Raw genomic sequence first — 72,089 nt, 5'->3', positions numbered from 1 at the left:
GAAAAGATCGCTACTTCTTAGCTGACTATAACATGGACATTTTCAATTCTATTGTGAATAAGTTGTTGTTGAGCCAGCCACTTGTATAATTATACCCTGCCTAAGTTCAACCATTCCTGATCATCCTGGTGTTATCTCATTGTCTACCTAACGCTCATAAACTCTATTCTAGCATGGTGTCTGGGTCTTAATAAGCGATGACCATTAAGTAATATCCCCTCAAAAAAAAAAAAAAAATCGCATTTTTTAATTTCATTTCAATCTCTTCTAATGGAGGCTATCAATTTTCTCTCCATACCATTTCTTTTTCTCTTTTAGGTTTCCAGCTGTGATAATTCAAGCAGAAGTGAATGCACCTTAAATACTGCTGAGCCTTTCAGTCAAATGTAAGTTTGAAAACAAAAAAACAACATATTTAATCCATGGAATGCACAAGTCTGTTTAGCAGATGTGATTTTGTTTTACTATATCCCAGAAACGGTGCCAGATAAACCCATCTGTGCCAAAATTCTTTAATTTATTACCCCCCAAAATTTTGTAAGTACAATATTTTATTTTGAGCCAAATTTCTTTCAAATATTTACTTGAAAAGACTTTTAGTTGAATGCTAGATAAAACTGATTATATGCTTCCCTTCCAAGTTTTCACAGTATGCTGAAAACTGAGGCATCAATGTTGCCATATATACATCAAGCAGTAGGTGTAATATTTGAAAGACCTATTGTTGATGACTAATTAGATATCTTTTGAAAAATACAAATGGTACAACTAAAAGTAGATCACATATATAACAATTGACTTAATAGCATACTTCAGAGAGCTTCACCATATACTTGAGAACAATTTTCTCATTTATCAGGGTTGTTGGTGAATTTTTCAGCTGTCAAGAGCAGCTTAGCAATCCAGACCTCTTATTTAGTTAGCACATCTCTTTAGTGGTTGTCTGCTTTGTTTCTTTAATGAAGCCTTTCATTACATATCTAAAAATTACATCATATATCTTATATATAAAAATAGATATCAAAAGCAAGAAAAAAAAATTAGAGTATCATGTTGAGTGTCTAAAAATTTTTGCTTGTCTTGGTTTTGATATTTTTTTTATATATATATATGAATGCTCAATTACAAAAACTGATAGCTTAATATTTCAGTCAATTTACTTTGACTTAATTTTTATTGGTACATTGCTAATTGTTGATATATTTTAATATATTAAAGTTTTGGATTATATATATATATATATATATACATGTACAAACACACACACACACACACACACACACATACACATTATGATGTACATGTTCTCACAGGACCCCCTGGAGAGATGTTCCTACAGAACCCCTTAGCCTGATGTTCCCACAGAGCCCCATACAAACAGTGAAATATGTATACATATGCCTTTCATATTAAGAGATTCTAATGATTCTTTTTTTTTTTCTTTTTTTTTTTTCCATAAGGTACAGAAGTAAAAATTGCATCTCTGACACTTCTACCCCGAAGAGACGTCAATCGTCTCCTATGGTGCCCAAACGAAGGGCTTCCACTGATCATTGACCGATGCCTCAAGTGACCTTTCCTTTTCATATCCAGTCAAAAAAAAATGTTTGTTTTTTGTTCAGTCCATAGTTTCATTTATCCTGGCACCACCAGACACAACCATCACAAACTTTCTATTACCCCCCCCCCTCTCTGAATCCCCTTCACCTCTACCCCTAAATAATTTATTCTTCCTAATTCCTCCCTTCCTGGAAACTGGCTGTGAATATTTAACCAGTTCCCCTCCCACCTCTGCAGATTTCTTTAAATTTTTTTTTATTTTTATTTAAAAAAAATTTTTTTTTTTAAACCCAAAATCCAAACAAAAAAAAACAATAAAATAAAACTTAAAAACAAAAAAAAAAAAACCCTCTTTTTTTATTGCTGTGAGTGTTGATGAGTAAATATTCTGTCACTGTAAAAAAAAAAAAAAAATATTCAGACAGATGGGAAGAGTGTACAGCTCCATTTATAAAATTTACTCTTCATATGCAAGAGTTATATTGGCAATTCTAATTGGAATTAGAAAAATTTTCCTGTGTCTTTTTTTTTTTGTCTTATTTAAATGATCATTTTCACTTGCCTGTAGCCAGTCTCTCATTTAAAAAAAAAAAAAAGAAAAAAAAAGGGTGCTATTTGCACATATTTCATGTTATCAACACAAGTTTGAGCACATTCTGTCATAACCTCTGTATATGTGCTTGTGTGAGCGTGTAATATACATGTGTAAGGTTAGTTGGAGAGAACCCCAGCTGAGTGTTTGATTATTAAAAAATTTCAAAAATAAGAGTAATATTTGTGTGTTCCTGAAGAAAAACCATCAGTACTATCAGTTTCAAATCCAAACAAAAAAGGCAAATATATGGTTGACTACCTTGAGCCTCTGTTTATATCTGTTTCCCTAAAAATGGTGTCTCCATGAATATTGATATAGACACTATTCCAGATATAAACAGAGGATGAAGAGTATGACAGGCGATCGGATATTGGTAGTTTATTTTTTATTTTTTATTTTTTTCAATTTGAAACTGATGGTACTAATACTTTCATCTTCTGTTGCACACATATGTATGTATATTGATAGCTGTATTGGATTATCAAACTGGCTCAAAACTTTAGATTTACACTTATATGCACTGCTTGATACCTTCTCATATGAAGTGTTATAATAATTGAATAAATTATGTTTTTAAATCTGTCATTATTAGTGGTTTCATGCCTTCAGCGATCTTCAGGTGGCACAAACTAGTAATTACTTTCTTTACTTCCATTTTCACATCACTATCTTGAATAATTATGTGAAACCAGGAATAAATAAAACATCTAAAAGAACGTTTTTGTGTTATCGGATAAGGCGCTTGTTAAGATAGTCAACAGGTCGATTTTTTTAATTATGTGGTTTTAAGCAAAAACAAGAGTAGTTATGTGTCATGTTGAAAATAGTAACATATCCAAAAATTACGAAAATTCATTGAGTAGAAAATTATTTATAGTTTAAGGTAACTTTTACGGAAAATTGGAAGAAACTTTAATGACTGACGTACTGTTTTAGACTATAGCAATAGTTTTTTTTTTTTTTTTTTTTTTTTTACAAAAAACACAATAGCAGCTGTTCTTTTATATTACTATTTTTAACATGACGAGTAATTAAGTATTGTTGTTTTTGCTTAAAGCCATAAATTGAAAAAAGTTGATTTGTCAACTCTATAATAACCATCTTGGATAATTGCTTAAGGCATCAAACCACTGGTCATGATTGAAAAAAAAACAAAAAAACAAAACATAATTGATTAAATTATCTGTGTGTATGACTGGAATAAATTTTGGGGTGGTTGTCCCAGAATTCTCATTATCTTAAAAAAACAAAAATACAAGAAAATCTTTGCTGCACACACCAAAAGGATCATATTCCCCCAAAAATCACATAAATTGATCAAATATCTTTTTATAATGGAAATTATTTTTAAATGAAGCAATTAATGGGATATTGTATGCATGACAAGGTTGATCTTGCAAGTTTTAATTGTGTACTTATTTGCCCTTGTTTCTTCAAAATGACGATGTGAGACTGTCCCTTTTTGCTTACTCATAAATTTGATTTTCTTAGTTAAAAATATTTATATTTTCAGGAAGATTATGCAGATTTTTTGTGTTTTTATTTTTTAATATAAGAGAATTCTGGACAGAAAACAATTTTTGTGTGTGACATAGGCTTTATTCAATTAATATGATGTATCTGTAAAGTATATACCATCAGATGTGTAAAATCCTAGAAAAATACTCATATTAATTATGAAGAAAATATATTACAATATGAAGTAAAAAGACAGTAAACTAGAAAGGGAATGTTGGTAGGGGTGAAAAAAAAAAGAAATTTGTTTGAATTATACAGAAATGATATATAAATTAGTTGTCTATTAAGCATAAAATGTTCCCCCCTCCCTGTCAGTTTTTATGCTATTGGATATTTTTATGCACATGTGTGTGTGTGTGTATATATATATATATGTGTGAGAGAGAGAGAATAAATGGAGAAGTGGATGAATTTAAAAGATAACGCATCATTAGGCTAATATTTTGTTTCTTTTACTAGCAGGAACTTTATCTGAGTGACTGTTTCTGTTAAAAAAAATATATGTTTTTCGCATGATTTTATCTTTTACATTTGTCCGATTTTTTTGTCTATAGTTTATTTATTTTTTTGTCTATACATTTTGTCAAATATTTACTTTTATATTAATCTGAAATATATATGTGTACTTTAGCAGCAGTCGTTCATTTAGGCATGTGTATAAAAAGATTGGTTCATTCCCTAAAGATAAATTTTTCAGATTCACATATCGTCCTTTTCGTTTAATGATCGAAGGTGTAGAAATTGACAATTCATTTACAGATTTGTGCTTTCGACTTGCCAGGTTCATTATCATAAATTAATTAGTAAACCAGTATCTAACATTGTTAGAGATGCTGGATACAGGCTTTTAGATTTAGATATGTGTAGAAATAACAGTTCATAAACTGCACAACCCCCTTAATAAGAATAAAAACATAAGTAAGAAAAAAAAAATCATAGATCCGTAATCCATCAGTTTTGTATTACACATGAATCTTTAAAGAATGAGAAAAACTAACTATATAAACCTTGAATGGGAGGGGGAAAAAAGTGGCAATTAAGGAACGATAACTCTTACTAAAAGGATAAGAGTTAATCCCCTTGGTTGATTTTTATGTAAGGAAAGTTTTAAAATATTTCTACGAAATAAGAAAACTACTGGATCGTAAATAAATATATATATATATATATATATATATATATATATATATATATATATATATATATATATATATATAATTATAGATAAGTAAAAATAACGAAGTAAATTAATTTATTGCAAATAGCGTGATACAAAAATAGCAAATGAAAGTTGGATAGTCAGGATCAAAGTCAGGATTTGTTAAAACTTTAATGCTAAGGTTCAAATTACAAAAAATCAAAAAAATCAAAAAAAATCCAGCTTTTAAGTTTATATATTAGATAGACACTTTATATAACTGAAATCTTCTTTTAAAATTTAAAACCCCGTTTCTCTGCCTTCACATAAAAATTGAGGTTTTCATTTAAACCGGAAATACATGGTAAGTTTTCAATTTTACAATGAAGGTATAGTGCCAAAGTGAACCCCCTTTTGAAAATAAAATGAACTTGAAAATCTTTTTTGAGTAAGCATTAACATCACTTAAAAAAAAAAAATCTATTTTTTACTTTTTCTTTCATATTCTTTCCTTTTAATCTTTTCTTTTCCTTGTATTCTTTATTCAATTTTTTTTCTTTTTTTTTTTTTCAATAAAATTATTCAAAATGAGGCAACCTTATTTCATGCACTTTGCTGATTGCTATATCAATCCCAGTAACAACAAAAGAAAGAATTAATTTTTTAAAATTCTTTGTGCTTGGGCACCAACATTGGAGACAAACAACTGGCCAAAGTCATCATGCAATTTATTGTTCTATATCACAAAAAGCGTATTTTGATTATGGATTGTTCTCTATTGTAATTTTTCTTTCAACCAAAATGAATTCATTTTTAGTCTGCCTAGTCATCTTCATATTGAATACTATTTCTCTTGATCAGTTTGTTTGGGGAGTAATGGCTGCATAATGTAATGAGTTACAGCAAAGTTTTGCAAGCATTTCATTGTGGTGGAGCATTTCATAAATCCTAAAATTTCACTGGAACATCATGTTTATTTTGTGGACTAATACATACTCAATAAAATATTTTACCATTCTATTTTTTTTCTCTGAACATCTTTTAATTTTCGTGGAACACCAATGTTCTATGGGGGTCATAGTTTGGGAAACTAAACTAAACAGTCTACTTCGTAAATGGTTTTAATGCGAGTTGATCTTCAGTATGTGAGTAAATTCTCAAAGTTTTGGGTATTTTTATCAAAAATAAGAGTTGTTAACCAATTAGTGAAAAAATAAATATTTGCAAGTATTTTGTAAAAATTAATGTTGTCAGGTTATCCTTCATTAATGCCACCTTGTTTTATTTTCCATTTATTCAAAGCAAATGACATACACATATCGGATTTCATCACAGATCAAATAGTTCTGTCATAAGATAATTTTAAATTAATCCTTTTATTTTTTGAAACTTTCATAGAATCACAAGTAGGTAACTCCTCACTGATAATAACAAGTAGCGTTCCCTAGAGTCTGAATGACGATCTCCCCAGGTTTCTAGTACTTTCCATCTCTTTTGATAATCGTTTCAAATTCTTTTTCGTTATTGCAACAACCATATACTATTTAATTATTTCTGCCAACAACTGTTGAATTCTTGGAAATTTGAATAGCAATAAGTCTCCCCAAGATTGCAGTACTCTTAGTAGTCTTCTAGTGGATGCTTGATTGGTGCTCAGTTTCCTCAGTTTTTCCATCTTCCTCGACCAGTCACAACCATTTTATGAAATTCCAGACAATGTTGATGCCTCCACATTTTTGTGTGTATCTGTGTGTTTTTTGGAGAGAGATGCTATCAGTTTGTGAAATGTCTGGCAGTTTCAGTTCCCTTGGGCTCATGTAATTCATTTTTCTATATATTTTTTGTTCTTTTTCTATTTCATCTTACCTGTGGTTTATTGCTTTTCATTGGTTATGTAGGTTGGTTTTCGCATTCAACGATTTTCCTTAATATTTCAGCTTTTTTTCATCATTGCTGTTCATTGTATGTTGTCAATCAACCCTTTGATTTCAATTTCTCTTAGTCTTTTTTTTTTTTTCCAGCTTTTTCGAAACTCTTGCTATTATCATTATTTTAACTTTTGCACCAAGTTGTAAGATGGACCCCCAAGGACTAGAACACTAATTTCTTGAATTTACCTCCAAAAAGGTTGTTTGAACTTCATTTTAAAATTAATTTCTTTTCGCATACATAATCTCTGCATTTACTCAATTTCCCTCATTGCAAATTTATTTTTCTGTCATTGTCATCATCTGTTGTTGCGTATTTGTCGGCAGTTTGGAGATAGTTCTTCAGGTGTCACCTCTAATAATCAGCTTGAACTTCATATAAAGCGAAGGCAATTAATTGGTCAGCTTAAACATGTGATATAAAAGAGATTCAAAGATTGAAATTAAGTTCAGGTGTTGTCAGAATTTTAGATAAGTAAAATGTCATCTAAAGTTCTGAAAAACAGAGCAAGAAGATCCGTAGTTGTCCTTATTAAACAACTACTGGACACGGTATCGAAGCTCTCTTTACTTGATGGAATCAGACTTAAACCTGGAACATGTGGTCTTCACGGTGTATCATGAGAGACGCCTAACATCAGCTTATCCTTGGTATTGCAGGCAGTATAATTGGTATCTTGCTCAACTACGCCCTACACATAAGGTTGCAATCTGACGAGTTGATCAGATTTGGGGACTGGTGAAGTTATAGTTTTCAGACACTTATGGGTTTTGCCAGTGGTATACCATGTCCTGCAGCCATCCTCTTCACTGAACACTTAATAAAAGTGGACAGCAAATTCATATAATCATCTGAATGAGTCGAGTCAATTTTCGAAACGATGTGGGAAGCACATGATGTGGCCTTTGCTGGAAACGCACCCAAATACTATCACTGTTGGTTAGAATTTGGTTTTCATGACGTGCGGGGCATCGTACAGATTCTAGGTGAGCCGTGTTGTTTTGTACGTTGTGCAACTAGTCCTGGCAGAAGTTCTTCTTGTCTGAGAAGAACTAGAGCATCCCTGATTTGACTGGATGTTTAATCTTATTTAGAAGTTCTTAGTTTTCGTAAGGGGATTCTCTTGACCCTTGGTGGTGAGTAATTAGGTCCTGCGACTCTTCTGTATGAAGTAGTGAAGATCTTTGTTCAGCACTTGCTTGATAGTCACCACTCCGATATTAGTCTCGCTCACCAAGGTCTGCAATGCTTGGATTTTGCCGCACCTGTTTCTTTTTTTTTTCTTGTGCAGCTTCTTGATACAGATACAGTCAGAATGTCTGCTATGATCCTTTTCCTGCTAGCCACTGCTTCCACATCACCATAATCGGCACATTTCATAGATGTCAAGATGTTAAGAAGTAATGAACTGCAGCGAAGATTTCCAAATTTTTTAATTGGCCATGAATCACCATGAAAGTCATTCTCTGCTAATTATTTAGTGCTTTCTAATCCCAGATCTTCAGCTCTCAAACTCTTTTTTTTTTTTTTTTTAAAATTAAACCATGTTTCTAAAAGATCTAAAACAATACCAGACAGATTAATAGTAAAGAGAGCGATATAAAGTGATATATACAAAGAAGCATCTATCAGTTGCACTTTACCAATATTGAATATGTTAAATGGTTCTGAAATCAAAGACTAAAAAAATTATCAAATGTATCTCAAACACCTGGTTTGTGTGTGTATGTATATATATATATATATATATATATATATATATATATATATATATATATAAATTATGGAAATGTTATTTTTAGAAGCCTACCATTTGACTTTTGCCTCAAGATATCTATCCTGTTAAAAAAACTGTCAATCTTTCTACTTTTATTTTTAGTTATTTTTTTATTTTATTTTTTTTTTTTTTTGCATTAATTCTGAACTATAACATGTCTCCACTTGGCAAAATCAGAATTGGTCCAAATGAAGACCGGTTTTATAAAGATCGTTGTGCAGGGCATTTGCCCATCTGATCGACCTTCCTCTTAGTCACTTCTCATTTACTCCAACTTCAAATTTAAAGTGAGTTTTTTTTTTTGCTTTTTTTTACAAGGTGTTCACCACTTATCAAGGCCTGGAAGCAACTCGGGGATAAGGGTTATTGCATGTACAGTACTTAGTGTTGAGATTTGATAGTAAGTCTTACTTAAGGGGGCGGTTCATCAGGAATTTGTTTATGTTGGACTTGGAAGACATTCAGGTTGTAGTCAGGTGGGAAACAGGCAAATGGAACAGAGTGCCACAAGTGTGCACTTCTAAGAAAGAAGCTTTCTTCATGGAATCTACGTTTTGGTTTTGGCACAGATAAAGAGTGGAGAAAATTACTGACAGTGGTTTCAGCTAGATGGGGGTTTTTCGTGAAAGATTGGTGAGGTGGGACCAGGGATTGTAGCTCAGACAAGCACTTGCCATGGAAGTAATGATAAAACAAAAACAGGCTCGCAACGTCTCTCCTGTGGGAGAGAGGTTGCAGGGAAGAGAAAAGGGCATCCCCAACTAAGCCACAAAGCCTATTTTGTACCCTGTCAAGGCAGGATAGGCTATTTTAGCAGCTCCTGCCCAGATGTGACAGCAGTACTCCATCCTTGGACGTACTTGGCTTTTATATAGATAGAGAATTTTATCAGCAGTGAGATATCTTCTGGAGCGGTAGAAGGATCCCACCATTTTCCCAGCAACCTTGGCAACAGACTTGATGTACGTGTTTCATTTTGGATCAGGAGTAAAGGTCAAGCCCAGAAGCTTATCAAAACATAGGGCTTCCCCTAGACGAGAGCCATTCATTTCAATTGATGCTAGATGGGGATCAGTGCGTTGATGATGTAAGGATAGGAGCTTTGTTTTAAATGCATTAAAAGTGACCAGCCACCTCTTCCGCCACTGTACCATGCGCTCAAGATCAGAGGAGAGAGAACTTTGTCATTTACGGCCTTTGATGTATTGCCATAGATGTTCGTGTCATCAGCATAGATGTCAACGAATGATTTAAGTATGTGTTTTCGAAGATCATTGATGTAGATCAGGAAGAGAGTTGGGCCCAGGATGCACCCTTGAAGGACTCCAGCATTAATACTGAGGGCGTCTGATTTCTGCCCATCAACCACTACTCTTATGAGCCTATCAGAGAGAAATGATTTAATGATTGAGAAAACATTTCCAGTTATACCGTAGCTGGAAATCTTGTGAAGTAGGCCCTTATGCCATACCTTATCGAAGGCTTTTGATATGTCAAGAGCAATTTGCCTAGAGAGGAAGCCTTTGTCAAGAGATTCACTAATCCTATGAGATATAACCGTTAGCACATCTGCTGTAGATCTAGCAGAAGGGAAACCATATTGCATATCACTAAGATTATTATTTCTGCTGAGGTAGTTGACTACTTCTCTATTTAATATGGATTCCAGCAACTTACTCATGACACACAGAAGACTTATTGGTCTGTACTGAGAGGGAGATGACTTATCACCTGAATTCTTTAATACAGGGCATACTAATGAGGTTTTCCAGGTTGTTGGGAGGCACTTCTCCTTAAGGCAACGCTTAAACAGTTTTGTAAGTATGGGAGCAAGTTTTGGTTGAAGCTTTTTCAGCACTATAATTGGAATGCCGTCAGGGCCAGTTGCTTTACTGAAATCAAGGTTCTTGATTAGCTTGGCGACCTCACGCACAGATATTTGTATGTTGCATAGCGTGTTGTCTGTTATAGAGTTTTGTGACAAGAATGATATCGTCTTTTAGTCATCTATTTTAAGAGTTTGTGCACTTTTGATCAGACTTCTATTGGTTCTCTCATCGGATAATTGATTCATTTCATGTGGATTGGATGAGTCTCCTGTTGGCACTGTTTTCCACGATGTCTTTCTCGTGAATTCTTTCTAGAAAGATGTGGAGGTTATCAATATCCTAAATTAAAATATTTCTGTAGAATTCTTAAGCGGATAGCCATTCTTGTAATAGTTAAAGAGTCCAACAAAGGATGCCAAAAGAAATAACTACTGTAGAAAAAAAAAAAATATTCAATTGCAAATATTGAATGTAGTTGTCCCAAGCAAAAACTGTCAGCATTGATCCAGTCAGAGAAGCTTTGAATTGTAAAGAAATGAATGTTTTTAATGTTGGGAGACTAGGTAAATGAGATACGTTTTCAGAGAGGGGTGGGTAGGTAATGGTAGCAGAATTTTATGTGAGAAAAAGGATGATATAAATAAGTAGCATTGTCATATTTTGATTGATGAATCTCTATCCCATTTGAGGGTTCCTGATAAGGCGTAGAAATGTATCTGTAATTTGATATCCCCCTTCTTTTTTGCAACCTCTCTATCACAGACATGATGTTACTAGTCTCAATCTTTTTTTATAAATACTATTATGGTATGTGTTTTTTAGAATTCTCTGATTTATTCCCTGCTTCCTTTCTTCCAGCTCGTTTGAAGGTTTGGTCTGGTGGTCTTTATCAATTTGCTGTCTTGATACCTCATTGTTTTTAAATTCATTTTATTTTTTGTTTGATGTTAGAAAAATGTCTTATTTATTGCCTTCTTATTGGATTATGCGTCTGTTTTACAATTTATGCTGAAAACTAAAAGTTAGTCAAAAACTTGAGAAATAAAGAAAAAAAATGTTTAATACAACAATATTATTACTTTTGGAAATATCATTTACCTCCGTCTGACATTCAAAATTGTAAGAATTTATGAAAGAATTACCAACAGATCAAATAGAATATTTTCTTGATAAAATATTAGAAAAAAAAGAAGGTTGTTTGACTACACAACACACATAAAGCCATGCATTTTATTAGGAATTATCCACGTATGCACTTTTTATTAGAAATTATTAGAGTAAATAAAAATGTTACTTACAGAAAACTGCAACTTGCTGTCTTGTTTATTAATCCATGTTTGGAACCTTAGAAGCATTTTTTTTTTTTTTTTTTTCCACATTTGGGAGTCAAAATTTAAGAACTCCACCTACTTGTAAATGCAACTTTCTGAACTAATAGATGCATCTCTACCAGATTTTGCGTTTCATAACATATTGACAAAAGAGGAACATTGACAATTTTCTTACTCTGCAATGTGGACATTTTTTTTTTTAATTAAGCCATGTTTCTAAAAGATCTAAAACAATACCAGACAGATTAATGGTAAAGAGTGAGTTCTCTTTAATTTGTTTTTATTTTCTTTAACATATTTTTTGTTAATTATATATATATTACATGCGTCTGTATATATTTATTTCAGTATTTATTCTGACAGTGCTAAATACATGTGTAAAGCTTAGTCGTATAAAAAAATACTTAGGGCAAGCAAGCTGCACAAAAATTTGAATATTTCAGCTTACAAAGGAAGTCTTAGAATAAATAAAATTCCTTTCTTAAAGCATTGCTCTTCATAAAATAATTTAGCTCTATAGGCAGTCGGTAATGTAAGCAGATATAAAAATCATGCTTTCCTTTATTTCTATGGCAGGCATGACTGTGTATGAATGATATATCTGACTGCCAAACTGCCAGGTTCCAAATCCTGGCTTGAAACACTTGCCATGTCTAATCACACTAAAAGAGCCACAATATGGTGAAACAGCTGTCTATAGATTACATAAATAAAAATATATAGTAGAACCCTGGGATACAGTGGCCCTAGGATACGTTTTTTTTTTTTTTTTTTTTTTTTTTTCAGGTTACAATGTAGAATACAATGTTTTTCCGGCACCTGGTTATGGTATTTGCCTCGCCTTATGATGTTATTTATAATACTGTACTGTATTTTGTTACTAATTTTTAATGTTGTATCCCAGGGTTCTACTGTGTGTGTGTGTGTGTGTGTATATATATATATATATATATATATATATATATATATATATATATATATAGAGAGAGAGAGAGAGAGATCTTGTATAATTCGCTCTGTATGTAGAGATGTGGATCGTGTACATGTGAAATAAGTAAGTATGAGGATGAAAAAGATTTCCTGTATAGAAATTCTGTTTTGGATAAAGTTTTTTTTTTTACTGTTCGATTTATAATGTTTTATGTTGAACTTTATTGTTTTAAAATTGTATTTATAAACAAAATCTTGTGTAATTGAACATTTTTGGCTTGTGAAATTGTGTTCTGACTTTTCTTATTAAAACATTTTATACATAACTTTTTGTTTTGTCATTATTTTCATTATGCGCCCTCTGGCTGCAAATATTCGTGATACAAATGCGCATGCAGAGCTTAGCTATTTGCACCACTACTAACTTAAGTGCATGATGCAGCTTGAATTTGTTGAAGCTACGACGTCGAGCAAGTGACTTGGTAAACAACCAGGAAATTGTTAACCATCTCGCCAACCACAATCGGAAGCATTTCTTTGGTCACCATGTAACAAACGCACGTGGACATGCTATAGATTCAGAAAACAGCACGTCTCCGAAGATTCTTTGAAACACGTTTTCTTGCTCAGAATTCAATAAATATGTGTATTCAAACGGTTAACATAAGTTATGTCATGGGTTCCCATACTTTTAGGGTTAAAGATGCTAGTGACAAAACATTTTTACAATAATAAATTTCGAAAGTTGGCAATAGTCATTTTTATATTATATGAAATCATTTCGAAAAATTAGAAAACCTTCACTTGAAAATCTATTACAGTTCTAAAATAATTCAGTTAATACAGACATCAAAAAATTGTTTAAAACTGAAGTTTAGAAGAATTGAAGTTAAATCATTTTAATATTTTAAAAGTCAATTATTTTTAAGAATGTTTTTTTTTTCTTTGCAACCCGACCGTACTGTACCGAAGCTGCACACTCTCAGCATATTGAGCCAGCTTCTTCGAAAGGAGGAAGTTTCATGGGAATATGAAATTAACAAGCGGTTCCCAGCCGCATGTATAATCCTGTCAGGAGAGACGGCAACGTTAAGTTTTTGCAGGTAGGTATCAACATCTTCCTACATACAGCACCTAGTATTCCCAAATGGTCACCTATCTGTTACTGACCAGGCTTAACGTTGCTTAACTTTGGTGATCTAACAACAACCGATGTGTCGACGTGATTATATGCAACTCAACAGATTCAGTTAATTTTTGCTAGATTTATTAAACACACTAAGGAAAAAAAAAATAAAAGATTAAAGCAATATCAGTAGATGCTTTTTCTCGGTAACAATTTAACAATAAAATATCTTTGACATATGTCAACAATATTCCATGGAATTGGCTGTGTAGAGATATAGGATACTTTATATCAGTGTATTTGTTCCAGTTTCAGTTCATGTTGCGTGTGAATGTTAAGCCAAAGAGTTTGAAGGATGGCCTTTCCAGTAGGGTGTTTTGTCATGGCATTGAGTGATCGAGAAGTTTTTGTAATTGTTAAAGGAAAGAAGCTTAGTCTTAATAGCATTAAATGTAACCATCCATTTATGTTCCCATTCCACTACAGAATGGAAGTCTTTCTCTAAAATTTCAGCCATTGCCTTAGATATGTGTTCATTTGTTTTCCTCTCATGTCTGTTATATAGCATGGTGTCATCAGCATATATACCCATCTCAGACACAATTTTATCACGGTCATTTATGAATATCAGCTATAATAAAGATCCAAGAATTAACCCCTCGGGCACAAATGCATTAATATTGTTGTTTAGACATACAGCATTTGGGAGAATCTATTTTTCTCTTGTTTAGGGAGAATCTGATTATGTTAAGTATTCAACCAGAAATATGATTTAAATTTCATGTGAAGCCCTTCATACCAGACCTTGTCAAAAGCTTGCCTTATTCAGTGTTTGGTATATGCATTCATAGATGATGGGTAAAAAATCTACAGAAGATCAGGCTTGCTTAAATCCATTCTGTTGGCCTGAAAGAAATTTAGTAATCATAAGATGGTGAACGTGATTGATTAACGATTCAAAAAATTGTGACGAAAATATTGAAAAAGGCGACTTCTAGAAGTGACGATACCTCTGTCTATCATGTCGGATGATGGAATCCAGAAAAGAAAAAGAAAAAAAAAATCGTCTCTTAGACGGTTTATTAACATACATATGGCAGTAATTTGTATATGAGGACAATCAATGCTGTGAAAAGAAATGAAGGGGGAAGCACAGGACTGTCTTTTTTAGACAGTTGAGAGACAGACAATGAGAACTGTCTGTGAAGATTACAGTTGAAGTTGAGTTGGCAAGAAATTTGAACGAATATTTATTATTTTAAACTCTTAGTTTCATTCAAAAATTTAGCAAAGAGGGAGAGGAGACTGATAATTTAGTTCTTTTGCCAGAATTGTTGAATACTGGGAACATGGAGGCAATTTTCCAGCTATTAAAGAAGCAAGACTCGACTAGGCATTTGCTTGGAGAGGACAGCGGCTATCCCAGTGGAGCATTTCTTAATATAGCAGGAATGAGTGCAGGTCTGTACACATAAAGGTGTCTAGGATAATATTTAAGAATGAAGAACACTTAATTTATCTAATGTTAATTATTTTTAAAACGCTTCAAATAAGAGTGAGTGTTAAAAATTGTAAATTAAAAAATACATTTAAACTTTTAAACAAACCTTCGATTGCAAAATAAGTTACATCCCTTGCTTGGTCATTATTAGGGCAACAGCATATTCTTTTCATTGTTTTGTGTGTATCCCTTGATATCTTATATGCTTTTATATAGAGTGCGGTTGATTAACTGTGTCGGATATATACTCGAGAGTCAAAACAATAAGAATATTCTGTTGTCATAGCCCTAGTCATTATATATATATATATATATATATATATATATATAATAAATAAATAAAATAACGAAGTAAAAAAAGGCCAAGTACTGCTTCAAACTTATGAGCGTGAATGTAAAAAAGTTGATTACGCCTTTGGCAAAAAAAAAAACAAAACAACACACACACACACACACACACACACACACACACATATATATAAGGGAGATAATAATTTTCTTACAAGGGAGATAACTAATTTGCCATTTTTTCCCTATTATTGTCGAAAAAGAAAAAGTAATTACACAATTATATTGGTAATATTTATATTATCAAATTTAATGCAGAATGTATGAAAATAATTACGCAAAATATTTTGTGTGCAAAATTAAATATTTTGAAAGATAATTTGCATGTATGGGAAGACTTGCAAAAATCCAAGTTTTCCAGATCAATGAGGGACGTAGGAAGTGACTTAAAAGGAGAAGTCAGGAGTGGTGCACCTGTATAAGCACTGGGAAACTAATTAGATACGGAGTTTGACATAACACCAAAGAGCCTTGTAGCAGACGAAATTGCAACAAACAAGCAGGAGTGAATTCCTGCGGCTGGAGATTTTGAATGGCTTGTCCATTCAGAAGTTGGCTCTCAGTCACATGACAGAGTTTTATATAACGTTAAACTGGCAACACTTTCTCCCTGGCTCTTGCTGACAGCACACTCCTGATCGACTGCGATTTCATCCGGGCCTTTTGGTACCGGGCTAGCATCAATACAAACAAGCCAACATGGCTATCTCCACATGCAGTACACGCACATATTCTCTTTTTACCACAGGACTCTCTACTCTGTTGCCCTTGTCTATACATGGACGCATGCTCTGGCTACCAACTTTAACATATATCCATTGAACACTTTTCTCTTTCAACAGACCTGTATAATCATCAACATCTCCACACAGAAACTCTTCTCACGGCTAATCCTTTCTCTATACAACCTGTTTTCTTATTTTTTACTAACAAAGATAGGCAATAAAGTTGTTTTTTAAATGTTAGAATGAGACTTCTTTTCTTCTCATCACTTCTACAACCCTAACCCTACAAGCAAATACCCCTCGTTACAGGAACTGGTGTATTAAAAAGACAAATCTTCCGCCTTTCTCCTAAACAAGGGGGACTGACAACATATCTGAGACCATCTGTTCAGCACCAAGGGGAGAAAAAAAAGGGAAGCCATTTGATCTTTCTTTACTCCATATTTTTTTTTTTTTTTTTAAATAATGGCCAAGTAAGAGAGATAAACTTATTTTTCAATCGAAGGTTTGTTTACAAATTTAAATGCAATTTTTTAATTTACGATTTTTGAAACTCATTCTTGAGGACAATAATTACGAGCATGGCGTCGACTGATATACACAATGCCAGCCAGAGATCTCGAATGAAATAAAATGGTTCCAAAAAGAGCTGAGATCCCTTAAGAAAAAATTCAAAAGTAAAGAAACCTTTGGATATTTTATTTATTCATTCATATTCACCCCAAACATAATGAGCCATTTCCAAAATCGATACAGCAAAAAGAACAATGATGATGTTTATGTGATTTGTGACATTTAAGGTGGCATTTAAAACTGCAACACCTTTTCTCTTGATAAATGCATGGGTTGTTGCTAGTGGAATAAGTTCGATTTTAAACCTAAAACTTGTAGTCAAACCAGTTCATTGTTGATGACATGGAAGCATCTATAAGATTTTATTTGCGATCAAAAGAAATATTTGTAAGCATCAAATTATAACTATTTCCTTCAATTGTATAAAAAAAAGTTAAAAACGTCAATGCTCTATGGTTTCATGTGATATTTGTGTGTTCTCTAAAGAAAGAAAGGTTACAGGTTATGTAGATTCTCTAACCTAGAAAGATGGATGAATAAAAACCTAACCAGAAATAGGTTAGTTTGGAAGTCAATTTCTTAAAGCTGTCCAAAACATGTCATCACTTAAAATGGACGTTAAACCGAATTTGATGACTATATTATTTGCATTATGCTTATTTTTAGTTTGTGCATTTTAAAACTTATGCAGAAAAAACAATAAAATGCAACTTTAGGTGTAAGGTAGACAACTCCTATTATATTACTCAATTTAATTGCCGGATAAACTGGTCTTTCAATTTAAAACTGAATTCTTTTCTTTTGTGTTTGCTGCTTTGTTTAGGATCATCGGAAAACAGGTGATGACCGCAGAGATGATTTAAACATATATTGTTTATTTTTGTGAGGTGTCTATTTACTTTCTTTTTCTTTCATTTTATTGTAGTTGAAGTTCTCAGAAAAATAAAAATTGTGCAGATAAAACTCAAGATGAGAACAGTAGTCAGAGTAATCCAAATTATTAATCCTCATCTAAAAGATTCAGAAAAATGTATGAATTATTTTTGTGGGGTGTCTATTTACTTCATGTGTATGTATGTGTTGATATGAGATTGTGTGTGTCTGTTGGCGTAGATTTTTGTGTGAATTTTTGTTTTGTGTGGATTTGCCTGAATAAGCATGTGTTTGTCACATTCTACATATCAAATACAGGGTGATCTTTCCCCCTCCAAAAATACCACACATGAAAACGTCCACAAAATCATTAATAATTGAGCAATTGCTTTAATATTTGAGCTTTATAAAGATAACTCATTGCAATAAAGATTAAAGTGGAGTAAATGTCTCAGACAGTTAAAAAAAACAAAAAAAAAATTAAAAAAAACCAATAATCAATGGTGATTGTTGGAGTTTGCTTCAAGGGAAAGTTTGGTGCTTCTTCGTTATGATAGCAAAACTCAAAAATCGAAATATTGAATTTCAAGTAAAACAAATGGTATCTACTTAATTATGTTGCATTAATGAACATATACAAAAACTATGAAAAACGATTGGGTAAAAAATTAATTATTAATGAAAAGAGTTTTCAAAAACAATTGGCAAAAATTGAATTTTGCAAGTTTTCAGAAAGTAATTATCTCCCTTATAACAAGTGAAATTCTCCGTTTTTTTTTTTTTTGTTTTTAGCACAACGCAATTTTCAGTAATTGTTTTCAAAAACTATTTTATTAAGATTAATTTTCTACCATATCGTTTTTCATAATTTTTGGATATGTTCATTACTATGACATGACAATTAAATAGATACCATTGGTTTTACTTGGAATTCAATATTTCGATTTTTGAGTCTCGCTCTAATAATGAAGAAGTGCTGAAAATTCGTATGTCATAAATATCCAGACAACAAGTACATGTGGGGTCACAAATTCGGGGACCATGAAACAATCTTAAAGTTGAACACTGATAACAGAGCCACTCGTTTTATGTTAAGGGAGAAACCTGTCAGAATTATTGACAATTTTTGTCACGTTATATACAAGTGTACTTGTACTACAAAGGTGCACATTTGGAGCGTATAATTAAACTGTGATAAAATAAAGACTGTTGGACATTTCAAACAAGTAGACAAGTCAGACACAAACTGAAGTTTATTTATATGCATGTATGCTTGCTAATAAGCTGCAAGAGCAGGGTTCAATCCAATCGAGTCCTACTAAAACCCTAAAAAAATATACTTGATAACTTCTTGCAAAAACATTCAGCATTATATGGTGGGGATCAAGGGTAAGTGGAATAATCTTGCAAATAGAGTGGCGCCCTCCCCTACATCACTTTAGTGTAGTAGTTAATTAAAAGAGAGCCTGCATGTCGCCCTCGACTATGCACAACAACTTTGCATTTATTTAAAAAAAAATTCTTATTCTTTTGTTTTTGCTGTGAATGGATCATCCTATCAGATGATAAACATTCATTTGCGATTTCAGAGATTTCAACCGAGAGATCTTTTTAGGATTCTAAACTTCCCTTTAAACACAATTGTTTGGTTCTCTCTTGTACTTTGTCCTGCAAGTATATTAGCCAAATAATTTAAAAAAACAAAAAAAAAAAAAACTATTTTTCATGAGCTTGGTTGCTCCTATGAGAACTATAATGATGAAGATCTTCCTAAGATTCCAATTTCTTTAATTGGATTGCAGAATGGATCGTGAATTTTAATTAATGATTCCATGAATGTCATTTACTTTTTATTGGGAAAAGAGGGACGGGTCATCCTTTTTTGGTGTCACACTTATAGATTGACTGCATAAATTGTTAATTCCTGGGTTTTTTTTTAATCCAAATTCAGATAATGCTTGATAAGTCAACTTCTGAAGGCATTGACTTGCCTTCAAGTGCACACTCCAGATTTTGGGCAATGAGATCAATCATTTTATATCGGGTTTCAAACGTGAAAGTACCGCAGTGCGGCGTGATGATGACATTTGGCAGAGAGAGCAGTGGGTGATTTCGTGGAAGTGGCTCCGGGAATGTGACGTCTAGAGCTGCCTCTAAGATCTCTCCAGTAGTCAGGGCCTTGACCAATGCATCATGGTCAACAATTGAGCCTACAACAAAACAGACAAAAAAAGTATTAGAGCCATCTATATATAATAGTACGATAGTGTGTGTGTCATTTATTTTTGTATCACGCTCACGTCCGTGTCATTTAATTGTTATGTACTTCCATTTCTTATCCAAAATAATTTTACCAAGAATTCATAAATTATGGTTTCGGTTTTAATTATAGCTGATGGAACTTCAGCAATCTATTTTTTTTTTTTATAAATAATTTTATCAAGAATTCTTCATAAGTTTTGGTTTCGGTTATGGCTGGAAGGAACTCAAGTTATATATATATATATTTTTTTTTTTCATAAGTTTTTATTGCGGTTTTGATTCAAGCTAATGCACCCAAGTCATATGTATTTATTTTTTTATTTTTGAAACCACAACTTTATAACATATAAAAATCGATAGAACATTAACTCTATAATAATATATAAGAAATCTTCAAGAATTAAAATATCATATTTAAGCCTACTTTACGACTGGGCTTTGCCAGGCGTCCCTATTAGCTTAGATAAATACTTTTGCAGTTTTAACAAAAAAAGCTACAATAATATCAGAGTGTCTTCATTAATGCTGAACATCTACAGAATGCCAACATCAATATATTACATATGAATGAGTCCTCTGTGGAATTTCCACGGGTTCCGCTAGTTTATATAAACAACACAAATAGAAATGAAATCAACTTATTTTCCTAACCTTTCTCCCACTCTTTATCTGTGCCTAAACCTAAACGTTGATTCAATGAACAAAGCTTTTTTCCTAGATCTGCCCGACTGTGGAATTCTGCTCTGCTGGTCTGCTTTCCAGTGGACTCAAATATTGTCATCTTCAAGTCCAATGTAAGCAAGTTCTTGTTGAACTGTCCTCATAAATAATCTAATTATACCAAATTTCCACCTCTAACGATTACTACGCTATTGTCCAAATGACTACCGTACACATATTAACCCTTATCCTCGATTGGCCTATGGGAGTTGATATGTGGTGACCCCTTTGTAAAAATAAATAAATAAATTAATCCACTTCTGTCCAATTACCACCATTCCCTATCATCACTGTGTTGTTTCACTGGCCCCTCGCCATGCATTAACATTCATGCTTGAGTGCCCTTTGGTTCTTGATAAATGGTGATTCTTTGTAAAAGAAGCGAATAGAGTAATTTAGTTTCTCTGCTGACTACAATCTTGTCGTCTTCACATCCAGTGTCCAAAAATTGTTGTCATAAATAATCAAACACAGTTCATATCTAATATATAAAATGCTATATGTCTGTCTGTCCATCTGTCTCCATATTTTCAAACTATCTCCTCCGAAACTAAAAGTTGCAGAGCTGTCCTTGAGGTCTGAAATGATTGGATTTTTTACGGACCGTTCTTTTATGGGTCTTTAGCCAGTTAAAATAGTTTTTAAGGGGTCAAAAATGGGTAAAAATTGAAAAAAAAAAAAAAATCGTTATAGATTTTGTACTTAGTATATTTTTTATTTGTGATCAGTTCATATGTGTGTCTAGTCATAGATAAATCAATGTTATTATATTATTCCCATAGTGTTCCTCATCTTTTGGCTGACAATCATTCCATCTCATTAATTCTTATCCTCGAGTGGCTCTTAACTCAATGTCAACAGATTCCTATGACCTTGATAAGAAGCAATCCAAGGTCATCAAATGCTCAGCATAAATCACCCCACATATAATCAAATGGAATTCATACCCTTATTCAAACGTTAATACTCCAATAGTGTTCTCCATCTCTTGATTGACAATCATTACATTCCATCATCCCTCATCCTTGAGTAGCTCCTGGCCTTTATAAGCGGTGATTTAGTAGAAACAACATTTTTTGCTTACCTCTTCCAATATTGATTAGACAAGATGTGTTCTTCATGGCCTTGAACTCTGGCCAGCCAATCAGATTTGTTGTTTCTGGAGTAGCTGGGCAGGCGACCACTAGATAATCACATTCTGGCAACATGTCTTTCAGCAGAGGAAAATATTTAGCTTGAACCAATTTTTCATCTTCCACATCCCTAAATAATAATAATAAAAAAAAAACAAGTAAACAAAACACACCAGAATAAAAATAAAATAAAGAATGAGAAAAAAAAAAAAGAAAAAATATTTTGATATGAGTGGGAAAAGTGAGGAACTAAAAAACGTTAACTCGTTATTAATAGGACTGTGACAATAGAATATTCTTTTCATTCTTTTGACTCTCAAGTATATATCCGACACAGTAAGACACAGTCAATCAACTGAGAACCACATCAGTCTATATAAAAACATTAGATATTAACGGATATATACTCAAGAGTCAAAACAATGAAAAGAATATGCTGTTGTCACAGCTCTAGTTATTAACAATAAAAAAAAACAAAAAAATCTTTTCATTCAAATTTCTAAAACAGGCAACACCATTTCATCAACGGTTTCCTAAATACATAGTTCGACATTTGGGGTAGGGGTGGGGGGAAAGAGTCCAACTTGAAAAAGACTTTCATGAATTTTTACCCACCAAATTGAAAAAGCCGATATTCATAACATCAGGAAGTTTCATTGCTAGCTTGGCCGGCCAAGCGCAAGCTCAAGGTGTTTCCTCGAATCGAAACAATGGAGAGGTGCTTGTAAAGCGAAGTCAATTCATGATGATCTCCGATGTCATTGTTAGACCAGTTTTGTGTTTTTTGTGTTTTTTTTTTGATAAAGAATAAAATATAATACTGAAATAATTTTATATTCATATGTTCATTATCACTAGGTCTGTGACAACAGCATATTCTTATCATTGTATTGACTCTCAAATATATATCCGACACAGTTAATCAACCAAGAACTACATCACTATATAAAAGCATACAAGATATCAACGGATACACACTCGAGAGTCAAAACAATGAGAAGAATATACTGTTGTCCTAGCCCTAATTATAACCAACGCTTGACTTAAAAAAAAAAAAAAAAAAATGCCACAGACGCAATACAAAAAAAAAATAAAAATAACTTAAAAATTTAATCTAATGGTGCTGTTATGTTGAACATGAAACTGGAACAAAAATACACTTTCTTACTTGTCTAGGATTAAGGTATAGTATCTGTTTTGTCCCCAAATAGTAACAATATGGTAGGGTTGTCATATCAACATTAAAACAGTTAGAGCTTTATATATAAAGCTCTAACTGTTGTGGATTATTTTTTTATACATTTACTCATTTTTTTGTTACTCTTTGTCACCACAAAGCAAGACATATTGTCACTTAAAATGTAAGCAGTTACTATTTGCATTGTGTCTAACAGAGTACTGTGGAGAGAGTGGAGCAGCGACATGTCTGTTCACATGACATTTAAACTTGTACAGGTTAGTATAGTCAGGGAAACTAGAAACAGGGAAGGAATTTCATAGTCTAACAATCTGAGGGAAGAAACTATTAGAGTAAAAAGGCTTTTGGTATTTAAGGACCTCAACAGAAAAAGGGGGTGAATTTTGTTGCTTGTCAGGTTAGTCAAAAATATGTTGAGGGGGCACCAATGTTATGAGTTCATCAGATCATACTCTATTAAAGTACTTGTTAAACAGGCACAGAGATGTGTCACTGTGGCTGTAGGACAGAGGCTGGAGCTTGGCAGATAGTGTGGGACATATTAGATTTGAAACTCTCTTTTGAACCCTGTCTTAGAGTGAGAGACTAGTGGTAGATGGTCCAGCCCAGATGTGGCAACAATACGCCATGCATGGGTAAATTGTGGCCTTGTAAATATATATAGGATCCTCTCTGATGTGAGTAATTTTCTAACATAGTAGAGGTAGCCCACCTTGTTTACAACACTTCTGGCAATGTCCTCAATGTATTTGTCCCAATTCATGTTCCCTGTGAATGTTCGATGTTGAGCAAAGAGTTTCAAAGATGAGCTCTCAAGTAGAGCATTATTTCTCATGGCAATTGGTGGTTGAGAATGTTTTCTGGAATTGTTAAAGAAAACAAGAGTAGTCTTAGTAGAATTAAATGTTACTATTTACCTACTGCATCATTCCACTACCAACTAAAGATTGTTTTCTAGGGTTCCTGCCATTGCTTTGGATATATTTACATTCGTTTTCTCCTCATGCCTATCATAGAGCATAGTGTCATCAGCAAACATTTGTAGCAGAAACAAATAGAACTCTTTACTTGTGCGTCAGTGCCTCCCCTGACTGTGCGATATGGCACATACTGACCAATCAGAGGCATAGCGCAGGGATCTTCCTTACCCCCTTAAGGAACTATAACTGCTTCCGTCCCGGACAAGAAAAACTCTTCCCTTTTTCTAGCGAGACGTCAAAGAGAGCAAACCCGTTTCCTCACTCTCTCTCTCTCTGCCTACATCGGTATCGACTGTCCCCACCTGGGAATAACTACCGGGCAAAGGCAGACGAGTTCTATCCCAGCTGTATCCTAATGGCATCTCGCCTTACTTCAATAAACCTTTTCCTTGCAAGTTTTACAAAGTCGTTTGTTCGTTTATTCAGTAGCTTGTGTTGAAATATTTAAAATATTAGGGAGTGCCCGAAAAGCATTAACTCAACTCCCTAAACATTTCCATCTGAGAGGTGTGCCCAAGTGGTCAATCGTCTGACCTTTATTATTTCTGGTATTCATAAATGATCTCCCTAATAAAATTGTCGGCGCTTATGTCAACGACTCATCAAATCTAAGGGAGATAACTAGCATAGACATAGCAAAAATAAGCATATTTTGCAAGATATAATTAGGGACGCTGAAATAATCAGGACAATGAAAGACTTAAATGAAAAAAAAAAAAAAAAAAAAAAATGATTACACGATTACTGTAGCTGAGTTTCGGAAATTGCTGAAACAGTTTACGAAAAGGAAACAAGTAAGCGAAGTTAATCAACAAACTTAACATAAAACAATGTTAAGTAACAAAAGAAACTTATTAATTAACACAAAACAAAAACCGTAATTTTAATTTTTTTTTTTAAACGAAAATAAAAAATAATAAAAATAAGAAATTTGTTTTTCTTTATTTTAGATAATTAGTTAGCGTCAGGATGATTAAAACTTTTTGAAGGAGATTTTGAAGTATTTAAACCGTCAATTTCTGGCTATGATTCAAGTTTTATTTATTTATTTATTTATTTCCGGAGCTAACTTCAACTTCACCCGGCGCTTGCAGGTTTAGTATTCGTGTAACCTTATTTTGTTTCTCTCTCTCTCTTTTTTTTTTTCCATTAAATATTGTTCTACTGATTATTTCAGCGTCCCAAATTATAACTTGCAAAATATGCTTCTTTTTGCAATGTCTATGCTAGTTATCTCCCTTAGATTTGATGAGTCGTTGACATAAGCGCCAACTCAGCATCCGACCTTAAAAAAAAAAAAAAAAAAAAAAATTCTTTACCTTCTGTTACGATTGTGATATACAACATTCATGTTGAAGGCTTTCGCACGGATAGCAATTTTCAAACCAATTGCTCCCATTCCCACAATGCCAATGGTCGCATCAGTAGGGCAGTGGCCGATGTATTTAGAAGATGAAAAGTTTGGCATATCCTTTCCCATTGCGTCACGGACACCTGGAAAATGAAGACAACAAGGCTATCAGTAAATATGAAAGATTATATAAAAAAAAAACATGTAAGTTCTCTTGTTTTTGTGAAAAAAGGTGCTTGTACAGAATAACCATCTAAGAATTTTAATATTTGCAAAGATTTCCAAGTTGTGATGTATCATGGCAACCAAACGCAGGAGAATTTTTTTTTTTTTTTTTTTTTTTTGCAAACTATTTTATATTTTTATGATTGTCCAGGAAAATATAATATTTTTGATTAAAAATATTTTTTTTAGTTATTTTTACTTATTATTCATTCGATTTTATTTATTTATTTATTTTTTTACATAGGTGTCACCACTTATCAAGGCCGATAGGCCACTCAAGGATAAGGGTTAAAGAGTGTAGAGTAGTCAAAAGGACAATATAGTAATCGATAGTAATGGAAGTTCGGTAAATTTGTTAACTGAAGTGGAACGGCTCATCAGAAACTTGTTCACGTTGAACTTGAAGACAACCATATTATAAACAACTGTAAAGCAGGAAAACGGAAGACCATTCCACAGGAGTGCAGTTCTAAGAAAGAAGCTTTGATCATGGAATCTATGTTTAGGTTTAGGCACAGATAAAGAGTGGGGAAATTATTGATAATGTTTTTAGCTAGTTTAGTGTTTCTTGTGAAAGTTTGGCGAGGGTGGGACCATAGATTAAAGCTCAGTCGAACACTTTCCATGAAAATAATGATAAAGCAGAGACAAACTCGCAACATCTCTTCTGTGAGATAGAGGTTGCAGCGAAGAGAAAAGGACATCTCCCACTAGGCCACGAAGTTTATTTTGAGGGAGGAGGGTGTTAGTAAAACTTAGGGTAAGAGTTAAGGTTAGTATGAAACGTTTTTGCTAGGAGATGGGTGGTGTTCTTTATCTGAAAGTGAGTACAAATCAGAAATCTGTGAATGCAAACTGGCGAAAGGGTCACAAACTGGAGACAGTAATGGAATAAGAAAATCACAAGATCCTCTTGGACACAAAAGTAAAATCAAATAAACTCATCCCAGCAAAGAGACCAGAAGTCAGAAACAACATAGTCAACAAAAAATAAAAACAAACTGGTCAAATCGTAAGTTTTGCCGTTTCTGCAGTTCATAGGATGAAGATCAACAAAATATAAATGCAAAGCAAGACATCCTACAGAACTTGAAAGGGTTATGGAGCATGGTGAAAATCAATATAACACCAATAATCGTAGGAACACTAGGATCGATACTAAAAGGCCGGGATAAAAACTAAAAGAAATTGGAATCAAAGGGAAAATTGAGACTATATAATGGACGACAATGATAAACACAGCTGAAATCTTAAGGAAAATACTTGAATGTGAAAACCACCCTACATAAACTATGAACATTATTAATTAGCCACATGGAAGTTGTAATAGAAATAGAATTTAAAAAAACAAAAAAAAAAAAACATAGAAAAACTACACTACATGAACCCAAGGAAACAGAAACTCCAAGAAATTTTAAAAACTGACCCCCGTCCCCCGCATAAAAAAATGCAAAATTACACACACAATGTGATGGTACCAAGTTCAACTGGGTAGTTCTCTCCATGAGAAATGTGACAAGAGTCGGAAAGTGGGATAGAAAAGTCAGCATTCCAGAGAAAAAGCATTCTTACCCTGCAAAAGATGCTTTTGCATCTCCATCGGCATTTCCCGGCAGAGGTGCTTCAGGCGATTAGCAATAAATTAACCCCTTCTCAAAGAGAGAAAGCGAAGCCTCAGAGAATGGACCTCCTAGAACTGCGCAGAACCAGCATTACATCACAATTGATAGGGAACAAGCCATTATAGGAATAGTCTAATCTCTATTGATTTTGGGGCCCAGGAGTAAATTTCCTAACCAAGCTGATAATCCACAAAATGGTTATGATGGGTCAAGGAGAATGGAAATGTTAAAAAAGTAGGGCATTAAACTAAATCTCCACTACAAGTATGTGATGAGTACTGAGAACTTGAGGACGTTTATTGCCACTCAAATCGCAGAGAAAACCAGTGGTTGTTACCAGCAGCTGTTGCGATAAGTATTTGTGATGATTATGAAAAGCAGTGGTTGTTATGTTGGTGATTCCTGGAAAACACTGGAACCTAATCATAAACGATTATTATTATGATTATTTCGAAATCTAGATGTTTTGTTGGGAATGTTAACTTGGAAATGGAATTTTTAACATAAACAAAAATGTTGCAGGAATTTTAGAATCCATAGCAATTAGGAATTTTAAAATCCATAGCAATTAGGAATTTTAAAATCCATAGCAATTAGGAATTTTAAAATCCATAGCAATTAGGAATTTTAGAATTCATAGCAATTAGGAATTTTAGCTATTAATAAAATGGATTATGTGACAAACATCAAGTGATTAAATTTTTTAGCGCTACGTTGCAGTAATGACAGTTACAAAGAAATAGTTTTATATATATACACGTAGGCAGTTTATAGAGAGAGTCAGTCAGTTAATGCTGGATAATCGAGTTGAACAGACGAGAGGAGTCAGCTAGCGATTGGAGTAAGATAGCAGCTGGTCATAATAGCTTCTGTACACCGGGGAAGAAGATAGCAAAAATGTGGAACAAGAAAAGCATGCAACTTCCAAGCGGGGAACTTCTGGAAATAAAAGTTGCATGAAAATATAACCAAGACTTGATGATCGTTCCTTTGGATGAATCTTCATTGCAGCTTTTGCAGATCTGTCGACCAAAGATGAACGAAGGTATGTTTCCCCCGTTTGGCCAGATGTAAACCCCAGAAAAATATTATCTTTGCCTTTGTGTAAAAAAACTTTTTGTAAATTATTATTGTCTGTGTTTGTTGAACCGTATCTACACTTTATACACACTTATAAAAATATGTGCACATGGAGAGTAGATAATACAATGGATGTGTTATTGGCAGCTCCAGTAACCCTCTCTTCTCCTATTTTGTCATTCAGTCCTCATTCAATGAGTGATTTTTCTGACGAAGGGTGAAGAAAAAGCTGCTTAAAGGTCGGTAGTACTTGGTGACCAGTAGTTTGAGATGTCGGAAATTTTTCTGTCTCTGTCTGTCCTTGTGGCCATGTCACTAGTAAGGGTGCTGGAGGTAAACGTTTTTGTCTGGGCTGACGTTATCCGCCTGATAGTCAGGGACTCGAACCTTGGATTAACCACTAAGGAGGCTGTCCTATCAGCAGGCGCAAAGTGGGACTGCTGTATTGCCATTTGGTGAGTGGATCTGGACCATGCAGTAGTCTCTGGTGGGGCCTCTCCATGCCATACTAGTGGGTAATTGTTACGGCTTTACCTTTTCGTGTGCTACAAAAAAAAAAAAAATTTTTCCTGTCTTTTTCTCTCTTACTTTCCCTCTCTGTACTGCTCTAACCAACTATGCTGACCTATTCCACAAATCTCAAAACCTCAACATGAAATATCTCCAGAATAAAAACCCGATTAAACCTAGAACCCCATCTTCCAACATAGACCCCTACTACCAGGTCTCCTTCTCCAACATCAGGGGTCTACATTCCAACCTTCCAGAGGTTGAAACCCAATTACAGGAGACGAAACCGAACATATTATTTCTAAGTGAAACTGGAATAGGGCCGACCACTTCCCTAGATGAGTTCATAATTAATGGATACTCTAATTTAACAGCTAAATCTGACACCCAAGATCGCCATGGGCATGGAATATGTGCCTACATTAAGATAGCAAGGAACAAACCCTACGGCCAGTCTCAACCGTGAGAAATATTGTTGAAATTTTAACATTTATTTTTTTAAATGTTGTAACATCTGACCAAAGTGATTTAATGATTAACACATGACCGACTTTCTATTTCAACTTTGAAGTGCTCAACAATAAGAAAAAGTTTCGTAAAGGGGTTGACATAATTATTACGGTAACACTAGTGTTTCATCCTTTCCGAAATCATCAGTGCAGGGTGACACGATTACTACTACTACTACATATATATATATATATATATATATATATATATATATATATATATATATATATGAGAAAGAGAGTTCAGCGATTCTAAACATTTTTGAAATAAAGTTTAAAATAAAGAGCAGACTCTAAGTTATGGTTATTTACAGCTGTTTCAAAGCAGTGTCTATTTTAAGTCATGCACTGAATCATAAAATTATACAAGGGTCGTTTCAAAAGTAAAACCTCCAATTTTTTTTTATTCCACATAAATAAATTAGAGGTCATTCCAAATTGCATTGTTATGATGACTGAACTTATGCATTAATGGGTTGAAAGTTTCATCTGTTGCAGATGCGAGATTATAAAAAAGCAACTCCTGTCATGGAAGTGCACCAGAAGCAGAGATATGTCATTGAATTCTTTCACGCAGAAAAAAATTGAACTGATCAACATTAACCGGTGCCTGTCGAACGTTTACAAAGCCGATGAAGTTGATGTTAACACTGTTAAGAGCTGGGTTTGTTGATTTCAGAGTGGTGATAGAGATGCACAACCAGCTACCTCAGAAAACACTGTGCACCTTAACCAACAGATCTGCGGATAACAGTGAAATCAAATATGTGTAGAGTTGACCGTGAGTATCAGTGCACTTGAAACGATGTTACCATCTCTAGGATACAGTAAAGGTTTCCACAAATGCTCACGCAGGATCAAAAGGACCACTGACGCAATGTTTCAAGTTGAAGGTAATGGATCCTTGGACTGTATCATCACTGATGACAAAACGGGGGTGTCACCACTACAGGCATGAGTCCAAATTGCAGCCGATGGAATCGCACCACTGACACTGCCTAGCAAAGAAGTTCAAGATGCAGACATCTGCAGGAAAGAGTATGGGCATCATCGTCTGGGACAGGAAGAATGACATCCTCCTCAATTTCTTAGAACCAGGATTGATGGTTTACTCTGACTGGTACGTTGAAACGTTGAAGACCCAGATTGTCTGTGTAAGGCCAGAGAAAAAAGAAACATTTCGTTTGCAACATGATAAAACAGTTCAAAATTTAAATCAAAGCAGAATTAAGCCACAACAAATCTCCAATAGATACATCAATAATTACCATTAATTATTAAACTCAATTCTGCAAAAAAAAAGGAAAAAAAAGAAAGAAAATATCGCCCTGCATAGTTTTGAAGTTCTAAAAGTGACTGCACAATTTATCTCTTAAAATGTAAACATTACTTTGACTTAACCAACTACGTGTAAAAAAAAAAAAAAGAAAAAAAAAGTGGTCGATCTTATAGATAGTTGTTCATTTTAAGCTTAAAACATAGTAAAAAAAAAACAAAAAAAAACTACCACTATTCCTAAGTCTGAGGGGTAGTTAGGTTGCTGGTAAAGTAAGTCATTTTTTTTTTAACTATTATTTTTAAACTTTAGGGTTTGTGTTCCTTGAATAGAAGCGCTGGTTGAGTTTGAATAAAATGAATACATATTAGATACATTTTAAGCCAAAACAACACATTATTACAAAATATACAGATATTTATTTTGTTTGAAATTTATATTGTAACTTAGGTACTCATGCAGAGAGTGATCCAGACGTAACTTAGTGCCCACCTAGCTTTCCCCAGAACATGGCATCAACAGCCAGAGTAAGCCAAGTGTCGCGAAGAAATTAAGCCATTTGACGTAACATAAAGCTGAGCCAATGACAATGTAGCGCGATGGTTTTCAGTGCGACGCACGTTCGCGCGAGTTGAAAATTCAAAGCAGCAGACAACAATTTGGAAGAGGAAGAAAAGAAAACAAATTAGTAAAAACAAAATAAAACACACAATTTCGTACTTTCATGTCAGGAAAATAACATGAATTTTACAGCCTTAAGTGAGCAGCTGAAACCACCAGCCGGAGTCCTTGACTTTTGTCAAAAAAAAAAAAAAAAAAAATACTGGCACGGACGAAAACTTGTGCATCATGTGGACACAGGCGCAATCTTATTATAAGAGGAAAGGTAAGCAATGGCTATGTCTGGAGGTGTCAGGCTACCAAATGCCTAACCTTGACATCTATGCGGACTGGTACCTTTTTTTTTGTTTTGCCAAGTCTAGGCTGACAATTGCCATCATACTTAAAATAATCTACTTGTGGGCGTTCGAGCAAGCAACATAGAAAGACTTCCAGCACGAATGCGGAATACGATGTACGGACACCATTAATAAAATAATGGTCTGAGCAAACAACATCTGTTTTAGTATGAAAACCAAAAAAAAAACTATCCCACCCAGTTTTGTTTCAACTTTTCTAGTTTTTCTTTGAAAAAAAAAAAACAAAACAAAAAAACAAACACTCCAAAAGACAAAACAAAAGTTTTTTTTTTCAATTTTTCTGGAAAAAAAAGAAAAAACTTAAAAAAAAATTCCTTGAAAGTATTTATTTGACTTACCTTTGAATCTTTTCTCGAACAAAAAAAAATCTTTAACGTTATTTAAATATATATATATATATATATATATATATATATATATATATATATATAGAGAGAGAGAGAGAGAGAGAGCAAAAAAAAAGGTAAATATTCAGATACATTACAACAGAACACCGACCACTCCAATTTGTTTTTTTAGGGGTAATCGAGGTCGCTGACAACGAATCTGATAATCAAACTGGGGGCAAATTTACCGTTTGCATGGTATTAACCCCTGAACCCACGAACTACTTTCCACCATTTTACAGGTTCTGTTTATGCTATGCACGCACGGCAGCATAAATGACTGCTTGCTTCACCTAGCCTTCCGCCTTTTCTCATGGCGTACTAATCTTCTACGGAGAATTTAAAATTTTGAAGGTTTCATTATTTACATTCGGAAAAATGTTAAATGTTGTTTTAATCGGTAAATGTTGGTCCGTTACTTTTTGAAAATTTGAAAATTCTATGTTCCAGGAAAAAAATAAATAAATAATTAAATTACCCCCCCCCCTCTCCCCAACTTGGAGTGCTTTCCTTTTTTGTTTTATTTCTTTTTCAGCTAATTTTTATATTTTCCACCCAAAAAGTTCTATAATGTATTTTTGAAAATTAGAAAATTCTATGTTCTGGGGGGAAAAAATTAAATTACATTTTTTTGGTATTTTTTTTTTAAGTCCAACTCACTGTTTGCATTCGAAATGTCGACTTTTATAGGTTTTTGATTGGTTTGGTTTGGTTTTGGTTTAATGGCATATCAACCCTTTTCAGGTTATTGAATGCCAAACCCAGTATAAAAAAAAATAAAAAAAATAAAAAAAATAAATAAAAATTATATGTATTCAAAGAACTTTGTCTTCAAGTATCTATCTATTCTGTATAGTTCAATAGTTTTTTTTTGTTTTAATATCTAACGATCTCTTTTTTTAAAATTTTTTAAAAGTCTTTTATATCCTCAAATATTCATTCATAAGGTTTAGTTGGGTTGATTCAGAGAGTAATTAATATTTTTGTAAAGATCCTTGTTACTCTTAAAAATTATAATATTTCATCTAGACAGTTGTTTTCGAAAAGTTTCTTCATGCTGTTGTGTTTGAGGTATTGTTTTCTAGCATTATCTAGAGCTCTACATTCCACAAAAAGATGTTTAATGGTGCAAGTTTTCTGGCAGAATGGGCATTGCAGTTGTTGTTCTTGTTTTAGAATGAAGGAGTGTGTGAGTTTTGTATGGCCAATATGGATTTTAGTTATAATGACTTGTTCTTTTCTGGATTTTGGGGGAGTTTGTTTCCATTTTTTCAGTATGGGTTTGATTTGGTATAATTTGTTATTTATGTTGTTATTCCATTGTTGTTGCCATTTTGCGTGAATTAATTAATTAATTTTGGGTTTGAAGTCAGTATATGGTATGTTTATTGTATCTGGTTTTAAGTTTAGAGCTGATTTGGCTGCTAAGTCGGCTCTTTAATTTCCTCTTATCCCAATGTGACTTGGGATCCAACATATAAATATTTCTTTGTGTTCAGATAATGAATCAATTCTGTTTGTTAGTTTGATGATTAGAGGTTTTCAAGTTTTTTTTTGTCATTCAGAGATGTTAAAACGGAAAGTGAATTTGAAAGAATTAGGAATTTCCTATGTTCATCTTTTTCTATAATGCCGAGTGCGAGGTCGATGGCAGTAAAAATAGAGCTTTCTGCTGGAAGAGCTTTTTTAAGAGTTTTTTCATTCCACACGGCAGCACATGCAACTCTATTATGGTCTTTAGAGCCATCAGTGAAAATAGGTAGATGGTCTGGATATTTCAGGAGAATATCATAGACTTTTTCTTGGTAGATATTAGGGTGGGTTTTCGCTTTTGGGAGCTCATTTAAGTTTAAGATTACTTTCGGTTTTTTGAGTATCCAAGGTGGGGTTTTAGGTAGTATATGTTCTTAGATATTTTCTACAGTCATTTCTGATTCCTACAGTATTGCTTTCATTCTAAGACTAAAGGGTTTTATGGCCTTTTTTTTGCTTCAAATGCCTCTTTATATCTCGGATTGAATGTAGCTTCGTATGCTGGATTATTTCGTTGTGCTTTTAATTTAGTGTAATATTGTGCACCCAGTTTTTGACTCCTTATATTTATAGGGATTTCGTTGGCCTCTGCATGGAGGCTTTCAACTGGGGACGTTCTAAAAGCACCGAGAGCTAATCTCAGTCCTCCGTGGTAAATTAGATCTAAAATCTTTAGGTAGGATTTTCTGGCTGATTGGTATATAAAACTACCATAGTCGAATTTTGATCTAATCCTATATAATCTCATTAATGTTTCTTGATTAGCTCCCCATTCTGTATGAGCTATTACACGTAGTAGTTGCAGTCTTTTGTTGCAACTATTTTTTAGATTCTTCAGATGGGGGATGAATGACAGTTTTTTTATCAAATATTAGATCCAGGAATTTGTGTTCTTCTACGGTGGGGATTATTGTTCTTCAGAGCTTCAATGTAGGGTCATTATGAAGTTTTCTCTTGTGGCAGAAATTAATGCATTTGGTTTTGGATTGGGAAAATTTATATCCATTTTCCATTGCCCATTTGTCTAATTTATTTAAGCAGTGTTGGAGTTTGCGTTCGATGGTGAATATATACTTTGATCTGCAAAACACCAGAGGGTCATCTACATATAAAGATCCCTCTACACCAGGGCCCAAACATTTTACTATGCTGTTCATTTTAATATTGAACAGTGTCACAGATAAAATGATACCTTGAGGTACTCCTTCCTCTTGATTTGTGGTGTCTGAGTAAGTAGTTCTAATGCGGACTCTAAATTTTCGGTCAGATAAAAATCCTTTATAAATTGTGGGAGTCTGCCTTTTAGTTCAAATTCATGCAAGTCTCTCATAATTCCATATTTCCACGTAGTGTCGTAGGCATTCTTCAGATCAAAAAATATTGCTGATAGGTGCTCATTTCTGATAAAGGCTTCCCTTATGGCTGTTTTCAATCTAACCAAGTGATCTGTTGTGCTTCTCTTATTACGGAATCCACATTGTAGGTTGGAGATAAGATTGTTGGTTTCTAGGTACCAAACCAATCTATCATTTATTATTCTTTCCATTATTTTGCACAAGCAGCTAGTCAGTGAGATTGGTCTGTAGTTTTGTGGATTTGAATGGTCTTTTCCTGGTTTTGGTATTGCTATTATTGTGGTTTGCCTTCACAAGTCAGGAAATTCGCCTTCTGTCCATAATTTGTTGTAAATTTTTAGTAGCAACTTCAATGATTCCAAAGGGAGTTGTCGCAGGAATTCGTAATGGATTTCATCAGGTCCTACGGCTGTGTTGTGGGATCTTTTAATAGAATCTTCTAATTTGGTTAATGTAAGGAGTTTATTATAATCTTCTAGGTTTTTTGATTTAAAGTTTAGTTTGTATTGTTCGATATTTTGTTTAATCGTTATAAATTTAAAGTTATGGTTAGGGGAGTTTTGAGAAAAAGTTTCAGCTAGTAGGTCTGCTATATTCTTTTCATCAGTTACTCTGGTGTTGTTTTTAAGCAGGTGTTTAATTGGTGTTGATTGATGTTTACCTGAATTTTTTCTAATCATCTCCCATATTACTCTCGGTTCTGTAGAGGAATTTAATTTATTGACATAATTTTCCCAACACTCTTTTTTAGCTGCTTTTATTACCCTACGAGCTTTAGTTCTATTTAATTTGTATTCTATCAGATTTGAAGTTATGGGTTGTTTCTGAAATTTCTTCAGTGCAATTTTTTGCAATTTGATGAATTCCCGACATTTATTGTCAAACCAGGGTCTGTTGTACCGGTTAGATGCTGAAGTTTTAGGGATGCATTCATTTGCAATTTCTACTAGTGTTTCTGTGAAAAGTTCTACAGTGTTGTTTGTCTCTGAATCATTCAACTTATGTCTACATTTTTCTTTGTATAACTGCCAGTTGGCCTTATTTAGTTTCCATCTGGGAAGTTTTTCGCTGTTGAATTCTGGAATTTCTATCACTAATGGAAACTGATCACTGCAGCAAGTGTCGTCATACACTTTCCAGGTTAAGTCCATATATAGTGATGGATCACACAGGCTCAGGTAAATAGCTGAATGGTTTCCACGAGTTGGGTTGATGTGTGTAGGTGTTCCATCGTTGAGGAAGCATGTATCGTTTTCATTGCTAAATTCTTCCAACGTTTTGCCCTTTTTATTGTGTCTTTACATCCCCATAGTACGTTATGACTATTGAAGTCTCCTAAAGGGCGAAAGGTTTGGGTAATTGATCAATCAATTTTTTAATCTCATTTTTATCTATGTCATCAGTTGGAAGTATATATAGTGAACATACCGTCATTGGTTTATGTAGCGTGGCGTTAACAGCAATTGCTTGGATGTTAGTTGTTATGTTTATTTTGCTATGGGGTATATCGTTTCTGATTAGAATTGTTACTTCTCCGGAGGCCCTGCCGCCAAAGTTATGAGTATAATTAAAAATTTTGTATTTCTTAATATTAATGTTGTCTTCTGGTTTCAGAAATGTTTCTTGAAGACATACAATTGCAGGGTGTTCTTGTGTTAGTAGTAGAAATAGTTAATTCATATTTGTTTTTAAACCGCAACAGTTCCACTGGATTATTTTTTGGTTTTTGTTAGTCATTGGTATCAGATCTTCGGTCTTCTATATCCATTTCTTCAAATCTGTTTTGTGTTGGGATTCTTGGTTTGGAAATTGAGCGTGATCTTTCTAGTTTTGTTTTAGTTTCTTTGTTGAGTGGAGGTTTATTTCTTTTCTCTTCATGAGCGTATTTTGATATGTTTTTTTTTCCTCTGTAAGTGGAGATGTTTCTATGGGTGTTGTATTTTGGAGTTTTATGAGTTTTTTTGGTTTAGTTTTAGCTTGAGAGTTTTGTTCAGTTATAGAATCTTTTTTTTTTCATTGTTAAATTGTTTTATAATTTTTTTAAGTTTCTTCATTTCATTAAGTAATTTAATAATATCCTCGGGTTTAATGTTGAGTGACTTTATTTTTGTTTGTTTATTTGGTTCGGTAGTTTGCTGTATGTTTTTTTTTTTTTGTTATTTCAGAATATTTTGCATTTTCTGATAGTTTGTTAGCTTCTTGGAAAGTAATATTTTTTGTATATTTTATTTTGTTGATTTCTTTTTCACTCTTCCATTTGTCACATTCTTTTGAATTGGTGCTATGGCTTTTTTGGCAATTAGTGCATTTCGGTTCTTTTTTACAATCCGTATGAGGTTCATTATCTCCGCACCTTATACATACTGGAGGGTAGGTACACCAGTCCCGATGGTGTCCGTATCTCTGGCAATTGTAACACCTGAGTGGGTTTGGTATGTAGTGTTCGACGTTTACCATTTCATACCCTATTTTAATTTTGTTTGGGATTTGATGAGTACCTATTTACTATGCCTCCCCACGGGACAGAGTTAGACACCAGGGTCGTTTTTTAACGTGGAGAAAAGGTACAAAAATAAAAATTGTCTCAGTCGTGAAGGATTTCTCCTCCACCGAAAGAAAACAAGAAATGAAAGTGCAGCATCTGAAGAACAGATGGTATTTATTTGCTCCCCCACCGAGCAAATTAGGCACAAGGCCAATTTTTAATGTGAGGAGTGAAGGGAGGGGGAAGGGAAAAAGGGGACCAGCTCCCGAGAGGTGGGAAATGGGAGCTGGTTAAAGGTCAGGCATGTGGGGTTGCCCCCACATCTGGTCTTTGCTAGTCATAGCTTGCAGCATCTGTCGGAACAGATGGTGTTTATTTGCTCCCCCACCAAGCAAATTAGGCACAAGGCCGATTTTTAAAGTGAGGAGTGAAGGAGAAATGGGGACCAACTCCCCGGGGAGTAGGGGAGTTGGATAGTGACAATTGGTATGAAGGGTTGCCCCTACATTGACCAGGGTCTTATATGTGAGGTTGCACACACATATGGTCTTTGCTTGCAGTATCTGTCGGAACAGATGGTGTTTATTTGCTCCCCCACCGAGCAAATTAGGCACAAGGCCGATTTTTAATGTGAGGAGTGAAGGGAGGGGGAAGGGAAAAAGGGGACCAGCTCCCGAGAGGTGGGAAATGGAAGCTGGTTAATGGTCAGGCATGTGGGGTTTCCCCCACATCTGGTCTTTGCTAGTCATAGCTAGTCATAGCTTGCAGCATCTGTCGGAACAGATACTACACTTTGATCTTGACCAAAAGGCCAAGAGTCAATAGAGTATTGGCTCTTTGTAAGTATTTGTTTTTATTATTTCGCCAAGTTTATTAATTTGGACTCTTAACGTCAGTGACATTTTGTTTTTGTAGGTTAGTCTGAATTTCTTCCAAAGGGCACAGTGATAATTCAGTACTCCTGATTATGCCTTTGCTAACGTTCAGAGATTTGTGAGGGTAAATTTTAACTTTTTGATTGTTAAAACGTCTCCATTTGGAAATTTCAACAGCATATTTTTGGTTTTCTATTTTAAGAAGTAATATACCATTATTATTTTTTTTTTTTTCCATTTTGGGTTTGATGCTAGATAGAATCTTTTTTGAATGGAGATATTTTGGTTATTGGTTCCCCTTCAGTTGCTTCTATAACTATGAAGCGGGGAACATTATGGCTTTTTTGATGAAGCTCTGTTTCAGAGTCAGAACTACTGACATCAGATACTTCGGTGCGGTTTCTTTTTTGAGGCTTTCTGGTTTCCATTAATATATTTGGTTTGTTTCATTTTTCCTGCTCCCCACCCGCCTTGGAGTCCTATATGGGAAGTGTTGGCGGGATACCCATTCGCCTCAACCCAACAGGGATACAGGAAAAGTATACTCTTCTTGCTTGTGGATTCAAGCTCCTGTGGTTCTTCAATTTTTTTCTGAAAGCCTCGTTTTCAGTAAGAATTTTTAGTTTTTCAGTCGTGTTTAGTCCATTATTCAGCAAGTTGATTGGCCCTCCAGCCACCACTTACTAAATCAGTTTATTGTATAGTGTGGGAAGTGCAAGCATATTTTCTTGTTATGTCTGTCTGATTTAGGGCTAGACATGACCAACCGGTTGATTGGATCGGGCCTATCCAACCGCCCATCTTAGCTTAAGTAAGGGCCAAAGAGGTGTATTGCATCTCATGTCCTTAAAATACCCTGGACATGATCTGCTCAACCACCAGGATTCCGTTCGTAAGCCTTACGGGATGCCATCCACGGTCAACAGGTGGGCCATTGAGGGACTTTTACCCTCTGCAAGGGGGCAGTCGGCATATTCTAATGCCTCACCGACAGGGCTAGTATGTCAGATGACTATTACTGAAAAAGCAAGAGAAATAATTAGTGAATTTTCAGAGTGAAGGGTTGAGGGGAGAAGGGTGAAAGAAAAGGGCACAGGTAGCCCCATTGAGGGACTTCTACTCTCTGCAGGGGGTAGTCGGCATATTCTGATGCCCTGTCGACAAGGTCAAGTGGAATGTGATCAGATTTTGAAGAACAATTTTTTAATAGAATATATTTGTTTTTTTTTTTGTTTTTTTTTGTTTCTATTTAACCCATAGTTGGGACCCTAACAGATACTACTACTCCAGGTCAGAGTGGACCTGGGAGCAATGGCAATTAAAAGGTGGCCCCACACTCCCCAAGGCCTGCAAACTGGGGCCTCACCATCGGATATAGTTTAAGGTCATATCCAGGACCGGGAAATAGGGAAGGAAAAAGAAAGGAAGGGGGAAGGGGAAGGGGCTGTTGTTTTTGTTTTTCTAGAACATAATTAAGTTTTACAAAAGAGAATAGAAAACGAAAAAAGAAATCGATGTAGGTGCATTTCGTCTCAAAAAGCCAATAAACAGCTTGATCTGGTAGCACCACATAGGTTTTTGAGTATGCTTTGCAATGAAGAACGGCTTTCAGAATAAACATCCGCAACCTCTCCATGTTAAGAACGGCTTTCAGAATAAACACCTTCAACTTCCTTATGTTAAGAACGGATTTCGGAATAGACACCCAATCCCTCCATGTTAAGAACGGCTTTCGCAATAGGCACCCCCAATCCCTCCATGCTAAGAACGGCTTTCAGAATAAACACTCCCAACTTTGTCAACATACCCGAAAACCTATAAAAGTTGACATTTCGAATGTGAATGGTAAGTTTTCGATTTTGGTGGCGCATGCGCAATTAAAATAAAGAGATTAAAACAGAACGAAATTTAAATTTCCGTTCCATTTTCAAAACAATCCCAAAACAGGGTGCTCTCGACAAGTTTTACAAAAATAATAAAAAGGTTCAGGATTTTAAAACAATGCAGGCCGATAAAAAAGTAAGGTACTCATGCAGAGAGTGATCCGTGCTGAAATAATAACGTTATTATTTAAAAAGCCATTCTTAACATGGGGAGAGGAGGGTGTTTTGTACCTATTCTGTACTTGTACCTTACAATTGAATAAAAATTAAAAAAAAACATATCAAAACTTTAATTAAACGTGGAAATACGATTTAAAAAATAGCGCGGATCACTCTCTGCATTAGCACCAAAAGTAAATTTTCTTGCCTTTGGTAAAAGTTATTTGTATATTGCGTTTGCTTTCGATTTATCGGCCATTAACATGAATATCCAAAATAATTTTATAAATAGAAATACTTAAAAATATGTTTTTCTTTTAGTATTTTTCTGTAAAAAAATATAATATTAAAAAGAATATGTCCATGAAAAGAAATCAGATTATTGTAATTAAATCTTTCTGACGTTGCTAAGCAACCATTCATCAGCAGTTAATGAAATGGTTGATAAACCATGAAGAAATAACTTCAAATTCTATATTTTAATAAAATTTCCACTAAAAATTAACGAAAATTAAAATTAAAGGGAAATAACTTTAATTATTGTTCAGAGTTATTTCCCTTGACATAGTAACCCTAACAACAAATACATATACACAGTGTCCATAAAACCTACGTGCAATTTTTATGTTTTTAATAAAAACAAAAAGGTTACATTTATTCATTTTAATGCTATTTTGATAGATCTTCCTAGCATAACTAAAATAACAAAAACGTTATAAATTGTTCATAATGACAAACAAAACAAAAACAAAACAACAAAACAAACAAACTTCAAAAACATCCTCTCATATATATATATATATATATATATATATATATATATATATATATATATATATATATATAATATGACGCGGCTGTTGGATCGTAAACATGATTCAACATCCGAAACATATGTAACCAAACAGATAAAACGGTAATAAAAAATAACACACACACACACACACACACACACACACACACACACACTGGGCACTTGTGCATTTCTGCTTTGAACAACAGTTTTTGTTTTTGTTTTCATGTTTGAAGAATTCCAAGAGCAGACAATTCAATGAGTGATTAAAGTTTAGAGTAACGTATTGATAAAAAAAAAAAAAAAAGCAAAACAAACACCAAATTCAAAATAATGCAAATTAAAACATTATCTGAACATTTATTGAATACAAATTGTAATTTTTTTTTTCGGTTGTATAAAATAATGGCGCTTATGTCAACGAACGGATACTTTATTTATTAACGATTTAAATACTTCAAAATATCCTTCAATAAAGAAAAATCCAGTTAGGTATAAAAGTAACTTATCTTGCCTTTGATAACATTTATTTGTTATTCGACAACATTTTCGAATCTATGTGTATTGTAATACAAAACCCAAATTTCTTATTTTTTAATTTTTTATTTTCGTTAATAAATAAATAAAACGGTTTAAATACTTCAAAAGATTTTTTTTTTATTTTCGCTAATTAACAAGTTTATTTAATTTTTGGGTACTGGTCGCGATTAGAGTTCCCTGCCGAAAACACCCTAAAAAAACACTGACTTCTCCCTTAGTTGCCATAGTAACTAAACGATCATGAATTTTTATCGACTTTGTTTTACTGTGAATATTGAAATAAAAGACATTACTACACATTTATTAATAATATTTCACTTTTAATCACTTTTATCGACTTTTTTTTTTACTGTTTTACTGTTTATGTGTCACTTTTATCGACTTTTTCTTTTCTTTTTTAAATAGCATTTTCTTTTTAAATGACGACGTTTTTACTGTTTATGAATATTAAAAGAAAAATAATTCCTAAACATTTATTAATAAAAAAATTGGTGCTAGTGCACTTATGATCCGCGCTATATTTTAAATCGTATTTCTAAGCTTAATTAAAGTTTAATGTTTTTTTTTATTCAATTGTAAGGTTAAAACGTAGTCATTTAAAAAGAAAATGCTTTTTAAAAAAGAAAAGAAAAAGTCGATAAAAGTGACACATAAACAGTAAAAAAAAAAAAAGTCGATAAAAGTGATTAAAAGTGAGATATTATTTATAAAATGTCTTTTATTTTAATATTCATAAACAGTAAAACAGTCGATAAAAATTCATGATCGTTTAGTTACTATGGCAACTAAGGGAGAAGTCAGTGTTTTTTTAGGGTGTTCGGCAGGGAACTCTAATCGCGACCAGTACCAATTTTTGCTTTTGATTAATTAACATCGTTTTATTGTTACAGGTTGTTTACTTTTGTTTCGTGTACGTTAATTAATAAGTTTATTTTGTTACTTAACATTGTCATATTTTAAGTTCGTTGATTAATGATTAACTTGTTTTTTTTTTTTTTTGTTGAAATTTCCGGGACTAACTTCACCCGGCACTGGTAAAGTGTTCGTGTATTTTTTTTTTTTTTTACTGCTTCTTCGGCAATTTCTGGAAGTAACCTCATTCATGTATAGTTTAATCGCTAACTTGTTTCCTTTACATAAAGTGATTCACCAATTTCTGGAACTCGGCTACAGCAATCGTGTAATAATTAAAAATTTTTTTTTTTCATTTAACATTTTTTCATTGTTCTACTAATTATTTCAGTGTCCCAAATTATACCTTGCAAAATATGCTTATTTTTACTGGTTATCCCCCTTAGATTTAAGTATCCGTGGCCATAAGCGCCAAAATAATTACAGCAGGCATTTTTGTATTTAAAAATGTACGACTTCAAAATAAATAAAATAAAAATCAATAAAAAAACCTTTTTGAAAATGTATGACTTTATTAAACGAACAGTTTAACGAATAGTCGATCTACAAAAAAAATCTGAAACGAATGGAAGTGGTCATTAATGGGTGCTAATAGAGGAGAAAGAACAGATTTCGGTTCACGTGAAGATATATTTTTTTGTTTCGTCTTTTTTCAGTTTTTTTTTCAGCGGTTTATTATCAAATGGACACTTAAAAAAACGAGGAGAAAAAGCCAATATTTAAATATTTGCAACGTAAACAGATCATGTATCAATGTTAGGTAACGAAACTTGAAGATAAGCATAAACATGTCTATAAAATAATCGGAAAAGCACCAATTTCGAGCGAAATTTAAAAATAGGCCACAGTGTTTAAAAAGGCTAAATTTGCAAAATTTGGCTTAAAAACGTTGAGTGGTTCTTAATTGGGTGATCAATCTACTAGAGCGTTGCATTAGAAACTGGAGCACTGATTTTTTTGTTTTTGATAATCTGGTAGATTAGTGTCAATTCGATAATAATCTGCTGAAAAAAACTTTTTTGAAAAAAAAAAAAATAATAAATAAAAAGACGAAACTATAAAATATAGGAGTGGGAGTACCGCTCGTTCACGTGAACCAATTTCTGTCCATTTTTCGCGATTAGCACCTGAAAATATATGACTTCAAAACACGAAATTTTACGAAATTAAATTTTTCGTAACAGATCAAAATAATCGTTAAAAGTCATAAACTTTAAGAAATTCTTAAGTTGTCTCTCTTTGGAATTCTTAAATATGTATGAAATAAAAAAAAATGCCCGTGACCTAAAATGTACAAGTTCCATATATTTTTCTTGTATTTTAAACTAAAAACAATAAATAATTTTACCCGGTATAATTCGTCGAGTCGAAGCCAAAAGCAAAGTCATTGCCAAATCAGCCGTGGCATTGGCTACGACATATTTAGTGTTTCCAACTCGAATGTTAGCATTTTTAGCCCATTTCAGGTCAATGCGATCGATCCCGGCGCCGTGGTTGGAGATGACTTTTAAATTTGACAACGAACGCAGTAAACGTCGCTCTTCGCTGATGTCGCATTCACCAGGTGTAACGACCCCAACAACTTTGCTTGCCAATCCAGCGTCCGCCGTGAGATGAGAGGGAAAAATCACACTGAAACAACGCTCCAGTCGGTCCAGACATTTTTGCCTGAACACTGGGTATCTTTCATTGTGAATAATATACCCAGGCAATAATAAGATGAGAGGTTTTCTGGGAGCAGCCATTTTATTTTTTTTTTAATTTGGGGTTTCAAAATGCCAACGTTAGCGAGTTGAAGGCCAAAAGTCATATGATAAAAATTCATGCGTTAAGAATTGTTTATTTTATGTCCACTCCGTTTCTCCTTTTCTTTTCCATTTGTTTTTGTCCTTTTCTTTCTTTCTCTTTGCTTTTTATCACTTTTTTTTCTGTTTCTTCCTCATTTTTGTTTTATCTATTTTTTATCATTTTTCTTTTTTCTTTCTCTCTTTTTTTCGTTTATCTCATCTGTTCTTTTTCCTTTTTATTCTTTATTTCTCATTCTTTCTTTTTTCTTCCCCTCTCTCTTATTTCCTACTTTTTCTCTATTTCTTTTCCTTTCTTTAGCTGTCTTCCTTTCTCTCTTCCTTTGTTCCTGCCTTTATTTTCTCTTTCCAGTTTGTATTACTATACACATAGATTCGAAAAAGTTGTCAAAAAATGAATATATACCAAATAAATGTTATCAAAGGTAAAATTAGTTACTTTTCTTGGGAAAATGAGTTAAAAATTAAAAAAAACAAAAAAAACAAAACAAAAAAAAACAAAACAAAAAAAAACAAAAACAATACAAAATACTGTTAGAAACTCGCTCAATACATGTTACCATGACATAGGCTGACATGTATTCGGTGGGTTTCTAACAGTATTTTGTATAGTTTTTTATTTTTAACTCGTTTTCCCAACTTACCGTGTTCAACAGAGATTCCGGCGCCATTTAAAATTTTCTAATACAATGGTAAACACTATGTTTTTCGAGCTAAATAAACATGTGATAACCTTTATTTGTTATACATTGTTTTTTTTGACAACTTTTTCGAATCTATGTGTATAGTTTTGGCCTTTTCCAATGTTTCTTACATTTGTTTATTATTTATTAATTAATTTTACTATTATTGTGGGGAAAAGAAGTAAAGAGAGCAAGACAGAGAGTCGAATTTACGATGTTCTTTCGTAGAAAATATATCAACAAAACAAATACAGTTAACTCTCAATTTATAAAAAAAGATTTATTACTTTCTAGGAAATATTTCAATGAAAATAATAGTTCATTTATGAGTGAACAAAAGGGGGGAATTAGTTGAGATTAAGGAAGTTTTAAAATAATTATTTACATAAAATTAATTAAAAATGAGCATGCGATAATAAAAGGGGGAATACAAAAGTTAGTTACTGTGTCTGTGTGTTCGCCCACATTGTTTTATCAGCCGACTCGCCTGCTACGTTCACAGTGTTGTCGCGTTAGTTTTGAGCTGCAGACAGTAGTGATATATATATCTTTCAACACTATCTCTGAATTTTTGTTAACTGCGCTTTTTTTGGAAAATACAGAGGTTTTTAAAGATTTTCACCGGCTCCCAGACACATAATTTCCGACAGCCCGGAAAACTCTCTGATTGGTCAAAAAAATCAAAACATTGAACCTCCAGAGCAATTCAGTAAAAAGAAAAAGGGCGCCTCTAGCCGCTTGCGCAGAAAACGTCTCGGGGCACTTGAATTTCCGGCAGCGAAAGAGTGAACATCGTAGCTCACCATATAGTAATACAAACCCTCTCTTTTTTCTCTTTTTTGCCCTAATTGATACTTGATCTTGCTCTTCTTTCTTTCTTTCCTTTCCCTTTCCTTTCTTTTTTCTTTATTTCTTGCCATAACTTACTGCATTTTATCAAATCACTTTATTTTTTTGTCTTATCTAAAACCCTAACCCTAACCCTAACCTCCGCTCACTTCATGTGTTATCTGTCAAATTCCATTTAATTATTTGTCATCTACATTTTGTCTCCTGCTCTCAACCCACTTATTGACCAAGGAAACTGCGATACATTTTAATGTTTTGGATTATCATTTTCAGACTCTTACTACCATTACATATATTTTTTTTTTCTGGTTTAGATAATGTTTATTTTACTAACAGTTCAGCCCAGCTTTGCACGGGCTCATAACTTTATGTGCATATGTATACATATATTAACAAGTTTGACTCATGTCCAGGTAATCTACATCTAAAATTTCAAGTGTTTAGACCAGTCATTCCCAACGTGGGGCGCATGCCCCATCGGTGGGGCATGGCAATATTTTGGTGGGGCATGGGCAGGACGTGCACCCTTGGGCTTACTATACCAAAGACTATAGGGCAATTTGAGAATGAAATGATTTTTTTCATCATCATCATCATTATTATTATTATAAGTTATTATGAGTTATTTTTTTCATTATTGTTGTTATTATTATTATTAATACTATTATTAATACTATTATTATTATTATTATTATTATTATTATTATTATATTAACAGTGAATTGTTTCATAGTGAATCTTTGTATTAAGGGGAGCGTCCGGCCGTGTATGTGTGTGCGATATATATATATATATATATATATATATATATATATATATATATATGCAAGTAGTAGTAGTTCTGCTACTACTATTACTACTACTACTGCTGCTGCTTCTGTACGCATGTGTGCGTGTATATATATATATGCACGTTGTAGTAGTAGTAGTACTACTACTACATTATCCTCTCTCAAAGGGGAGGCATCAGGATTTTAGAAATGCCTAGGTGGGGCATGGCCCAAAATAGGTTGGGAACCACCGGTTTAGACCCAAAATTTGCAGAGGAGTTTGGTAGAGTTTGCAAAGGTCAACTCTTTCAACTTTGATCTCTTGGCAACCAAATTTTCGCCCAAAAAACTAATTAAAAAAAAACTTGCTGCATGTATGTATTCCTGGATTATCCGCCCCTGGACGAGCCAATGTTATGTTAACATGAATGTATGTGGGAGTTGAAAACTCCCAGCCTAACTCGATTGTCACCCTTTAACTCAGAAGAGCGACCTAGCTACATCACTTCCTGTTCCCAATATTTCTTCCTTTTTCGTGCTGGACCTTCAAGCAGTCAAGATGTAACAAACACCGCTCCGGTGGGGCCATGGGCCACCACCGCGTTCCTGACTAACCAGTCAACCGCAAGTAACGTTACTCATCTTTCAATGAACTCTTGTTCTTTCTATCACTTCTTCATGTATATTTATGTAAATTAATTGCATTTCTTTCGCTGATATATATAACGGTATATTTTTGTCCTCATTATGCGACTTTTTGCCTTTTCAATTCCTCTACCATTAAATACACCCACCATTACACACATGGGGACGGGGTCGTCTATCACGCAGCAGACCATCCTGTCCCCAACATGTATATTTGCTGCCTTTGTCACTTTATATTTTTTCATCATCCAACTGTCTTATTATTAACTAACAGGGAAGGGGGGGGGCGGATGGCCTTGCCCGGTCGTAAAATATGCGTAAATGCAGATTTTGTATTTATTATTACAAAGTTAGTTCTCTATTGAATATTATATTGTACGTAGTATATAGTACAAAAGTTAAAAAAAAAAACAAAAACATTTGGGGCCATCAGCTTAGATTCTGTTCAGTGAAAGTTGGCTTTCAGTATACAAATGACATAAACCCCTGACCAGTGCGGTTTATCAGCGTATCTAGGAATGATAATTTGTTTTTTTTGCATAGTGAACTGTACAGTTGGACGAATCGATTTTACATGGTCTAGTAATGTTTGAACATCTAACTGATGGGGTCAGAGTATGAATGTGTCATCTACATATCACAACCACATTGTTACCGAAAGCCAACTTTCACTAGACAGTACCTAAACTTCAACTCCCGCCATCCATATAATCGTCCATTGCTTACAACACTGAACAAAAGCAATATGTAGTAACAGCAGTGCATATCAAGAGGAGATGGACAGTTTTAAGAGAAACCCTCCACCGAAACAACAATCCAGAGAGCATCACATCAACTCCAAGAAAACTGGACCGGATACAAAAAGACACCACTTAAAATCTCACCACAGTTTGTATACGATATATGAAAGGCTTGTCTAAAAACTTTCAACGAATATGTAATCCATATAGCATCAGGACAGTATTCAGAAGTAATTCAACTCTCTGGAAACAGCTTGTGAGAGTCAAGCCCCCGACAGTAAAAAAATCATGACTAAGAACTGTGTATATGAAATCCCCATATAAATGTGCAAAGGTGAGACGTGTCGTACACTAAAAGTATGATTAGAAGAACATCAAAAAGCCGTAATACGCAGAGAGATTGAAAAACCATGTATAGCTGACCATATTTGGAAAGAAAATAAATACCATCTACCATTATGGGACGAAGCAAAAATCATAGACAGAGAAGAACGGTGGAGAGTAAGATGACTCAAAGAAGCAGCACGTATGTTGGGGAATAAACAATTACTAAGTAGACATAGTATAGAATTTAATACGATATGGGAACCATTAATTATAAACATCATCATCATCATGACAGGCTCCTTGCCCGGACCAATGTGACTCTTCCTCTCCAGAGTTTCCTGTCTTCCATCAGTTGCCTCAGATCTTCAGGTTCACCATTGGCGTTGTGTGCTATTTGTTGGATGTACGTGGATCTAGGTCCTCTGCTTGCACGTCCGTGTCGTGGAGTCCATAGCAATACATCGATCACTAATTCATGCTTGCTCCTCAGACAATGACCAGCAAATTGTAGGCGTCTTCTCTGAGGGTATTAGATATGGCAGGTAGGTTGCCATAAAGTTGCTGCTTCGTGGGATGATTTTGCCAAGATATATTTAATATTGTTCTTAGCATACGGGTGTATGTGCCATCTAGTTTTCTTTCCAATCTTTTGGTGAGTGTCCAGGTTGTAGCACAGTAAACAAGGACAGACTCTACCACTGCCCTGAAGAACTGCCTTTTTAGTTTGCCAGCCAGTCCCGAAGGCCATACTGAATGTAGCCCATCCAATGCGGCCCATGCTTTTGAGATGCGAATTCCGATATCTCTCTCTGTGGAAACTATAAACAATATATAATATATACAAGTAATAAGTATAAACATTAATATTTATAGATAGATATACGTTAATATATAGTAATAATTAGTGATATTTATTAATAGAAAATAACTAGGGTTAAGGCTCCTAAAATTAATTCTAGAATTGTCCACAAGAACTTGTGGCTAGAGTACCTGAAAAAATCAATTGCAAAAAGTGATATTCTCCTAAAGTTGAAAGTTCAATCTTCAATGTGGGTGACCGAAAAATAGAATTGCGAATTACTTAGGAACTCTATCCAGTCATGGCTGACGCAAGAAGAACATGCTAACCTCATGAAGTAAATAAAGGGTTCGACAAAAACTTTCCCGAGTTTGACAAGATACACCTGAAGAAGGTCGGAGGTTACATCGACCTAAACATTGTAAAAATCACACTCAAAATGAGAACAGTAGTCCGATGAATCAAAATAATACGATTAAAACTAATTATCTTTAACAATGTTAATATTAGTTAATTATTTTTTTAACAATGTTTCAATTAATAATTTTTTTAACAATGTTTCAATTAATAATTTTTTAACAATGTTTCAATTAATTATTTTTTTAACAATGTTTTAATTGATAATTTTTTTAACAACGTTTCAATTAATAATTTTTTAATAATGTTTCAACTAATAATTTTTTAACAATGTTTCAATTAATAATTTTTTTTTAACAATGTTTCAATTAATAATTTTTTAACAATGTTTCAATTAATAGTTTTTTAACAATGTTAAAAAGATAATTAATTTAAACAATGTTTAAATCAATTATTTTTTATCAATGTTTAAATTAGTTATTTTTATCAATGTTTAAATTAGTTATTTTATAGAATGTTTAAATTAATTAATTTTTTAACAATGTTTAAATTAATTATTTTTAAACACTGTGTAATTTAGTTATTTTTTTTAACAATGTGTAAATTAGTTATTAATAAACTAAAAACACCCGTTACGTTAACTAATAAATATTAATATTTGTTAAGCACTAATCAATGATGCAAAATGCAGTTGTCCCTGCTATGTAACGTTGCACAAGGAACCAACACATTGTAGTCTCAGTCGCAAAGGAGACATATTGAAAAGTACTTCAAATCGTTTTTGCATTCAATAAGTTTCCAGATTTTTTTTATACAGAAATTTAAAATTGTCATAGACTCTTGAAAATTCAGTATGCTATTGCTATAAATCTTATGAGATGACTGACCAATTTGTATGGTTTCGAGTTCAAATGAACAACTACAGCAGGAATTGGAATGCACCCTACTAAAGCTTGATTGTCAAAGCTGATGAATTTCAAAAATGCAATCTGGAAGTGAGGACATTTTAGAAGAATAATAGGCAATAAAATTCTGTTTTAAACAGAAAAAAATGCCACAGAAACGCATGGAATGCTTCAGACTGTTTTTGGACTGTCTTGCATGAATCGGGCATCAACTTTTTGAGTGGCAGAAGGGATTCAAGGAAGGCAATGAGTCCGTGATGAATGATAAGAGCCTGTTGAACATTAATGAAGCCAATGCAATTGATATCAGCACACTTAGAAGATGGGTTTGTCGATTTCAAAGTGGCGACAGAGATGTGATTAGCAAAGTGCGCTCCAGACCTTTACATTAAAAGATGCTGGCAAAAGTGCTTTGATGATGATGGTGATGGCTACGTAGAAAAATAAATCCTGGAGCATGAAAGGTCGCTCGTTTTAATGGTATCACTTGCGTCTTCGTATCCTTTCAACCATTTAGGCGTGGAGTTAAAAAAATAGGAGGCGTTACCTTTGGAACGACTCTCGTAAAAAACAAACAAACAAACAAACTCTTAAATTATTGTCAGAGGCATTCTTGCTCGACAGAAAATTACGTCTTCTTTATTATAGGGTTTAATTGATTTACATTTTTATTTTAGATTTTCTCTCTGTTTTATTTACTTTTTTAAGTTCTGGTGTAAAATTCACACAAAAAGAGGATTTGATATAAAACGAAAACGACATTCTAATAAAAAAACGTTAATCTGAAGATGTTTTCAAATAAAAAAAATAAAAATCAAAGAAATTTACAACGTAATAAAGATTTTGTGTTATCTTTATTCGCCACAGTTTACATCGTGGTTTTTACTTATATATTATACAGAGTTGTCTTTTTTTTTGTTTACATGGGAGTCACCATTTATAAAGGCTTAGAGACCACTCGAGGATAAAGGATTAATGAGTGTATGGTAGTCAATGAGACAACAGCGAAATATTAGTTAGTGGTAGAAAATGGATAGAAATGGATTATTTAAGGAGGCACCGTGACAAGGACATGTTTACTTGAACGCGACTATATTAAAGTCAGCTGGAAAGCAGCAAGCAAAATAGAGCTCAATAGGTAAGCAGTTCTAGAAAGGAAACCTTGTTCATGGAATTTGCATTTAGATTTAGGTACAGACAGAGAGTGGGAGAAATTGTTGATAGTGGCTGTAGCTAGTGTTTTTTTGTGAAAGCTTGGCAAGAAGGGCCATAGATTGGAGCTCAGAAAGGCACTTGCCATGAAACTAACGATAGAGCAGAGCGAGGCTTGCAATGGCTCTTTTGTGGGAAAGAGGTTGCAGCGAAGAAAAAAAAAGTTATGACCCACTAGATTTTGAGGCTGGTTTTAAACTTTGCCCAGGCTTGATAGAGTGCTCCACCCAGCTCCCGCACAAATATGGAAATAGTACTCAATTTTAGAACGTATCTGGCTTGTATACAGGTAGACGATTGCGTTGATGGTTAGATAACTTCTGAATTGGTAAAATGATGCAACCATTTTTCCGGCAACTTTAGCAACAGAATTGATATAAGTAAATATCTCACTGTTGAAGCAATTCTTTATATAAAAGCCAACTACATCAGCGATGGAGTATTGCTGCCACATGTGGGCAGGAGCTGCTAGAAGCAGCTTATCCTGCCTTAAAGGTCTGAAGAGAGATCTTGGTCGTTGCTGGTCTTTGAAGTGTTGCCGTAGATTGTAGTGCCATCTGCGTATATTTGATGAATTAACTTTGAATGTGATTTTGGAGATCATTGATGGAGATAAGAAAGAGAGTTGGGTCCAGGATTGATTCCTCTAGACACACCGGCATTGATATCTCGAGCTTCAGACTTTTACCCATCGATGGCTACTTGTCTAAACCTATCAGAGAGAAAAGATTCGATAGTTGAGAAGACATTTCCAGGTGTACCATAGCTGGAAATCTTGTGATGTAGAGCTTTATGCCAAACCGTAAATATTGCAACCGGAACTAGCAGCCATTCTTGCAAAGGTGTTCAATCGATGCATAAAGGAGAAATGCATGCCAACACTTTTGAAAACCTCATTAGTTTGTCCAATATTTAAAAATAGTGGCAATCGGTCTTCTGCATTTCAGTACAGAATAATTGGTCTTCTGTGTGTCATGAGTAAGTTGTTTGAATCCGTGTTAAATAGAGAAATCATCAACCACGTCAGCAAAAACAATCTACTCAGTGACAAGCAATATGGTTTCTGTCCAGCGAGATTGGCAGCTGACATACTGACTGTAATTTTACATAGGATCAGTGATTCTATCGACGGGGGTTTCCTCTCAAGAGCAATAGCTCTTGCTATATCAAAGGTATTTTATAGGGTTTGACAGAAAGGTCTATATCACAAGATTTCCAGCTATGGTACACCTGGAAATGTCTTCTCAACTATCGAATCTTTTCTCTCTGATAGGTTTAGACAAGTAGTCGTCGATGGGTAAAAGTCTGAAGCTCGAGATATCAATGCCGGTGTGTCTAGAGGAATCAATCCTGGACCCAACTCTCTTTCTTATCTACATCAATGATCTCCAAAATCACATTCAAAGTTAATTCATCAAATATACGCAGATGGCACTACAATCTACGGCAACACTTCAAAGACCAGCAGCGACTAAGATCTCTCTGAGTCTCTCTCTTCAGACCTTTATCACGCGGTGCAATGGGGTATAAAGTGATTGGTTAATTTTATCCTTTCACCATAAACGCTCTGATCTCCATTGACCCCCTTCCTAATTGATATGAATGGCTCTCGTCTAAAAGAGACTCATTGTTTTGACAAACTTCTGGGCCTGACCTTTACTCCTGACCGGAAATGGAAGACATTTTTTTAGATAGGAGTCACCACATATGAAGGCCCTGAGGCCACTCGAGTATAATGGTTATTGAATGTACAGTAATCAATGGTATAATATCGTAGTAGTTGTTATTAATGGAAATTGGTGGATTGGGTTACTTAAGGGGGCGGTTCATCAAGAATTTGTTTATGTTAGACTTGAAGACATCCAAGTTGTAGTCAGCTGGGAAACAGGCAAACGGAAGAGAATTCCACAGGCGTGCACTTCTAAGAAAGAAGCTTTGTTCATGGAATCTACGTTTTGATTTAGGCACAGTTAAAGAGTGGGGAAAGTTTTTGACAGTGGTTTCAGCTAGACAGGTGTTTTTCGAGAAAGATTGGCGAGGGGGGACCAGAGATTGGAGCTCAAACGAGCACTTGTCGTGGAAGTAACGATAAAACAAAGACAGGCTTGCAACGTCCCTTCTGTGGGATAGAGGTTTCAGAGAAGAGAAAAGGGCATTCCCCACTAAGCCAAGAAGTATATTTTTTACTCTGTCAAGGCAGGATAAGCTGCTTCTAGCAGCTCCAGCCCAGATGTGGTAGCAGTACTCCATCCTTGGACGTACTTGGCTTTTATACAGATAGAGAATTGCATCAGTAGTGAGATATCTTCTGGAGCGGTAAAAGGATCCTACCATTTTCCCAGCGACCTGTGTTCCATTTTAGATCAGGAGTAAAGGTTAAACCCAGAAGCTTGTCAAAATATGAAACCTCTCCAAAACGAGAGCCATCCATTTTAACTAATGCCAGATGGGGATCAGAGTGTTGATGATGTAAAGATAGGAGCTTGGTTTTAGATGCATTAAAAGTAACCCACCACCTCTTCCGCCACTGTACCACGCACTCAAGATTAGAGGAGAGAGAATCAGAGAGAACTTTATAATTTTCGGCCTTTGATGTATTGCCATAGATGGTCGTGTCATCAGCATAGATGTCAACGAATGACTTAAGTATGTGTTTTGGGAGATCATTGATGTAGGTCAGGAAGAGAGTTGGGTTCAGGATGGACCCCTGAGGAACTCCAGCATTAATACTGTGGGCCTCTGATTTCTGCCCATCAACCACTACTCTTATGAGCCTATCAGAGAGAAATGATTTACTAATTGAGAAAACATTTCCAGTTATACTGTAGCTGGAAATCTTGTGAAGTAGGCCCTTATGCCATACCTTATCGAAGGCATTTGTCGGGAGCTTCACTAATCCTATGAGTATAACCGTTAGCACATCTGCTGTAGATCTAGCAGAACGGAAACCATATTCCATGTCACTAAGGAGGTTATTTCTGCTGTGGGGGGGGGGGTGACTACTTCTTTATTTAATATGGATTCCAGCAACTTACTCATGACACACAGGAGACTTATTGGTCTGTACTGAGCGGGAAATGACTTATCACCTGAATTATTAAATACAGGGCATACTGATGAGGTTTTCCAGGGTGTTGGAAAGCACTTCTCCTTAAGGCAACGCTTAAACAGTTTTGTAAGTATGGGGGCAAGTTCTGGTTGAAGCTTTTTCAACACTAATTGGAATGCTGTCTGGGCCAGTTGCTTTACTGGAATCAAGTAAACTAGCCATTCAACATTTTGAGCATTGAAATATCCACAGCCGTGAATGTTAGCTGAGGGATGAGCAGACAGGGTATGATCAATTTGCTTAGCGATACTCTCAAAGATATCTACTCCCTCACTCTGAGGACGGTAGAGGGCAAATATAAATGCTGTGCTGTGAGAAAGCACATGTAGGGATGTCTGGGGTCTTCTTTGGATATGTCCCTGCCACAGGGAAAGGTACCTTGGATGTAGGCACATATTCAATATTTTTTGGCGATCTTGATGGTCGGGTTTCGATATGAAGTCAGAATAGCATTTGAAGGAAAAATTGTCTAAGGAAGCGGTTGAATAAATGCCAGTTCGCGGCAAGAATAACAGTTTGGTCTCCTACAATTGGATTTCAACCTCTGGGAGGTTTGACGGTAGATCTCTGATGTTGGAGAAGGAGACCTTGCAGTAGGAGTTTACGTTGGAAGTTGTGGTTCTGGATTTTCTCTTGATTTGTTTGTTGGAAATCTTCATAGTTAGATTGCGGAATTTGTGGAAGAGATCAGCAGAGTTATTAAAAGCAAGGCAGAGAGGATTGAGAGAGAGAGAGACAGAGAAAGAGAGCGAGAGAGAGAGAGAGAAAGAGAAAGAGAGAGAGAAGGAGAGAATAGGGATGAAAGAATTATTGAAGGACAACTTCTGTAGACAACTGAAAAGAAAAAGCCGTAGCAATTCTCCATAATATGGCATGGTCCAAACTCCGTTCACCAAATGGCAATGCGGCAGTCCCGTTATTCTTTACCTGGCGATAGGAGAGCCTCCTCGGGAGTTACTCCAAGGTTCGGGTCCATAACTATCAGGCGAATAACGTCAGCCCAGGAAAAAGTTTACCTCCAGCACCTTTATTAGTGACATAACAACAAGAACATTATGTATAAATAATATCTAGCTCCTGTTCGCACAAAACTGCTGACCAAGTATACAGCGTTGTCTTCTCCCTTTGCGAGAAACATCACCTATTCGTTTGAGATGAGAACTGAGGGACACAATAAGGAAAGCGAGAGTTTCAAGTTTGTCGAAAATTCATCTACAAATATCTTTTCTACTCTACTATAAAAGAAATAAATAAAATAAAAGAATAAAAAAAATACACTTAGTTCATATCCATATCTATTATTTAAAAAACAGGTTGGAGATCGCTAGGCCTTTATAATTTTCACGTCTAATCGTAATACGTAGTTGACTATTGTTTACTTTGATGAAAAAACGTGCACGGGAAATTATGTATAAGATCTTATCCTAAATTTTGCACAAAGGTGGGACGTTGACCAGAATAAATCCAAAGGAGATGATAAGGAGAATTCGACTCCGTATTTTTTTGTAATATTTATTATTTTGAAGAACAAAACTATTCAAGAGATGGGGTGGGGTGGGGTGGGGGTCAACATTTAGATGGAGTGATTTTTTCTATGAACCTTTGGTGTGAAATAGTGTGATATTGTATTAGCATGTCGGGGCAACGCCGAGAACCTGGCCGATTATTATTATTAGAGAAATAAAACAATTAGATTTTAGAAAATATGAATTTACAGTTTGGAATGTTTATTCAGGAATTTAACTCAGAAATAAAATAAACAAAGTCGATTTAGGAATTTTAAAGTAGATTAGAATTTGGTTCATTAAGTAAACAATGTTTTAGCATTCGTGAACAACAAATGATTTGGTCTGGTTTGTTCATGTGATAGTTAGTTAGTAGAGATCAATACTAATAAGTTGGCAAAAAAACGCGTTAGCGAACAGACGTATGGACGACCCTGTTGGAAGTAAACAGGGGAACGAGTGAAAATGTAGAAAGAGATTCAGCGTGCCAAACTCCGACAAGGAAATCCATAAGATGAATAATACTCATGTAAAATATAATTCGTTGCTATATGGTTCTTTTCAGTTTGGACAAATAAAAGGTATGTGGTACTTTTGGTCTGAGATAAGTAGACATATTGTTATCGTTTGATTGTAAGAAAAGCTGTCGGTAAAAGTTTACGTGTCACATTTGTTAACTACGTGTATTTGTGAAGAAGCGACCGCACACACAATGAGCTTTTTACAATACAACAATAGAAAAACATTTTAACTACTAGACGACGCATCTGTCAAACAGACGCTGTCTATATACAATCAGCCCGGAACATAACAACAATACTTTTTGTTCTGGCATTTGGAAGTGTAAATATGTCTTTTAACATATAAAAATTTCATATTTTATACTATAGAGAGAGGTCTATCTTGGTTGCCGGTTGAGTTCCGTCTGCCGGGTTTTCTGTGTTTGGAAGGGGGACATATCCCGGTAATTAGAGAAATAAAGTAAATAAGATGTAAAATAATATTTATTAAAGGAAAAGGCTAGAATCGAACCCAGTAATCAAAAGTTAAAAAGAATAAATATTGCAATTTAGATACGACGATAGGAATGTGGAGCAATGTCCATTGTGTTAGGAATAACTATACAACGAGGTAAGTTAGAGATCGGACAATGTAAATCAATAAATGTCTTTGTTTTGCCAAAAAAACAAAACAAAACAAAAAACGTGTTGGAGACATGTGTATGTAAATCCACGTGAGAAACATTCACGTGTTTGAGCACGATTCACAAAAGAAGATAGATTACAATATATTCAGTTAAGTTAAAGTCAGTCAGGGAGAGAGAAGTCCGAGGGGAGTTGAGTTGGCAGTTAGAGTCGAAAGAGTGAGTTAGCCGAATCCTTTTTGGAAGCGAACCAGAAAGGGAGGCAAGACAATGTAATTCTGCAAGGCATATCATCCAGCTGGAATAATAAATATCATCATGTAATAAGTAAGACTGTGTCTTTGTCGTCATCAATTCATCCGCAAGGTAATGTGTTTTTGTGATTCGTCTTTGTAAATGAACACCATTTCAACGTGTGAATTGAATTATCTTTCCTCAATACTGTATCGATCTCGTATGTGTTAAAAAAACTGTCTACGCCTCTCTTTATATCAAGCTCCTATTATAAATATGAACTGTGTACCATCTATTATAAATGTCTTTATCGGTTCTGTATATCTCGTTATGTGTTGTCCCCACTACACAACATTTCCCCAAGTTGCTAAAATAGTTGTTAGGGGACAGACAAAATTAATCCGCTCTGCTAAACGATTAAAGGCATTACTTCGCAGAAGAAAACAGTTCTTTATTTTGTTTGCTGCTACGAATGTTATGGATTTTAATCAAAAATTAAAATAAGGATTCTAAACATAAAGTTTAGTAACATTGTATCTTGATTTTAATCTTCGCAAAAGAAACATAAAAATGGCACACATGTTTTCTCAGAAAATTAATTTTACCCGTCATGGGATGGGTCGGCTTTTAGTATAAATATATAAAAAATACTCTCAACTTAGTGTCAGCTGCGTTCTTGCTCGACAAAAAAAAAAAAAAGGAAAAAAAATTACGTCATTTTTATTACGTTTTAATCCATTCACATTTTTATTTACTTAAGCTTCCCCCCCCTCTCTTTTATTTGTTCTTTAAGTTCTGGTATGCAAAAAGAGGATTGGTTCTAAATTGTAAGAGACATTTTAACAGCAAAACGTTAATCAGGTTTTCAAATAAAATAGAAAAGTTTTAAAATATTTACGAGATAATTTAGATTTCGTTTTATGTTTTTAACAACAAAAAATACACCAGAGTTTACGTCGTAATTCTCCAACATAGTATCTTCTTACGTCCGTATAACACCAGGTTATCTATATTTATGCGTGTCGCGGCATCTCAGTTAAGCAACTAATTCATCCAAGTCTACAACAACGTGGAAAAAATATCGTGTTGGAAGAAGGAAAACTTGCTATTGAATAACAAGTTGATTTTCCAAGAATATGATTAAATATTACTCTGGATCAGGGGGTCTCCAGTGCTATACAACGGGGTCTATATTATCAATTTATTTATTGCGGACTATTATCCTCATCTTTATTAGTTGTTTTTTCACGACGTTTCGGCAAACTATTCCTATGACCTTCGTCAGGTGGTAACTGCAAGGGATAGGAACTTCGAATCTTCTAACTGCATCCTCAGCAATTACTGCCATCCATAGTTGTTGTCGTTTCGCCACGATTTGACCAAGTAAGCTGGTTTGGGTAGGATTGAAACCGCTATCTTCAGACAATCATCATCTGGAACCGTAGAGATTCAACGTCTCTATCCACTGCGCCATGGCACCCGAAGGGCGATCAAGGTTGGATTTTTTGGTATTATAAATCCACGTTTATTTATTATCTGATCTTCTATGGTCAGGTCCGTACCGAATGGTATATATATATATTATTTAATTGGAATTCATTATTAAAATGAGTATTATTTATTAATTTTTATTTATTGTGGACTATTATCCTCATCTTTATTAGAAGGATGTGGAGGAGTAGGGGTCTATATTGCTAACGTTTTAGGGTTTCAAAATAAAAAAAAAACAAAATAAATTGACCAAGAAACAGTGAATAAATTTCTGTTGTATTAAATGCTAGCTTTTTTTTTCTCGTCCATAAATGTTTATCTACCAAGTTGATCTTAAATATTGTATAATCAATCCATTATATTATCATTTTCAGTCCCCCACCCCTAATTTCTGGCTTCCATCTTATCTCGCAATTACTTATAACGTCACCAACTAACTTCGAAAGAACCTCCCCCCCATCCGCTTTTCTTTTATATCGTAAGTTTCTTAAAACGTGACTAGTTAAAGTTCAGAATAAAATCACGCTTTTCTTTTAACGGTTAATTTAAAAAAAAAATCTTCTGAACGCTATTAAAAGTTAAATTCTTCACTAGTTTGCAGTTTGGAGACGGAAGTGTTTTTGAGATAAGTGATTTCTATACTAATTCGCACTTTTTATTTTTAGATTCAAATATTAATAACTACATTTTATTTCAGTATTTAATTTATGTATTTCTGTTGTATTAAATGCTAGCTTTTTTTCTCGTCCATAAATGTTTATTTATCTACCGAGTTGATTGCAAAAATAGATTACCTAATTGTACTCATTTTTTAGTTCGTGAGAGGGGAATCTATCACCATACTTTCCCTTAAACACGTCTGTTGGACTTTTATTAAGTAGAATACTTAATAGTTGTTTTTTTAATGGAGAGTAGAAAACGCATTGTGGATGCGTTATCGGCAGCTCCTGTTACTCTCGCTTCTTCTTATTTGTCCCTCAGTCCTCATTTTTTAATGAGTTATTTTTCCGACAAAGGGAGAAGAAAAAGCTGTTTTCTAGGTTGGCAGTATTTTGCGCGAACAGTTGGCAGAGTTGGTGGAAATTTTCTGTTTCTATGTCTATCCTTGTAGCCATGTCACTAGTAAGGGTGCTGGAGGTAAACGTTTTGTCTGGGCTGACGTTATCCGCCTGATAGTCAGGGACCCGAACCTTGGATTAACCACTAAGGAGGCTGTCCTATCAGCAGGTGCAAAGTACTGGGGCTGCTGTATTGCCATTTGGTGAATGGAATCTGGACCATGCAGTAGCTTCTGGTGGGGCCTCTCGATGCCATACTAGTGGGTAATTGTTACGGCTTTACCTTATCATTAGCTAAAAAAAAAAAAAAAAAAAAATTCTTCGTTTCTTTTTCTCTCTTAGTTTCCCCTCTCTGTCCTGCTCTAAGTAAATCTGACGACCTAGTCCACAAATTCCAAAATTTCATCATGACAAGTTTCAAGAAAAAATACACGATTAAACCCGGTTCTCCAACTTCCAACGTAGACCCCTACTACCATGTCTCCTTCTCCAACATCAGGGGTCTTCGTTCTAACCTTCCAGAGGTTGAAACCCAATTACAGGAGACTAAACCAGACCTTTTATTTTTAAGTGAAACTGGCATTGGACAGGCTATTTCCCTAGAAGAGTTTGCAATTACAGGATACTCTAACTTAACTTCTAAATCTGACCCCCAAGATCGCCATGGGCATGGAATATGTGCCTATATTAAAGATAGCTTTCCATGTGGGAGGGACATCTCCAGGGAAGATCCTAACTTACCTTATATGTGCTTCCGGGTTGCTTTAGCTCACACTACTGCATTTATATTTACTCTCTATCGCCCCCACAACAGCGGAGTTACTATCTTTCAAAGCATATCTGAGAAAATTGGCCAAGTCCTATCTGCTTATCCTTCAGCTAACATTCACGTATGTGGAGACTTCAATGTTCACAACGTCGAATGGTTGACCCACTCAAACAAGACCGATGATGAGGGGAGGTTCTGTCATGATTTCTCCATTGCCTATGACCTCACTCAGATTGTTCAAGAACCCACCCGTGTGCCCGACAATGACGGCCAGTATGCGAGCCTACTAGACCTTTTTCTCACAACTTGCCCTGAACTATGTTCAGTTTCTGTTCTGTCGCCTCTTGGATCTTCCGACCACTCTGTTGTATCAATTAAGATAAAAATGAAATGTAATAAGTCCCCAGACGTACCTCTTCATCGTACAGTATATCGATACACTAAGGCTGACTGGGATAGCTTCCGTACATTTATATCTGATCTACCTCTGCATTCCATGTTTAAAAAGGATGTGTCCTCTATAGTATTAGACCTGACTGAATGGTTAATTGTAGGTATTGACCATTTCATACCCTCTAAAAAGTTTCAGCAAAAACCTAACAGCCAGCCATGGTTCTCTCCAGAATGTGCTGCTGCCATTGCGCACACAAATCACTTTTTCCACTGCTTCAAACGTAATAGATGTATGGAAACTAAAGCCGTTTTCAGGTCTGCCAGCAACCATTGTAAGAAAGTAATAAGGAACGCAAGAGAGTTGTATGCTCAATCTGTTAAGTCCAAAGTAGCTGAGCAGCGGCTTGGTTCCCACCAGTTTTGGCAAATAGCAAACAGAATCCTGAACAGAAGCGTGTGCTCCATCCCAACTATTATCAATGGACCTGAGATAATCTCGTCAGCATCAGACAAAGCCAAACTCTTTGTCAAGAACTTTGCAGCTAATTCTACCCTTTGCCACCAAGGCCGCCAACTCCCAATATTTCTTCCTGTATCTGAAAACACACTATGTGATATACTTATATCTGTACGTGATGTTGCCAAGCTAATCAAAAACCTTGATTCCAGTAAAGCAACTGGCCCTGACGGTATTCCAATTATAGTAATCAAAAAACTTCAACCTGAACTAGCGCCCATACTTACAAAACTGTTTAAACGTTGTCTTAAGGAGAATAGTTTCCCATCTCCCTGGAAAATCTCATCAGTATGCCCTGTATTTAAGAATTCAGGTGATCGCTCATCCCCCTCTCAGTACAGGCCAATAAGTCTCCTGTGCGTCATGAGTAAGTTGCTAGAATCTGTGTTAAATACAGAAGTAATCAACCATCTCAACAAAAATAACCTTCTTAGTGACACTCAATATGGTTTCCGTTCTGCTAGATCTACAGCAGATGTGCTTACAGTTATATCGCATAGGATTAGCAAATCTCTCGACGATGGCAATCTTTCTAGGGCAATTGCTCTTGACATATCTAAGGCCTTTGATAGGATGTGGCATAAAGGTTTACTTCATAAGATCGCTAGCTATGGTATAGCTGGAAATGTCTTCGCAATTATTAAATCATTTCTTTCTGATAGGTTCATAAGAGTAGTAGTTGAGGGGCAAAAATCAGAAGCTCACAGTATTAATGCCGGTGTCCCTCAGGGGTCCATCCTGGGCCCAACTCTTTTCCTGATCTACATTAATGATCTTCCAAATCACATCCTTAAATCATTTGTAGACATTTATGCTAACGACACTACCATTTATGGTAGCACATCTAAGACAGTAAACGACCAAGTTCTCTCCAATTCTCTCTCCTCTGATCTTGAGCACGTAGTACAATGGGGAAAGGAGTGGCTAGTTACTTTTAATGCATCTAAAACCAAGCTTCTCTCTTTACATCATCAACATTCTAATCCACATTTGTCATCAATTGAAATGAATGGCTCTCGTCTTCTGGAGGCCTCAAGTTTTGACAAGCTTCTGGGCTTGACCATTACTCCTGATCTTAAATGGAACACGTACATCAAATCTGTTGCCAAGGCCGCTGGAAAAATGGTGGGATCTTTCTATCGATCCGGTAAATATCTCACTGCTGATGCTATTCTCTATCTATATAAGAGCCAGGTACGTCCAAGGATAGAATACTGTTGCCACATCTGGGCAGGAGCTGCTAGAAAGGACTTGACCTGCCTTGAAAGAGTTCAAAATAGACTTCGTAGCCTCGTAGGAGATGTCCTTTTCTCCTCCTTGCAACCTCTATCTCACAGAAGAGATGTTGCGTGTTTGTCTCTGATGTATCGTTATTTTCATGGAAGGTGTTCAACTGAGCTTCACTCTATAGTCCCCCCCTCGCCAAACTTTCACAAGAAACACTTGTCTAGCTATAAACACTATCAATAATTCCCCCCACTCTTTATCTGTGCCTAAACCTAATCGTAGATTCCATGAACAAAGCTTCTTTCTTAGAACTGCACGCATGTGGAATTGTCTTCCGTTTTCCTGCTTTCCGGCTGACTACAATATGGTTGTGTTCAAGTCTAACATAAATAAATTCTTGATGAGCCGTTCCATATAAGTTATCAAATTTACCAAATTTTCATTACTAATGATTACTATATTGTCCAATTTCTACTGTACACTCTTTAACCCTTATCCTTGAGTGGCCTCTGGGCCTTGATAATGTGGTGATGCCTATGTAAAAAAAAAAAAATAACAACAATAAAACAGAGTTAACAGGTCATTTGTTTCCAATGTCTAAATCAATGCAGAATTTTCTGCTAAAAATATATTAACATTCGATAATCCTTTCAAATCTATCGTTAGTATTATTTATTATAATTTAGTTGATTTAGTTCATTTATTATAATTTAGAAGCATAAAATTGGTGCATTTCTAACATAATTATGTCGGAGGATGAGGGGGTCCGTCATAAATGTATTATTGGAGTGGTTTATCAACTTCATTAAGTAAACCCCAACCTTTTTCTTTTTGAGGGGAAAAATGTCTCGGATACAATGAGCATGCGCAGAAAACAAGTGATCCCTATCGCTGGCAAAAGTGCATTGATAATGGTGGTGACTATGTAGAAAAATAAATTCTGGAGCACAAAAGTCACTCGTTTCAATGTTACTCTCTCGTTTACGTAGCTCTTCAACCTTGTTTTAAGATAAAAAAAAATAGGGTGTATTACTTTTGGAACGACCCTTGTCTGTTCTGGACGATGTACTAGTTCTAAATTTTCCAGGGGAACAAAATCTTGTATGATTATGAGTATGAGTCTTGTAAGAAGTCCGGCGATTTGTATTCCTATGACAAAGCTTCTGATTGGCTGAAGGATAGGGGGAGGGGGGAGGAGATCATTCCAGAAAGATTGTTTGACTCCAACAGTTAATCAAAAAACGGCATCATAGTTTTAAATGTTTTATGAAATTCTTAAAGATAAACTAAAATGACCGAAAAATGGGCCGAAATGACTTAAACAAATAAAAAGTAAATGATTTAGAATGACTTTAATGAACTTAAGGATGAATTGAATGACCTTAAGAATGACTTGAATGCTTAAAAAATAATTGAAATCCTTCAAAAACAACTTGAATGATCTGGAGAATTACTTGTATGGCTTTGAGACTGACTTGTAAAGTGGGGGATCATTTTACATTAAATTAATACAGAAAAGTGATCCCCCACTTTATATCACAATAAGTACAACATGTAGTAAGAACAGCTACTACACTTTGAGATATTAAACTTTGATCTTGGCCAAAAGGCCAAGAAAAGCTTAAAAAGCTAAAAACAGCATCTATTAACAACAGACCTTAACCAAAAAGGCAAAGCACAAAAGTGTTACGGACAGACCGACCGACGGACCGACCGACCGACCGACCGACGGAGTGACTTATAGAGTCGTTTGCACGCGATTAAAAATATTTTAGCCTATTGTAAAAGCCAATTAAAGCAGACATGAGAAGCCTTGTTTCTGCTATTTCTTTACTACTAGCAGAGATACCCGGCATTGTTCAGGATCATATAAATTTAGATCGAAGTGAAATTATGTGTAATATCGTTATATTAAATTTCTATCTCCCGCCCTCTCTCCCGCCTTCTCTCCCGCCCTCTCTCTCTTTCTCCAGACGTCTCGTTATGTTTCTCTCTTTCCTTCTCCCTTTTTCTCCATTTTTTCCGTAAACCTTTTAGTATCTTTCGCCTAACCCATTCCTTTCTCTTGAAAAAATGCAATTCAGATACTGGAGATATCTTTTTCAAATATAATACTGCATTCTCATATTTATTGATTCTGGGCAACTCCGAATAGAACAAAACAATAGCATTCTTGAATAAATGTAATTGCGTTCCCTCCACCCGCTTTCACAATATTATGAAGAGATATAAAACAAATAGATTTTAAAAATATATAAGAAATAAAGTAATTTTCAGATCGTAAACTTCTTCAACAATTTCCGAGACTTACTTCATATACCCCCCACCATCTTAAAAATATTTATGGAATAAAGTTATTTTAAGATCGTAAACTGATTTAGCCATTTCCGGGACTGACTCCATATGCTCTAAAAATATATATGAAATAAAGTAAATTTCAGATCGTAAACTTCTTCAATCATTTTTTTTTTTTACATATGTTCACCCCCTTACAAAGCATATCGCCACTTAAACGTTAGGGGCTACTATTTGGGGCTATGTCTAGGAAAGATTAACAACATATTTGTCTATGTTACGTTTAAACCTGCATATCAGCCAGGGAAGCAGGCAGCAAGAAGGGAATTGCAAAGCTTAGCTGTTCGAGAGAAGAAACTATTAGAATAGAAAGCTTCAAACAGTCGCAGTGATGCAACATTGCGGCGATGGGATAGGGGATAGAGCTTTATCAGAACTGATTCGATATACCCGCCCCTCTTAAAAATATACACGAAATAAAGTTCTTTTCAGATCCTAAACAAATCTTTCACACTGAGTACTTACTGCAATTCCTAAACCGTGTTTCATAGGAATTTTTGTCCATTTCATGTTCGTTTAAAAAATAATTCTTCTTTTACGAGCTAACAACTTCTCTCAACTACGTAGTTCCATAAAAGAAGGTAGAAAACACTTTCACTCTCTATTCATTATGCCTCCTCACTCTACTCATATCAACGCGTTCCTTCTTTTGCATAAGAGAAATTCTTCAAATCCACATTATTTCAATTCACCTTTCATATTTACTTGTCCTTATTACATAATGTCACCTGCAAAATAATACCAATTCAATTCATTTGGTATAGGTTGAAACATTACGTTTTTTCGCCGTAAAGAAAGGAAAGAAGAAAAAAAGAAAGAAAGCGAACAAAGAGGGAGGGAGGGACGTTGTGAATTTAGACGGTCGGAAATAAAGTTGACCAGCACTTGTCCAATTTCGTCTTGAACTGATGCGTTGTTGGTGCAGTGACAACTTCAAGCGACAGTCTATTCCAGGAAACCGATATGCGGGTGAAAAATGCGGCTTTATCTTGGTTTAGCCGAAATCTCCGATGGAACAGCTTCAGGTCGTGTCCTCTCAGTTCACGTGTGGACCCTCGGGATGGATAGAAGATCCTGAGGGAAGTCATAATAGCCATGAAGGAAGTGCCAAAATTAGGTCTTCAGCGCTCCAGCAAGAAAAGTCTCAGCCATCACAGATAGGGGTCGTAAGGAAGGCAAGAAAACCTCGCACTGACGAGTTATCAGTCTCTGCACTCGCTCCAGATGCTGAATGTCACGAACTAGGTATGGAGACGACGCCTGGATGCCATATTCCAAAACAGGTCAAACGAGCGATACGTACAGAAAAATCTCCGGAATAAGGTTGGCGAATGAGCACTTGATGAGAAAAAGGGTACTCCTTGCCTTGTTGCAGTCTGAATGCAGTAACTCGAAAGCTTGAAGGTGGAATTAACCAGCATCCTGATGTCTCTGGTCTCCTCAACATCTGCCATAGTTTTCTGCTACGTCGAAAGTGACAATTCTAATGGATTTCCAACTGCAATATGGCAACATTTTTCGACGTTGAGGTCGAGATCTCACGCGGCCGGCCAATTCTACGCACGCTGAAGACTCAACCAAAGAAGACCAATTTGCTTGCGGCAGGCCACCAGATTGACGCCGTCAGCAAATAGCAGCACATTACTCCAATAACATCCGACATATTGTTGATGAATAGGAGAAAAAGGATTGGTCCAATCACCAACCCCTGTGGAACTCCATTGCTAGTGCCTATTTCTGGAGAAACACTGCCGTTCACCTGGACTAGGTAAGTACGGCCCGCCAGAAACGCTCGAATTCAGTGGATGACCGATTTGTTTAGACCATATACAGAGTTTTTGCATGAGCAGACAGTGGTCAACGAAGTGAAACACCTTGAAAAAATCTAAAAAGATAATGCTCGCCATGTCAGCCTCGTCCATTATCCTCGTTACTTACTCTTGCATCCCCAGAAGATTCGAAGACAGAAGCGTTTTTGCATAAAACCATGCTGGGAGGTTGAAATGATTAATGTTGATGTGAGATGAGTCATTATTGCCCGTTTTAGCAGGTTTTGCAAGTAATAGAGGTGAGGCTCACTGGTCCATAGTTGAGTGGATCTTCTTTGCTATTTTTTTTTTTAAAGATTGGGCATATTGTAGCCACTCTCCAATCATTAGCAACAACCCCTGTAGCTAGCGTCATGTTGAATAGTCTTGAAAAAGGGAGGCTAGTTTGGATGTAACAGTACGGAGAATCATCGGTATGGATATCTGGTCCATGTCCTTTGTTCACATCTAAGTAATTAATCAGTAATTTCTCAATCTCGTCAGGGCAGCAAACAACAGGCAGCATTGGTTCAGATTCGGCGACTCTCGGCGATCACCTTCCTTGAATATCTGTGCGAATACATTGGCAAAAGGGATGCCTGCTGGTCCTGTTGATCAACTGTTTCTCCACCAGGGCTCTTTAAGGCCACGATTTGGTTGTTGAATTTTTGATTTCGTTGCACATGAGCATAGAAACTTTTTATGAATTCCTTCCAGATTATCTCGCCAGTTAATCCTCGAATTGCCGCCTGCTTTCTCGAGTCAGATGCTCAACATGATTTCGTTGTCTTCGGAACATCTAAAATGCCACGTAAATTTGGTTGGGTTGATAGTTTTCGCGAGCAGTATTTCCCAGCTTTTTTGCTGGCACCTTCCTTGGAGTAATCCATGATTTGCATTTTGATTATTTCGAATCTTTCAGAGTGTTGTGTAATGATAGTACAAACTCATCTATAAAGCTCATATATAATCGATACCAGCAGACATATGTTACCTAGTGGGGTGATTTTCGTTTAAATGTCGTGTGTTGGTGTGTTACGAGTTACTAATGTCTATAGTGGGCTTCTTCATTATCTCTTATTATATATGTTCTTATATATATATATATATATATATATATATATATATATATATATATATATATATATATGTATGTGTGTATGTATGTATGTATGTATGTATGTATTTATGTATGTATGTATGTAGGGACAAAAACGGCCCAGCCGCTGATCACTTACTATGTATGATTTTGGAATGTTCCTTCATGTGTATTTTATATGTATATGTGTGTATACGTATAAATAGGCATATGTATGTATGTGCGTATTTGTGTGCTTCTACGTGATTATGGTTGCATGTGTGTACACATGCATACGTATGTTGTCGTACATCTATATGTACGCATGTGTTTATTGTCATGTGTATGTGGGGCGGAGAGGGCTCCCGTAAGCCGTAGTGAAGGCAACCCCTCTATGAGAAGCAAATCTTACATAAAAAAAACAAAAACAAAAACAAAAAAATAAATAAAGCGGGAGACCAGTAACTGCATTTAGCTGGTCTGCAGCTTGACTTGTTGCTGGCTATCTTGCTCTTGCTTGTTCCTGGATGTCAACATTTTGAACCGAGAGAGAGATTTAGCTATCGTACAAAGCTAAACCTCTGTAACATCATCTGTGTTGTGTATAGATACTCCCTCAGCCATGGAAAAGTTGTGACGCGTGTAGGCCTGAAATGCTGGAAGCATGTAATAATTAATATACCATTATTATACGTATATATGTATGTATAGGTGAATGTATGTATGTTCATGTACAGGTGTATGTATATGTGTGTATATCTATGTGTACATGTATGTATATATGTATGTGTGTGTATGTATACACTATGTATATATTGTTTGTATGTATGTGTATATATGCATGTGTGTGTATGTGCATATATGTATGCGTGTGTATGTGTATATATGCATGTGTGTATGTATGTATATGCATACATGTATATGTGTATGTATGTGCATGTTTGTGTATGAGCGCATATTCATGTATATGTATGTATATGTAGGTAAGTGTATGTATATATATGTGCATATGTGTACATATGTGTATATATATGTATATGTGTGTATGTATTTGTATATGCGTCTGTGTATGTATATGTATGTATGTGTAGTATGCATTGTGTATGTATATATGTATATATATGTGTATGTTTACAGATATGTATGTGTGTATGTGTATATATGTATATTTGCATATATATATGTATGTATGCCATTGACAGTCTTGTGTATGTTTATGTATGTATATGTATGCGTATTATTTATTGTGTATGTATGCATATATGTGTTATATGTATGCGTGTATGTGTATGTATGCGTGCATATATATATGTATGTATACTAGTGACCGTCTTCAGTGTCATGTCTGTTGAGCGTGTGAATTTTGGCTGCAGGACTAAAGTCATTTTGGGCTTATGGACTTTCAGTGCCTGAGGGAGTGGCGCTGGTCTGACAAGACGTTACAATAATCATGTATGCACGTATAATTGTCTATTTCACAGTCCATGATAATTATGTCTAGGTGTTCATGCATGTGTGCGTGTGTGTCAACATAAATACACACGCACATACATTTGACGACGTACCTGTTTTTCTGCTGTGTTTTCTCTGGGAGTTCTTCAGCCAAATCTTGAGGAGAAGGATTTTCTGTAAACATAGACGTTTGGAAGAGAGACCCAGATGCTGTATATTTTTATATCTTTATTTTTCCCAGGTAGTCAACATTAGCAAAGGAGTGATCGACGATCTTTGCTTTTCTTGAGTTGCTAGTTCTTACACGTCTCCTGTCTGAGACTCTCCCCCTCCCTTCCTCGGGAGGAGACACCTTTCAGACCATCTTCTTCTGTTGGCGTCCTCAATCCAACTCAAAATCATATCCCAGCAAACTGAAACACGTGACAAATGACATGTCAACTTCCGATCTTGTTCAGAGCTTTCGGTGCAACCTCGATGGGTCATCGAGTGTGATGTATTTTGATATGCTTTGATAATATATCAAAACATAGTTCCACATCTCTTGTTTACTTCAAGTTAGATAGATAGATCGATTGATATATAGATAGATAGACAGATAAATAGAGATAGATAGATAGCTAGATGGATAGATAGATAAATAACAGCCAAGTTTTATTCTGCTAAACCAACTATATAAAAAGGGTATCCACAAGATCTTTCAACCACAGCAGAATTTACTTTATAGTGAGTCACAAAGTTTGAACGGACTGGATCCCTGTGAGAGCATGCCAATCTGTTTCACCAGCAACCATCTTAACTAGATCAGGGTTAGTTAGCATAGACTCGTCTTGGACGATCAGGTTCCGGGGATGGAGTGAATGAAGTTTTTATTGTAACGCAGTGCGTCACGTGGTCACTTTTACCGAACGGAGACAGGGCTTCGGATGTGTGACACCGAATTAGGATAGCATGAAAAAATTAGGTCGAGTAGAGATGGTCGTTGGATGCGTCTAAATCTGGTATGTTGTAGAACATGTTGACAGGTAAGGCACTCCTCAGCAGTATCGAGTAATTTGTTACTGAAAAGGTCGTTTGACAAACATAGGTTCATCTGCCAATCAATAGAAGGTGCATTGAAGTGACCAAGTATGAGACAGTCTGTATGGCTTCTTGAGACAACTTTAATGGTATCAAGTAGGGCATGATCTCCGTCTAGGGTAGAGTATGGACTGTGATAGACAGCAAAAACTGGTAAGTATTCTCTTCCTATCCTTAATCTGCAAAGCATTGCATCTACATTGTGCGAGAGTGTATTTGTTAGAAGTGACAACAAAGAAGGCTTGTGTGAGGATCTCGCATATACAATCAGCCAACCGCCTCATCAAAAAGCTGTAAAACCGGGAATTTCAGCTTCTTTAATCTCTGCAGAAAAACAAATCTCTGTCACAATAATCAAGTCAGCTTCTTCATTCGTAGAAATCTCCTGAAGTTTGTTCGATTTTTGAAAGAAAGAGCAGGCGTTTGTCAAGATGATTTTGATAGTGTGGGCATTTGGCGGAAATGGGACGCTTTGTTGTGTGAGAGTCTTCGAAGAGAAGTTCGGCATATGGTATGATTTGTCGTCCGAGGAGAAAGCTATCCTTGCCACGGAAGCTTCAAGTTCTTGGAGATTGTAAGTGGGGTCGAGCAGCTTATCAGTTGAACAACCTGACCGTGACTTATTCGTAAATCCTCTTTTCCAGCAGCCCGACGCATTCGGAACTCGATCGTCAGAGTTATCCAGCGGAATCGTTCTTTCAGTGAGAATTCTTTCTGAAAAAAAAGCCCAATTACGAGTCCATGTTATGCATCTGGCAGCAACAATAAAGCTTTGGGAGTGTTCAGGAGATGAAACTTGATTTTGATAGGTCGGGGTTTGCTAGCTGAGTTTTAAATCTTACGGCTAATTCTGAAAGCCTTGATCTCGGCTGATTCAGAGTCACAAAGTATGGTTTCTATGATGCTTGATACATCCTCAAGATCATCCTGAAACTTCTCAAGTTCCGTTGACGCCGAGCTCTCTGGTATTACGTAGACAAATATAGATTTAGTCTAATGAACATTTTGAGAGGCATCAGGCGACTTGGGAGCTGTTGAGTGCTTTTGAGCATCTTTCGATCCCTTCCAAGACTACCTAGCAGAACCCGAGGTAGAAGAGATCAACTCAGATTCAAAATAAAAAGCTGTATCATAGGAATTGGCGAGCTTCGGTGTCGGCAACCAAAGGTTTGGACGAGCAACAGCAGTCGAACTGGCGTTTTTCCGCTTCCGCTGTCGATTGTTTTTTTTTGTTTTTGGCGGAGGTGTTTTTATCAG

General features: G+C 35.0%; 2 protein-coding genes across 8 annotated transcripts in view; one reads left to right on the top strand and one right to left on the bottom strand.

The window, feature by feature from the left end:
- Nucleotides 1-2,194, top strand: part of LOC145277684 (uncharacterized) — a 377,033-nt gene extending 374,839 nt beyond the window's left edge. For all 7 annotated transcript variants that reach the window (XM_080129364.1, XM_080129369.1, XM_080129366.1 and 4 more), the window contains 2 exons: nt 319-386; nt 1,461-2,194. In XM_080129364.1, the coding sequence (XP_079985490.1) occupies nt 319-386; nt 1,461-1,557 (165 nt within the window). In that variant the 3' untranslated portion in view covers nt 1,558-2,194. The remainder of the gene's footprint in view (nt 1-318; nt 387-1,460) is intronic.
- Nucleotides 2,195-16,991: 14,797 nt separating this feature from the next.
- Nucleotides 16,992-44,428, bottom strand: LOC145277686 (glyoxylate reductase/hydroxypyruvate reductase-like). The gene is made up of 4 exons (XM_080129371.1): nt 43,869-44,428; nt 25,366-25,540; nt 21,820-21,998; nt 16,992-19,963 (listed from the first exon to the last, which is right to left on the bottom strand). The coding sequence occupies exons 1-4, from the start codon at nt 44,263-44,265 to the stop codon at nt 19,701-19,703; spliced, it is 1,014 nt and encodes a 337-aa protein (XP_079985497.1). The 5' UTR covers nt 44,266-44,428; the 3' UTR covers nt 16,992-19,700.
- Between the last annotated feature and the right edge of the window lie 27,661 nt (nt 44,429-72,089).

The sequence above is a fragment of the Euprymna scolopes genome, chromosome 6 (assembly GCF_053919585.1).
Source record: "Euprymna scolopes isolate OS-2025 chromosome 6, ASM5391958v1, whole genome shotgun sequence".
Lineage (NCBI taxonomy): Eukaryota > Metazoa > Mollusca > Cephalopoda > Sepiida > Sepiolidae > Euprymna > Euprymna scolopes.
The sequence above is the reverse complement of the archived record's forward strand: the minus strand, read 5'-3'. Positions and strand labels throughout refer to the sequence as shown.

Coding starts and splice junctions, on each gene's coding strand:
- LOC145277686 (XM_080129371.1), bottom strand. CDS start 44,265: ATGGCTGCTCCCAGAAAACCTCTCATCTTATTATTGCCTGGGTATATT. Junction 21,999..25,365: donor TATCACAATCGTAACAGAAG/GTAAAGAATTTT, acceptor ATTATTATTTAG/GGATGTGGAAGATGAAAAAT. Junction 19,964..21,819: donor TCTAATCAATATTGGAAGAG/GTAAGCAAAAAA, acceptor GTTTTGTTGTAG/GCTCAATTGTTGACCATGAT.